The sequence below is a fragment of the Alnus glutinosa genome, chromosome 4 (assembly GCF_958979055.1).
Source record: "Alnus glutinosa chromosome 4, dhAlnGlut1.1, whole genome shotgun sequence".
NCBI lineage: Eukaryota > Viridiplantae > Streptophyta > Magnoliopsida > Fagales > Betulaceae > Alnus > Alnus glutinosa.
The window spans coordinates 14,658,509-14,730,597 of NC_084889.1; the positions used below are offsets into that span (position 1 = coordinate 14,658,509).

At 38.3% G+C, this 72,089-nt stretch overlaps 4 protein-coding genes across 6 annotated transcripts; 2 read left to right on the forward strand and 2 right to left on the reverse strand.

Moving 5' to 3' along the window:
- The first annotated feature begins 2,113 nt into the window (after nucleotides 1–2,113).
- On the forward strand, nucleotides 2,114–3,010 carry LOC133866152 (uncharacterized). The gene is made up of 3 exons (XM_062302701.1): nucleotides 2,114–2,413; nucleotides 2,515–2,746; nucleotides 2,847–3,010. The coding sequence occupies exons 1-3, from the start codon at nucleotides 2,114–2,116 to the stop codon at nucleotides 3,008–3,010; spliced, it is 696 nt and encodes a 231-aa protein (XP_062158685.1).
- Nucleotides 3,011–17,442: 14,432 nt separating this feature from the next.
- LOC133865700 (dolichyl-diphosphooligosaccharide--protein glycosyltransferase subunit STT3B) lies at nucleotides 17,443–24,100 on the forward strand. The gene is made up of 6 exons (XM_062302134.1): nucleotides 17,443–18,640; nucleotides 18,743–19,276; nucleotides 21,707–22,161; nucleotides 22,781–22,903; nucleotides 23,177–23,236; nucleotides 23,704–24,100. The coding sequence occupies exons 1-6, from the start codon at nucleotides 17,702–17,704 to the stop codon at nucleotides 23,831–23,833; spliced, it is 2,241 nt and encodes a 746-aa protein (XP_062158118.1). The 5' UTR covers nucleotides 17,443–17,701; the 3' UTR covers nucleotides 23,834–24,100.
- Nucleotides 24,101–27,636: 3,536 nt separating this feature from the next.
- On the reverse strand, nucleotides 27,637–38,448 carry LOC133866537 (uncharacterized). Of its 2 annotated transcripts, none has more exons than XM_062303094.1 (3): nucleotides 38,074–38,448; nucleotides 37,658–37,773; nucleotides 27,637–28,999 (listed from the first exon to the last, which is right to left on the reverse strand). In XM_062303094.1, exons 1-3 carry the CDS (start codon nucleotides 38,188–38,190, stop codon nucleotides 28,192–28,194), a joined length of 1,041 nt encoding a protein of 346 aa, XP_062159078.1. In that variant the 5' UTR covers nucleotides 38,191–38,448; the 3' UTR covers nucleotides 27,637–28,191. The 2 variants fall into 2 exon arrangements, with proteins under 2 accessions (XP_062159078.1, XP_062159077.1); XM_062303093.1 differs by having other exon boundaries at nucleotides 37,643–37,773.
- A 2,844-nt stretch (nucleotides 38,449–41,292) lies between these two features.
- Nucleotides 41,293–56,301, reverse strand: LOC133865531 (E3 ubiquitin-protein ligase RING1-like). 2 transcript variants are annotated; one of them, XR_009899765.1, is made up of 3 exons: nucleotides 55,037–56,301; nucleotides 41,684–41,974; nucleotides 41,293–41,532 (listed from the first exon to the last, which is right to left on the reverse strand). XR_009899765.1 is itself a non-coding variant. In XM_062301954.1 (2 exons), the coding sequence occupies exon 1, from the start codon at nucleotides 56,180–56,182 to the stop codon at nucleotides 55,046–55,048; it is 1,137 nt and encodes a 378-aa protein (XP_062157938.1). In that variant the 5' UTR covers nucleotides 56,183–56,299; the 3' UTR covers nucleotides 41,293–41,532; nucleotides 55,037–55,045. The 2 variants fall into 2 exon arrangements, 1 of the variants encoding a protein (XP_062157938.1); XM_062301954.1 differs by lacking the exon at nucleotides 41,684–41,974 and having other exon boundaries at nucleotides 55,037–56,299.
- Nucleotides 56,302–72,089: the final 15,788 nt, after the last annotated feature.

Sequence of the window (72,089 nt, forward strand, 5' to 3'; positions counted from 1 at the left end):
AATCATAACAATAGGTTTTCCAACCAGTTCAAGCCTCCTAATGCTATTTGGCCATGAGAAAGTGAAGAACGTTTGGTGTATATTTTGGTTGGGCTGGTTGAGAAAGGTGTCCGTTCCTTCGGCACTCACTTGCCTGTCATCACCGACGACCTCAATGAGCAGTGCAACCTGGGGCAATACAACATGGAGCAAGTTAAGCAAAAAATTGATCGCATGAAATCGAATTATAAAGATTTTACGATGCTATTAACGAGGAAGGTTGGAATAGGCTTCGGATGGGATCAATCAACTAACACGGTCACCAACAGTGACCAAGCTTGGGAGCAACTCAAACATGTAAACGTCTCTTCTAATGTCTTTTTAAATTTCATATACCATATTGATTAAATTATTCATTTGCAAACACTAGTAAATGATACATCATCACAATTTTTTTTTTAAATGAGTAATTTAAGGTCTGTTGGGATATATTTGAAGGAAAAGTTGCGAGTTGATTTTTGACTTCTTGGGCTCTGTCTATTTTGATGATTATTTCGAGTTGATGTGAGTAACTAAATATTCCATCTGAAGGTGATTGAAGAGACTTGATAAAAATTACCCAGAACTTGTTATGAATAATGGGTTCTCTGTTATTACTTTTGTGGAACTGTTTCCTGTTGAAACAAGTGAAGCCTTAAGTTGAGTGTTTAAAATTGTGAGAATCTTAATAACGTTATTCAGCATCATCACTTTGTTTTTTTTTTTTTTTTTGCTCTTTGGTTTTTGATTTTTGTTTTTGGGTCTTGCAGAACTATGGTGCTGATAAGTATTATAGATTTAGAACCAACCCACCGCGCAACTACCCATTGTTGTCGTACGTATTCACGGGCAGCTTTGCTACTAGGGATCTTGGACATGCTAGCACACAATCGCCGCCCAACACAGATGAGGACTGTCAATTTGATAGCCAGTTCATCGACCTAAACAATCCATGTGCTGTTATTGACTTGGAGGAGCCTCAGCTTCAACAACCAAACCGTGTGAAGCCCAAGCCGAAAGGGAAAAAGTGTGCCACACCCTAACATTCTCAACGCAGCAGCAAGTGTACGGCAACAAGATCCACAGACCCGGAAGTCGAGAAATGGTCCGAGATGCGTAAACATTTTAACAAGGGCCTTGCCAACTTGGGGAAAGGAAATGGGGAAGGGTCAAGTCGAGAATCAGATCTAACGCTTCAAGCGATGGCGCTCCTTAATGAAGCACTCGCTGAGACTCCTGTGCCAGAGGAAAACTACTGGAAGGCAGTGCACTCCTTCATTGATAAACATAAAGCGAAGATTTTCATAAGTACGACACCAAAGATGAGAGTGGCATGGCTGCAAAGAGGGATTAACAAGGATGTTTGAATTGCTTATGTTTATTTGCATTGCCACTTACTGTTAGACCTTGTTTGTTGCTTATGTTTATTTGTATTGCCACTGACTGTTAGACTTTGTTTGTTGTTTTATGTTTATTTGCATTGCCACTAGTTGTTAGGCTTTGCTTCCTGATTATGTACTGCTTTTATGTACTGCTTTTATTGTTGATGATATTAATAGGTACTGCTTTTATTGTTGATGCTTGATTATTGTTGTTCTTGATATACATTTACATTATACACTAATTAGTACCAACTTCGAATACTTTTATTTATATAAAATTATTACATGAAAAGAGAAGTTGTAACTGCATATTCCTTCCAAATATAAGGCTTCAAATAGTTGTCTCAATGATTCAAATAGGTTGTCATAAATGGACGACAGTGGACCGTCAAGTTCAGATGCTAGGCATTGGGAGGATGAACTAGATGCGTGTTTAGATTCTGATAAGTCGTGGGGTGACGAGACTGATGCTGACAGAGAGTCAATTGCATCGTCACTTGATAGTGACGACCCTGTGTTTAGTCGTCCAGATGTTTTGGAGCTTGAATTAGAACTAATGCTTATGTACGTTCGGTTATCTGAGTGGGAAACAACAACATGGAGGAATACGAAGGGTTCCTATTCCACAGAGAACTTCTATACTAACGGGCCCGATGTGGATTCATTGGGTTTTAACAAATCCCAACGAAAATACATGTCTTGAACGCTTTCGAATGAATCCCGACGCATTCCTTGCTCTTTGTAATACGTTAAAACAGAATGACTTCTTACAAAGTAGTCGATATGTGAAGATAACGGAGCAGGTTGCTGTATTTTGCCTCCTAATGGCACACAATTGGACACAAAGGGACGTGGCTGATAGGCTCCAACGTTCAGCACATACTGTCAGCGTATACTACAGAAGGGCGTGTAAAGCCATGTGTAGGTTGGGAAAGACCATCATACAACCGACTGAGACGCACATGCCGCACCAAGTCGTCGCTCAAAATGGCAACTACTACCCATGGTTTACGGTGAGCAATGCTTGAATACTCCATCTTTACAATTCAACTTGTCTTAAAGTGTTTTTTTACACCGATTCCTCTATACTTAGTTGTCAAAACTTTGATTGCAGGGTTGTATTGGTGCTATTGATGGCACACACATCGATGCGAAGGTGATCAATGGGGATGAAAACACATACCAAGGCAGAAAACATACAACCACTCAAAATGTAATGTGTGTGGCGGATCTAGATTTGAACTTCACTTATGTATATGCTGGTTGGGAGGGGAGTGCGCACGACTCCCGCATCTTCACTATGTGTGTAAATGATCCAACGCTATGCTTCCCAACACCAAAAGATGGTATTGTGCCATGAACTGATACCTATGAGTAATGTATGTTATACCATGTCCGTTATTGTGCAGTACCTACCTTTTCCAAACGAATTTACATGTTGTGCAGGATTCTTTTACCTAGTGGATTCGGGATATGGATGCTATCGCGGGTTGCTACCTCCATTTCGTCGTGAACGGTACCATTTGCCCGAATTTCAACATGGGCAAGACATACCCAAGAGTATGCGGGAGCTCTTTAACTGTAGACACTCAGCTATGGTCAGCGATTGAGCGTTCCTTTTCGATATTGAAGAACCGATTTCCTATTTTAAGAAAAATGCCCCCATACCCACTACGATACCAGCGCCTATTTGTGATCGCATGTTGCACTTTACATAACTATATAAGGAAGTTTAGCAGGGTGAATGATCCATATTTTGCTGAGGCACTACGTAGAATAAACCCTTGGATAGATGTTGCTTATCAGGCGGAAGGAGAAATTGTGTCTTTGGTTTCCCCTAAAGAATGACCAGATCAATCAGATGCGAGTGCAGTGCATATGGGGAAATTAAGGGATGCAATGGCCAGAAGTATGTGGTCCCACTTGTCTCCGTAGGATGGGGATGTAAAGTTGACCCACTTGTCTTCTCATGTACTATGATTTCGCTATGTGGTTTATGTAAAAGCATCTTTAGTGGACTATTTTAAATTTCTGTCAATTTTAGTTACAAATTTCACTTTTTTTGAGGTTAACTGTCACTTCTCATGTGCTTAAAGTGTTGTCTAAAGAAAATGTGCGTGCATTATAATTATTAATGAATGAGCTTAAATTCCATTTGACTTCCATGCACATATATATAGACTCTCTTCATCGTACTAGTGATTCATCAGGTTCACTAGAAGCCATATAGAAGCAATAGACTTTTTATGATGGAGACCTTTCTCTATTTCGGTTGGTTTATGGAGGGGTCCTTTTATGGTGGTTGCCGGTTGGTGCATATTTAGGGCATTGAAATTGGGGTAGCATAGGTTGTGCTATGCTTATGACCCATTACATGTCATAAGCATGTCACATGCTCGCTGCCCCTTCTTTTTTTAACTTTTTTTCTTTTCTTTTCTTTTCTTTTCTTTCACATATTGGTTCATATTGTTTAAAGAAAATAACATATGAAAAAGGAAAAAAGATGTAAAAGTCAAATTTTGATTCCTAAAAAGCGTGCACTATCATTTACGAACAAGAATTCCCATTGTGCTGAAATGGGTTTTTAATTTTTTTTTTGGCCACATACTATATGCTAAAATCGTGACATTTTAAAAAATTTTCGTCTTGTTGTAAAATAATGTTATATCTTCCTGCTTTAATTGCCAAGTTTTTTTTTTTTTTTTTTTTTTTTTTTTTTTTTCGTGGATATAGTATTTTTTTAGAGAAAATTATAAAATGGGTCAAGAGCATTTGAGTCATTTGACCATGTATCAAATAAATCCTTGTGATACCCATTTATATTAAAATAATTTCGTTGTAACAAAAGGTTTCATGTCTTATTGCATAAATCTATTTTGTCATGATGTAAGAGGTAAGTTCAACACACATATCAATCTATATGACACAAAAGATAAATCTATTTTGTCATAATGTAGGAGGCAAGTTCAACACACATCAATCTATATGACACAAAAGACACGGTTATAATAAGAAATAAATAGAAACATGACTATCATGCGGAAGCAAATAATGTACACAACCACCCAAATAACATTACAACATTACAAGATGTCCACGATTTACCTATGTCACATTAATGTAACAAGATCCAAGGGTACATTGTTATAAAAATGAATGACAATTCAATATAAACAAAATTCATAAGTGCCCTAATATTGAAGCCTAAAAGGGCAGCATCCCTTGATTAACACCTCTACGTGCTATAAGTATACAAATTAGAATTACCACAAGTGCTATGCATAGGGCCCGTAGGGATTTGAGTTCCAAATATAACCTGCGATCGTTTGCAGCTTTAGAACGTAGTTCACTTTCCAACCTCATATTCTTTGCCCGCAATTCCAGTATTAGTTGTCGGCTGCGGGCATCAACTTCTTGTTGGTCAACCCATACAAAGAACTTACAGTGGGTTCCGACCCTAAAATTTGGGCAACCATAATACCTTTTGCCTGGATTTGTCTCTGTCCACGATGTTTTCATATAAGACGTTAGGCCACAATAGAAAGTGCGGGTCGAACCTTGGACGCGAGCGGATGAGGATGTTGAAATCTCTGACATCTACTGAAAATACTAGTGAGAAAAAAAAAAATAAAAATAAAGTAATAAAAAACATAGATGTTAGACAAAGGATGAGGATAATATTAAAAGATAGTATGTCAATTTTTTTTGTTCCTTATTAAGAACATTCCCTAATAATATGCCATTTTTTTTCCTTTTATGTATAAATGTATACTGTTGGAGAAATAATTAACACCAAAGACATGTGGGCTTAAGGTAATATCGGGGGCCGAGCCCATCGGGTTGGCCCGGCCAGATCAGACCTAAGTACAAGACCAGTCATTATCTTCAAAAAGACGGATATTCAAAATATATCAAGATAGACTTCTATCCCATCAAATATGTGATAAGGTACCTAATAGAATGACATTAGCTAAAGAGAGTGTCATATCCAGTTTGGACTCTACTACCCAATTTGAATTCTATGAAGATAAGACTCAAGACTATGTGATCTAGGACTCAGACTCCTAATTAGAAAGATAAGATTCAAGATTATGTGATCTAGGACTCAGACCCCTAATTAGAGTATGCTCCAAGCACTCTAGCAGTTTTATAACTGTGAACTGTGAGCCTATAAATAAGACTACTACGCCAGATATTAAAAAGAGGGCAGATTCTTTGAGCTTTTGAGATTACATATATTTTCCAAAAAATTAGTTTGAACTGACTGAGGCATCGGAGTGGGGGTCCGGTCGACACCCCCATAGTCCGACGAGCCGTTTATTATTTTGCAGATTACAAGGAGAGCGAAGATTAAGGAAGGCAACGAATTACAAGGCAACACGTCACCGTACCGGAAACTGTACCAACAGTTTGGCGCCGTCTGTGGGAACGACGAATCGTTTCTTGCAAAAAAAATAAATCCGCAACGGTGACTGCGTGATCAAATCAAGTTTGAAACCTCAAATCGGAATTTAATCACACCAAATCGGTGTTGAGAATATACTAGATCTATGCTTAGAGGTAATGAATTTACATGGGTGTACAAGCGCAAATTCGTATGACTTGCTTTATGATGGGTCAATTTATTTCTGAAAAACAAATCAAAAAGGAAAAGAAAAGACCATGTGATGTATAAGAGCATTCCTAGCAGCTTCCCTTCCTTTCCCCTTCATTTTTCCTAAATGTAGGGAATAAAACTACTTTTTGCTTCCCCATCAAAAAATACCCCACAGCAGCTTCCCTTCATTTTTCCCTATATCATTAAAATATTATTTTGTTGCTTTTACTTTAATTAAAAGTAAGAAAAGAAAGAGATAAAGTAAGAGAGAGATTATATTTTTAGAATAAACAATTGAATGGGAGGTGAACAGTGCTTCCCAATGCATTGGGAAGCACTGTTCACTTCCTAGGGAACAGATAATTGTAGGGAAGCTGCTGTGGGGTGGTTTTTTTGACTTTCTTAAAATTTTCCCTAAAATTTAGGGAACAGATCCCTTGTAGGGAAGCTGCTAGTAATGCTCTAAGGCTCCAGATATTTTGTTCAAGTCAGATCTCCTACGTCCAGAAAAAGACAAAGGAGAAGATGATTTTTAAAAAAAAGGGAACCTCAATGAGGAAGAATGGGTTACTGTTTATGGAAGTCAAATTAGACCCCAGAACTCCAATCTAGAGTTCTGGTCAAGATTTCTTGAGTTCAGGGAAAGGCAAATAAGAGACAAGCACTCCTTATGCCATGATGGGTGCACAACAAAACCAATCACACTTCCGCCCCCAGGGAAAGTTGCAAGACTAGAGATACAGAGGAATTGCTTGCTCGCAGGGAACCTACGGGTTTGCCTAAGTCTTGACTCGATCTGGTTCCTGCTTTCTTCTTCGAAGAAAACGATGGGTACGAGATCCAGACCCTCGTCAAAGGAAGATCCACGCTGGCTCATCTCAGTTCAAGTTCAGATCCTTTCCATTGATACCAAGTTAGGTGATGGAGGGTCCACCGTCATGAAGGTCCAGCTCTAGATCCTCCAGTTGACTCCGAAACCACCGAAAGCGCTGGTGACGCGATCCACAGGACGACAAAAGCAAATCTCCGGTATTTTGGGTTTTGCCCAGTAGGACGTCGGAGCCCCAAACGGAGAGGTTGTCTTCTTTACAAACCCGGACCTCCGAGGCAGCGATGACACTCCACTGCCACGGTAGTTCTACCCAAAAGCTTCTAGCTCTCGTCCCGGGCTCAGCCGAGAGAGATTCGAGCCTTGGTGAAGAAGAAGGAATTGATGGACACCCCTTAATCTAACCCATCTCCAACTTGATGCACCTTGGATGATTGGTCTCTGTGATAGGTTTTTGGGAATTTTTGGGATGTTATAAGTATATTTAGATTTGTATCCGAACAGATTCGGAAATTGTTTGATCCCCTCGGTCTCAGACGACGACACATACTTTAGCGATTTTCTGATTTCATATGGTTGCTGTTCAACCACATGTCGAGGCTTGATTCGGTCAAATTCTCCCTTGTCAACCGAGCCGTGGCTCAGAACCTCCGTGGCACCATCGACAGTCAGAATTCGAAGGATGATCGGATTGTTTGCATGGTCTCGGCAGTTGGGATGGTCCACTTGACCACCGAAGCTATTGCCACCGAAGGCCCCACGCTATCCTTCGGATCAAGGTCACCCCGTGTAGTGCCCCGTTGCCAGGTCGGGGTATGCAAGTCATAGATGGAGTCAATGCAAGGTGACTGCTGGTGAGCAGCTTGAAGATCGAAGGACTCACTGCAACATGTTCAGTAAATTGCCTTATAGGAACGAGATCCCTTTCTGCATCATTTGTGATTTATGTTTCAAGTTGGCAGTAACCCGGTGAAGAAGAAGAAAATAATTAACCTTGGAAGAGGCAGAATTCTATGGTTACCTTTTTTAAGATAATATTTGAGTTAATTTGTAAAAGAATCTATGTGTCTCAGTAAGAGAAATTTTTTACCAAATCTGTGAAAGGCTTGGTCAGTGATGACGACAGCCTCGGTGACGCGATATGGTACTCCATGAGCCACAGCCTCACTCTCGGCTACGAATGTGCTTGGAGAAGATAGAAAACTGAAGCACGAACAGGTCATCCCCTCCTTCCTCGGGAACCCCTTCTAATCAATTCCAGCAGGTCGACTAGAGACATGCAGCGCTGTCGTGGAGGGCCCAACTCAAGTGGACCAATAACGTGACAAGAGCTCGGGTCTTTGCTAGAGAACCGAGGACTTCATTCTCAAAGCTTTGAACGACGCGTGCTAGTACTCAAAATGTTCATATTTAACAGCCAGCCAAGAAGTAATCGAGCTCTGGTTGTAACCCGCGAAAGTCTAAAGCCAGATCCACAACCGCCAATGTCTTGGAGAAGAAATCGGATGGTAGAAGATTCTCGGAAAATCAGTTGAAGGGCAGGCTTTGGAGAGATTCTCCAAAACAAGGTCCTCAGAATTTTGGCTCATAAAAAAAAAAAAAATAATAATAATAATAATAATAAAAAAAAAAAGAAAAGAAAAAAAAAAAAAAAAAAAAGAAAAGAAAAGAAGACGAAAAAATACTCCGAGTACAAAAGTTAGATCCGAGGTGTTCTACCAAGGAGAAAAGCTAGATCCGAGGGTGTTCTACAGAGGAGAAAAGATAGATCCGAGGGTGTTTAATCCCGAGGTGGCCACTCTCCGAAAAGTTAGACCCGAGGCATAATAACCCTCCAACAAAAGTTAGATCCGAGGGTGTTCTACCGAGGAGAAAGGATAGATCCGAGGGTGTTCTACCCAAGTGAAAAGATAGATACGAGGGTATTCTACCAAGGTGAAAAGATAGACCCGAGGGTGTCATACCGAGAAGAAAGTATATTCCAAGAAGTTTGATCCGAGGGCATTCTACCAAGGAGAAAAGCTAGACGCGAGGGTATTCTACCGAGACGAAAAGTATGTACCGAGATGACACATACCGAGAGTATTATTCCGAGGGTACTATCTTGAAGACCCTATGCCCAAGCTTTTAGTTCCAAATAGCATAGTCCGAAGACCCCTCCAGGTTTGCCATCCTCCGAAGTGCACAGTCACATGCCGAGGGACCAATCCGAACCGAGGGTCCAGCTTAAGGAACTCTCCCAAAGAGCCCCATATCGAGTGGCGTGCAAGATAAGGAACTCTCTCAAAGAGTAAGACAGTTCATCTTCATCGAATTCACCAGATAAGTTCATACTCTTCTTTTACAAACATGATTCATGTTAAAGTAAGGATAAATGTTGGTTTTTATCAACCAAGAAATATATATATATATATATATATATATATATATATATATATGCATGCACTTGTACGCTTTGCTGAAATGTATATATATTTTGATAAAATAGACTCATGTGTTGAGGCTTCACTCCTCTCGTGAGTGAAAGGATCACAAAATCATCCCGACGGATGAAAAGAATATATGGTGCTACTGTGCATTCTGCTATTTTGTTTTAGTATATGCAGTGCTTCGTTAACCCTTTTTGTAGAAAAGATACGGGGAGACAACCCCTACAACAAATTATACAAGGAAAGTCTCTCGGTCAGTCCAACACCGAGAGCCAGGGAGACAACCCTGCAGAGAAAACAAGGAAAGTCTCTCGGTCAGTCCAACACAGAGAGCCAAGGAGACAACCTTGCAGAGAAAACAAGGAAAGTCTCTCGGTCAGTCCAACACCGAGAGCCAAGGAGACAACCTTGCAGAGAAAACAAGGAAAGTCTCTCGGTCAGTCCAACACCGAGAGCCAGGGAGACAACCCTGCAGAGAAAACAAGGAAAGTCTCTCGGTCAGTCCAACACCGAGAGCCAAGGAGACAACCTTGCAGAGAAAACAAGGAAAGTCTCTCGGTCAGTCCAACACCGAGAGCCAAGGAGACAACCTTGCAGAGAAAACAAGGAAAGTCTCTCGGTCAGTCCAACACCGAGAGCCAGGGAGACAACCCTGCAGAGAAAACAAGGAAAGTCTCTCGGTCAGTCCAACACCGAGAGCCAAGGAGACAACCTTGCAGAGAAAACAAGGAAAGTCTCTCGGTCAGTCCAACACCGAGAGCCAAGGAGACAACCTTGCAGAGAAAACAAGGAAAGTCTCTCGGTTAGTCCAACACCGAGAGCCGGGGAGACAACCCTGCAGAAAAAACAAGGAAAGTCTCTCGGTTAGTCCAACACCGAGAGCAAGGAAGAACAGACAGTCCCCAGGTATTGATTGATCTCTGCTAAGAATAAAGCAGCAGTCCGAGACAGAATGGAAGCACTTCTTCATCAAACTTCTCCAAAGATGATCAAGCTACATCAGCGTCCATCTGACTCCTCCCCACGAACGACCCGAAAGAGTTATGGTGGAGATGCTCAGGAAAGAAATCCGCCCGAATCCTTTCCTCGAACAACCCGAAAGGGTCATGGAAAGGATACAAAGGGTTGAAACCCTCCGGTTGGGGGTTTCCGAAGGATGAGGACTAGGATCCGCCCAATTCCTTTCCTCGAACAACCCGAAAGGGTCATGGAAAGGATACAAAGGGTTGAAACCCCTCGGTTGGGGGTTTCCAGAGGATAAGACTAATGATATCCAGAAAAGAATCCGCCCGAATCCTTTCCTCGGACAACCCGAAAGGGTCATAGAAATGATACAAAGGGTTGAAACCTCCCGGTTGGGGGTTTCCGAAGGATAAGGTTATGGATATCCCGATTAGAATCCGCCCGAGTCCTTTCCTCAAACAACCCGAAAGGGCCATGGAAAGGATACAAAGGGTTGAAACCTCCCGGTTGGAGGTTTCCGAAGGATAAGGTTAAAGATATCCCGAATCCTTTCCTTGAACGACCCGAACGGGTTATGGAAAGGATACGACGGCGGGATTGCAGGTTTTCAGAAGGACAAGAACATCCAAGATAGAATCGACTTGAGTCCTTTCTTCGGACGACCCGAAATGGTTATGGAAAGGACACCAAGACAAGAAAACCTCTCGGTTGGAGGTCTCCAGATGCTATGAATACGGATCATCTAAATTCAGAGATGAGGAAATTAAAAGGTTAAGATTTCAATTCAGTAATTTCATTTCAGTAATATACAAAGTCTTCTACAGGTTACAAGGATTTCAGAAAAGGAAGGTAAAGTTTAGCGACCTGACTACCCACCTCGAACTATTTAACCTGCGGTCACAGACTAAACTTATGGGGGGTAGCTCAGAATGATAAAGTTTTAGGAAAGACCCAAGAAGATAAAGATTCAGGATGACAAAGGTTCAGGATGGTAAAGGTTTAAGGAGATAAGGCTTCAGGATGATAAAGCTTCAGGAAAACAAACAGGAAGGTAAAGGTTTAGAAAGACAGATCTTCAGGAAGGAAAAGGTTCAGGGAGATAAAGTTTCAGAACGACAAAGCTTTAGGACGACAAAGCGTTAGGATGACAAAGCTTCAGAATGATAAAGTTTCAGGAAGGAAAAGCTTCAGGAAGGTATAAGGATAAAACCTCTTTAAAAAATCATCAAGTAAGACTCAACACTTTGATGCAAATAGTTTTTTTATTCTCCTCTGTAAAATTTTTCAACAAACCGATTGTTTGTTCAAAATATTTGGGGTAGCTTAAATTTCAAAAAATTAGACCAGTTCTTCCCTCGGAAAAAACTGACACAAACCGATTGTTTGTTCGAGTTTTGGAGGTAACTCTAGTATAAAAAGTAAGATTTATAAGAAACCGAGATATGTCTCGGAAGAACTTTTTGAGTGAGAAACTTTAAACTTTTTTCCAGGTAAAGATGTTCAATTCAGTTTGAAAAATTATGAGGTTTTACGGCTAATAAGATAAGGAAAGTGAAAGTCAAAAAGTTCAAGACTTCCATTCATTAACATTGAAATTTTGTTCATTACAAAAAAAAAAATTTACATGAAAAAGAAAAGATACATTTAAAAAGGAAAGTTCAAGTATTTACAGGTTGAAGCCCTGAGACTCACTCCGAACTCCGAGATCTCTTTTACACCATCGTCCAGGATACCAAGAGGACTTGACTATCCGCCTCGAACGACTTAGCCCGCGGTCGCGGACTAAAGCTATGAGGGGTAGCTCAACAAAGTTAAAGCTTCTACAAAGGAAAAATCACCGAAGTTACACCAAACTCTCAAATTAAGATTTCTCAGGAGCAACTCGAACAAAGATACGGGGAGACAACCCCTATAACAAACTATACGGGGATATCACCTCTACAAAAAATAACCAAGTAAGTTCATCACTTCCAAAAGATTTTTTCATATCCTCCTCGGTCATAACTTACACAAACCGATTGTTTGTTTAAGTTAAGGAGGATAACTCAAAGTAAGATTTTTCTCTCCTAGTCACGGAGTTCAAAACAAAAGATTTTTCCCTCTTCAGCTCGGAGGTTAAAACAAAAGATTTTTTCTCTCCTAGTCACGGAGTTTAAAACAAAAAGATTTTTGAAACAAAAGATTTTTCTTACCCTCCTCGGAGTTAACTTACGCAAACCGATTGTTTGTTCAAGTTATTAGAGGATAAGTGAGAATTGATTTGTTATGGAAAGTTTTTCCATAACAAAGAATTCAAACATTACAAGGTTCAAATTATTGAATATGGTATTGACATTTGTCATTGTGGTTTGTATCCAGCCTAATTGGATTCATTATCTATTATTGTGGTCTCTCCTACCCAAAAGGAGCTATCAAACCCCATCTCACGTTAATACCCAATATCGGGTACCTATCACAAGGTTGATGGGGTGATTGGGCTTCCCTCCCCTTTGAGTGGTTGCGTCACTTTTTTTTTTTTTAAGAGGGCAATGAATTTAGGGTGAATGGTTTGATAGCTCCAATGAATTTAGGGGAGGTCAACCTTGCTCCCATTCTCTTGTCTTATACTAACTTAAGAAATATAAGTACCCACGTAATAAACAAACAACTACCTATAAGGACTCTACTGTTGTAGTGACAGCAACCCAACTATCCACGTTGCCTCAATTGTTGTAGTGGCAACAACTTGCCTCAACTGTTGTAGTAGTGGCAGCAACCCAACCCATGATCTTCACATGTGCCCCTCTCATGCGCTATCTTTATATCAACTTCCACGGCCAAGTAACGTGGGTTAACTTGGTGTGGATGTGAATTCCTACGTGGGACTCCATCATTCAGCCCCACTTGAAGAGGAACCTTGTCTTCAAGGTTCATGTGTGGAAATTGATAAGGGGTTTAACCTCTTTGATTCCGCGCTTACCTTCCACAATTTCGGTGTCTCCATCTTCGAACTCCTCAAACCTTCCTCTGTTGCAGAAACCTTAATAGAGAATGCTTGAGGTGTTAGGCAACGATGTCCCGGTGTGAACTTTTCATTGCAACCGAAACACAGGCCTTTCTCCCTTCTTTTTTGCATCTCATCCCACGACAGTTTCTTGGCAGCACCAAATGAATATGAGCATGTAGTATTTGTTGAGTACCAGGCTGAATATGTTGACACAGTTGAGTGGTTGGACTTGGGGAAGCTTTCGGTATGTTGTGGTTTCAGCCCTTCACCTCTTGCAGTCTTCCGGTCTTTAGAGAGATTATCATCTCTCATTTGTGCTAGCTTAATGGCGTCACAGAGGGTCTTCGGTTTGAACATTCGGATTTAGACACAATATCCTTTTTTAATCCTCCAAGAAATGTTCCCACGAGTGCCTTTTGAGGCCACCCATCCACCTGGTTTGCCAATTGCCTTTCTTGTTGATATTCCAGCAATGTCCATTCTTGTTGGATTCTTGAGAGTGCCTCATCATAATTTTCAACTTCGGTAGGACTGAATTAGATCAAAAACTCTTTTTCAAATACTTGTCACGTAATGGGCAATTGGCTCTCCTTGTACACCTTCTTCATCCATTGCCACCATTGATTGGCCTCGCTTTCTAAATGAAAGACAGCCAATGACACCCTCTGATCTTCTGGTGTTTGCTTGTAGTTAAAGTATTGAACTACCCGATCCAACCAAACTGCAGGATCATCTCCCAAATAACAGGGAAATCCAGTTTAGCAAAACCATTTGACCCGTTGGATCCACTCGAATGCTCGGAGGAATTTTCTCCCGACATGTGAGTTGAGACCTTCTCCTTGGTCGTAGATGACTTGTCCTTCTCAAGAGACTTGGAGAACATATCCTTTAGCTCACGAAAGTTGGCCTGTGAGTCTGTACTCAGATTTTGTATTCCGTCTTTTAGATCTTGTAATTCTAACTCCAATTTCTCGATACAATCCTTGTTGGTACCCATGCTTTGATACCAACTGATAGGTACCCGATATTGGGCAGTGACGTGAGATGGGGTTTGATAGCTCATTTTGGGTAGGAGAGACCACAATGATAGATAATGAATCCAATTAGGGATACAAACCACAATGACAAATGTCAATACAATATTCAATAATCTGAACCTTGCTCCCATTCTCTTGTCTTATACTAAAGAAATATATGTACCCACGTAATAAACAAACAACTACCTATACAAGGACTTTACTACTGTAGTGACAGCAACCCAGCTATCCACGTTGCCTCAATTGTTGTAGTGGGAGCAACTTGCCTCAACTACTGTAGTAGTGGCAGCAACCCAGCCCATGATTTTCACGTGTGCCCCTCTCATGCACTAGCTTTGTATCCACTTCCTTTGTATCAACTTCCACAGCCAAGTAATGTGGGTTAACTTGGTTTTGACGTGAAGTCCTACGTGGGACTTCATCACATTGACCTCTCCTGAGTCGAAGACGACACAACCAACTCTACAAGCGAGGAATGAGGAGAAGAGACTTTCACAGTAGGGCTCGGGTTGAGAAAGCCCCTCCGAAGGAAACCCTTCTTCATCGAATCTGCCATACCTGCAAAAACCTTCACTGGAGGCACTGTAGCTGCTTCTCTTAGCTGTAAAAGTGACAGGGGTCCTCATTGTTGCCAGATACTTTGCTAATAAATCCTCATTCAACTGCACTGAACGACCTTCCCTAGCCTTCTAGTAGTATTTTTGAAAAGGCTTAGGTATCGACAACATGGGAAGAGAAGAACGAAGCTTCTCACCCAACACAGCCACCCTGAAGGGGTAGGAGGGGCAAAGCCAGCACCACCTGAGCTGATAGGCAAAGGGGTAGGAGAATATGAAGAACCAAAACCAATGGTTAAACTCACCGAAACTGGAGGAGCATCCAAAGGCACTAAAGACAGCATCTCTGCCATCAGCTAGGGAGGAAAGATGAAGCGAGCGTAAGCAAACGACTTGATGGAATCAACCGCTGGATCAAGATGCAAATAGCTTGACCCACCCACGGAAGTTGACAAGCCAAGAAACACCCTAGAATGTGCCGCCGAAGTCAATTCCAGCCTAGGAGAACTCCCATGGGCAACCGTAGGACGTTGAGAGCACTTCACAGAAACGAGACCCGCTACAGGATCCGACACAAGACCCGTATCCTCAGTGGCTTTCGTCTGATTCGTTTCTTTGAGTTTGGGTTTCGGCATGAACCGACCAAAACAAAATCCTTTGCTCTTGAAGACCAGATCAGACCTAGCAGATTGACCCAAAAGCTTCCCAACAACTTGGCCCATAGCTAGGTTGAAACTAACAAACATCTTACTCCATGTACGCAAATTTGAATGAAAATTAGACCCCCTAGCAGAGCCTACCACGCCTCAAGCAGAGAAACCAGTATCAAGCTTCTTCTTGCCCAACGGACGCAGCGGTTTCACCTTGCCAATGGATCAAGCAAAGGTAACTCCAACACGAAGCAATCCACCGCCGATCTCAAAACCTTAAGATCTGCAGACCTCACCACCGGGAGGATATCAAGAGTACACGGCTTCACCAACGGAGCCCACATCTTGGAATGTCGACCACCCACGATGGGCAACACTGACCCAACAGGGCCTAGGTCCGATCTCATCACTTCCACAAATGAAGGCCCCGTCCTATTTAAAATCAAACCCAGCCTTGGCCCATTCTCCTTCCCACCCTTCTTCTCCGCTGAAGACGAGGATCCACTCCCACAACCCATCGTAACAGAGAGAAAATCTGATGCCTTTCTAAGCTCACTGGAAAATTTGTGCCAACCCTACCCTCCACGACCCTCAAGGATTAGAAGAATCCCTCTCCGATCGCCCATCCCATAAGTTGCCGTCTCTAAAAATTGGCCATCTTTGTTCCCACCTCTATGTGCGATTAGAACCTTTGACCCTTCCTTGAAAGATTTAACAAACTCTTTTATCTCCAGGGAAACCCAAAAGAACCTCGATCATCGACGCTAGCCAAGCAGTGCACTAGTTGCTCAGGATGACCTCGCCGAAGAAGCCTTTCCTCTTTTCGTCCACCCACATCACCAACGCCTCCAATCCAAGATCGAGAGCACAAAAGATTTCGACTCCACTAAGAACCTCATTTCCATCTCAAGGCTCACCCAAATTTTAGTATCGAGCAATTATGAAAATTGAAACTCATGATAGAAAACTTGTGCTAATTGTAGTTGCTAGTGAGTAATGTTAGTTGCATACTTGGATGGTGCCATATTCTTGGTAGTGTTAATGCACAGGTTAGTAGGATTGTTTAAAGGGAAATATAAAAATAGATACACTATTATGGTGATAATTTATATATGCATGCTTTTAAAGTTTTGATGTTCAGGACAACGTGGTTTACTCTTAACTTCATAGCTTTTTAAGATCCATAAGCATTATAATTAAGAAACATTTGATGGAATTATAATTTTATGTACTTATAGGTTAGTTGAGATAAACACCATGAACATGAATGTGTTATATATTTTTCAATACCATTAACAACATATGTGTTATCTAAATTAACTCTCTTTCGTTTTTTTTAATATATCATATTTACTCATATTTATAGTTATACTTTATTTGTTTAGAAAATTCAATATATACTCATTCAATAGTTTAGGTATTAAATATATTCTATAATATAATATATGTACGATATTAAAATTATAATGATATATAACACATCAATTGCCATTCCAACTAGTATATATATATATATATATATATATATAATGATAGTTACACCCAAATCCACTTTCCTTTGCCTTTTTTTTTTTTTTTTTTAAAAAAAAAACAGTCCAGAAAAAAGAACAAAACGTAGGGATAAGTATATTTTTGGTCATTGCAGATTGAATTTTGACAAATAACTCTGAGTTTTTAATTCATGAGGTAAGTAAAAAAGAATAAATTAGTTCCTGTTATTAGAAAAATTGATAAAATTCATTAATGTGTCAAATCAACACAAATCAGGTTGGCCAAATTAATGAAAATATAAACGGTATAGATTTTGTCATCATTGAAAAAAAAAAAAAAAAAGAAGAAGAAGAAGGAAGATGGGTTTGGATGTAAGATGTCATTGAAGTGTACTATTTCCTGTGAGTGTCATTCATTCATGAGGCCCTAAAGTTGCCACATGCGTGCGTACCCACATGCTTAAGGTCCAGTTCAGAGTACCAGTTTGGCCCAACTAAAGTCAAGAGTCCCCCGTCTTCATTCCACTTGCTTTTCCCAAAACCCTATTATTCCCTGTTTGAATCTCCGGTACTCGAACCAAAATATTCACATTTCCTTTTTGCAATTGGATCCTCTCAGATTATCCAGTCCACCAGATCCGCATTTTCCACTCTCCTGCTGCACTGTACCAGTGCATGTTTTGGACAACAATTTCCATGGAAAACCCCAACTTCTGAATCATCATCTCAAGGTTAACGCTCCTCATTTTCTTTTCTTCCAAACATGGCGGGGAAAGCTGACCCCATGAACGGGGCTGTGAAATCGGGATCGAAGGAGAGTGCCCCGGCAGCCATGCCAGCGAGCCTGAAGAACCCCGATCTAATCTCATACTTCTCGCTCAAATCCCTAAAATTGAAGACCAAACAGCAAGAGCTCCTGCTCCGAGTGTCGATCCTCTGCCTCGTCTATGTGCTGGCCTTCGCCACCCGCCTCTTCAGTGTGCTCCGCTACGAGTCCATGATCCACGAGTTCGACCCCTACTTCAACTACCGTACCACCCTCTATTTAACCCGCAACGGCTTCTACGATTTCTGGAACTGGTTCGACTCCGAGAGCTGGTATCCGCTGGGCCGCATCGTCGGCGGGACGCTCTACCCGGGTCTCATGGTCACCGCTGCCATCATCTACTGGATCCTTCGCTTCCTCCGCTTTGCCGTCCATATCCGCGAGGTCTGCGTCTTGACGGCGCCGTTTTTCGCTTCCAACACGACCCTCGTCGCGTATTTCTTTGGCAAAGAGCTCTGGGATTCGGGGGCGGGGCTTGTGGCGGCGGCACTGATCGCCATTTGCCCGGGTTACATATCGAGATCGGTGGCCGGATCGTATGACAACGAGGGGGTGGCCATATTCGCGCTGTTGCTCACCTTTTACATGTTTGTGAAGGCCGTGAACACGGGGTCGTTGGCGTGGGCCTTGGCCTCGGCTTTCGGCTACTTCTATATGGTTTCGGCGTGGGGAGGATACGTTTTCATAATCAATTTGATCCCGCTTTACGTGCTGGTGCTTCTGATCACGGGCAGGTATTCGATGAGGCTCTATGTGGCCTACAATTGCATGTATATCTTGGGAATGCTGCTCGCTATGCAGATTCGTTTTGTGGGGTTTCAGCATGTTCAGTCCGGGGAGCATATGGGGGCCATGGGGGTGTTCTTCTTGATGCAGGTTTCGCTTCCTATTCTTTTCAATTGCTGCTTCACTTTTGCTCCCCTTCCCCCCTCTTCTCTGCAAGTCAGTTTGTTGTACTAAATTGCCCCATTTGTGTAGGTATTCTTCTTCTTAGATTGGGTTAAGCACTTGCTAAGTGACACGAAATTGTTTGAAGCCTTTTTGAGGATCACTGTGACGACTGCAGTTGGTGTTGGTGCTATTGCTCTTGGAATAGGCACGGCATCTGGGTACATCTCTCCATGGACTGGTCGCTTTTACTCTTTGCTTGATCCAACATATGCAAAAGATCACATTCCAATTATTGCTTCTGTCTCTGAGCATCAGCCCACGGCTTGGTCATCTTTCATGTTTGATTTCCATATCCTGCTTTTCCTTTTCCCCGCGGGTCTCTATTTTTGCTTCAAGCGGTTGTCAGATGCCACAATTTTTATTGTTATGTATGGTCTGACCAGCATGTATTTTGCGGGAGTCATGGTTCGGTTAATTCTTGTTGCTACACCTGCAGTATGCCTTATTAGTGCCATTAGTGTTTCTGCAACTATAAAGAATTTAACTCTGGTAGCAAGGGCAAAGGATAAGGTTGCCCAGACTGGTTCCAGGGGAAGCAGTAGTTCAAAGGGATCATCTAAGGTGAGGCCATTGCCACTTTAAATAGTTTGAACTTTTTATTTTGGTTGATTAAAGGAAGCATTGTTTTTATTGTATACGTGGGAATCTCAGTGGTTCAATCATGCCAAGTGCTTTGTGTTGGCCAAATGCCTATAGCATCTATAAAATGAGGCTGCTACTTGTTGCATGGAGAATAGACAAAATGTTGTTACATGCTTACTACTTGATCTTTCATGTTTTTTAATTTTTAATTTTTAATTTTTATTTATATATGTTCTAAAGCTTCTTTCCATAGAGATGAAATATGGAAGTCAGTTGATCAAGGAGTTCTTGGTCAGTATTTTCAGATCAACTGATTTTGTAATATCAGTCATGTTGCTTAAAACTTTAGGAAGATCATTAGACCCCATATCTATCTAAAGGTGTTAATTTGTCTTTTGTACTTCCAATAAATAAAAAATAACTTTAACTCGTTGACTAAATTTGGTTATATTTATATTCATTGATGATCTATTCTAGTGGCTCATCTAGGATAAGGTGACCTATAGTCTTGGATATATAAACTCCAAAAGTCAATGCCTGATTGCCTGCTTGTCACATACATCCATAATTACTGTATGTTTGGTCATATTTTATTGTTAACATCAATATGCTAAATTGAGACTTTCTTCTTCTTTCTCTTTTATTTTATTTTATTCTGTTTTATCTTTGTATTCAGAGTTTAAAGGTTCTGATAAAAAAAAGGTTCTGTTAAGAATTTTATGGCTGTCTATACAGATGACAATTTAAGCATCCCATTACAAAGCCATTGAGTTAATGAGTTGGCCCAAGGTTTGTATGCGAATCTCTGAGGGAGGGAGGGTTGGTGTAATGTGCCACATTGCTTGGGAACGGGAATGTGGATATGCTTATATGTATATTTACACATTTCTTGATACAACGCGTTTTAAAGCCATGATTAGTATGAACCTATCAAAACTCCGCAGTTAACTGTGCTTATGCGAGAGTAGTGTTGTGATGCGTGACTTCCTAAGAAGTCTGGTTCGAATGAGCCAAAAGCGGATAATATTGTGTTGTTAGCGATGGGTCGTTACAGTTGGGGATTAGGAACTTGTTGAGGTTCAATCATGCTCTCTTAGGTAAATGGCTCTGGCGCTATGGGATTGAGAAAGAGGCTTGGTGGTGGACTCTAAATATGGAAGTCCATGGGGAAGGTGGTGTTCTAGTGAGCTTGTTTGGGAGTATAGGGTGGGTTTATAGAAGAATATTTGGAGGGGTTGAGGGAAGTTTTGTAGTCACCAAATTTGAGGTGGGAGATGGCTCCAAGATTAGATTTCGGCATGATATTTGGTGTGGGGATATGGCCCTTATGGATGCCTTTCCAATTTTATTTGGTATTGCTTGTGCAAAGGATGCTCTTGTGCAGCCCACATGGAATTTTTTGGAGGTTCCATTCAATGGAACTTGAGTTTTACTAGAGCGGCTCATGATTGGGAGGTGGATACCTTTGCCTTGTTCTTCATGATGTTGTATTTAGCGAGAATAAGATGGGAAGGGAAAGATAATTGTGGTGGGTCGCTTCCAAAAAAATGGTTGTTTGGTTAAATCCTTCTACAGTGTCATGGGTTGCATGATGGTTTCCGTTTCTCTCAAAAGAGTTTGGCGGACTAAGGTTCCATTGAGAGTGGCCTTTTTTGTGTGGTCGGTGGCTTTAGGAAAGATCCTTAACATGGATAATCTTTGGAAGTGACGCGTCATTATAGTTGATAGGTGTTTGATGTGCAAAAGGAATCGAGAGTTTGTGGACCGTCTTCTTCATTGTAAGGTTGCTTGTGCCATTGGGAATGCTTTCCTCAATCAATTTGGGTTGTCTTGGGTTTTGCCTAGACGAGTAGTCGATTTGTGTACTTGTTGGTGAACCGCCAACAACATTCAGAGAGCTATTGTGTGGAAGATGGTGCATTCGCGCCTTTTGTGGTGTTTATGGAGGGTAATGAATGATAGAAGTTTTGAGGACCGCGAGAGGCTTATGTTTCTCCTTTAGTGATTAGTTATTATGATTTTCTTGTTTGATTTGTTTCTACTAGTTTAGTGGCTTTTCTTGTATACTTCTTGTGTACATGATGGCGCCTTACACTTTTAATGATATCTCAATTATTTATAAAAAAAAATTATTGTTTCAATGATTTGATTCAAAAGTTTAGTTGGTGTGGACCCCATATTGGAAGAACTTCATGTTCCTTTTTTGGACCTCTAAACTTTTTTTCTGATGCTAAACTAATGTTCAGGTTCATCAAGTAGGTATATGCTGGTAAACACAACTTAGAGATAATATAGAGGAGCATGGATAGTTGGACTCTGCTTCTTGCTGCCAACATTATTTGATGATCTCCTTTTGATCATGTTGTATATATTAAAAAGTATTGTTGCTTACTTTTCCTGCTTAAACAGGCTTCACTTGATCATTCCCAGCCTTTCCAAAGAAATGGTGCTATTGCGTTACTTTTTGGTGCTTTTTACTTGCTCAGTAAGTATGCTACCCACTGTACCTGGGTCACATCAGAGGCATATTCATCTCCCTCAATTGTCTTGGCTGCAAGGGGTGCCCATGGCAACAGGGTCATCTTTGATGATTATCGTGAGGCGTACTTTTGGCTTCGGCAGAATACTCCTCAAGATGCTAAGGTGATGTCATGGTGGGATTATGGGTACCAGATCACCGCAATGGGAAACAGAACTGTTATTGTTGATAATAATACCTGGAATAATACACACATTGCTACTGTCGGTCGTGCAATGTCATCATATGAAGATGAGGCATATGAAATTATGAGGTCGCTCGACGTGGATTATGTATTAGTTGTCTTTGGAGGTGTTACGGGCTATTCTTCCGATGATATTAACAAGTAAGGCCATATGAAATTACATTTTGAATCATTTGGAAATCTTGAAGCATATGATTTTTTTGGTTTATTTTTATTTTAAATTTGACTTTGGATACATTAGCTGTCCTTTGAGTAATATACATTTAAGGTTTTATATAAGCACCTGCAAATGATGCCCCGGAGCCCCTTTTTTTCTTTTGTTTTTAATAGTTATAACTTATGTGGGTTATGTATCAAGCAATTGTGGCATTTTTTCTGACTCTTCTCATAACAGTTGGAACAATCTGCGGAAAAATAATGAATTAACTTCATAACTACGTGGTCTGGCATGTTGAAATTACTAACAATTGTCCATTGAAATGCCTTAATTTTGGGAAACATGCTGATCCTAAATTTGCGTCTTGGCTGATTGCCCAGACCAATTTGGCACCTTTGTCCTTTTAATCTATTCTGTAGGGAGGAGTACAAGTAATGTTACTTCAATACAAATCTGCTAATATTACTTCTATTATATATACTTGTATACTTTAGATTTTTTTTTTTCTTTTTTGGTATTTTTCATTCTCTATTTGAAGTACTGGACCTTATATGTCTATGTTTACCGTCCATCATATACTAACTCGAAATTGATTTATCCCAGATTTTTGTGGATGGTGAGAATTGGAGGTGGAGTTTTTCCTGTAATAAAGGAACCCGATTACCTTGTTAATGGCGAGTACCGTGTTGACAAAGGGGCAGCTCCCAAGATGTTGAACTGTCTCATGTAAGTTTTTTACCATTGCTAAAATGATTTAGTCATTTCTTCTATTAATTGTAGTGAATTACCTGGTCACAAGTGTGAGCCTGATATGTTCTTGTTCCTCAGAATTTTGTTTCTTGTATTGTTAATGAACCAGCACTTTCACCTTTAGTCCTCTATTCTTTCTCTCTCTCTCTCTCTCTCTCTCTCGAACAGACGACAGTATCCTTGATAAGAAACAAAAATGGTACACGATGGTTTCCTTATTTATTTCTGTAAATTTCTTCTTGTAATCAGGTACAAGCTATCATATTATCGATTTGGAGAGCTGACAACAGAATATGGCAAACCACCTGGGTAAGTTCAAAGTTTATCTTCCATTTTACTAGAAAAGGTATCATATGAATGCGTGTTTGTAACCACAGGCACACACTCTTGTGGATACACATGTCAACAATAGCATGGTATTGCATGTCATATGCATGTGAAACAAGGAGAATATCAATAATCAGATAGCTACTTCATGAATGAGCATGCAATAGTGCATACATGCAAGCAGAGAAGAAAATTAGAATTCAAAACATGAATTTGACACTTGGAATACAAGTTTTTACCTTCAATTCACTTAGGTTTTTGCGCAGCTGGGTACTGAATTTGTGATAATTGCCTCCAATGTTCATTCTCAAATATTATTAGATTTACCGTTTACATTGACCTTTAATATTCTGGCTTCTGCATCAGAGATGCTTGCAATTTTACAGATTCGTGGCATTAGAGGCCTTATTGTACTTTGAGTGTGAACATGCTATACTTTTTAATGGCAGGTTTGATCGAGCAAGGGGGGTTGAAATTGGAAACAAGGATATCAAACTTGAACATTTGGAAGAGGCTTTCACAACATCTAACTGGATTGTTCGTATTTACAAAGTCAAACCACCTAATAATAGGTGGTGAGGAGGCTCTCTCTGCGGGATAGTGAAGAAGATGGTAGAGGCAACTCTCAGAGCTAGAGTCTTGAAATATAGTGTTAGAGATAGAAAACTATTTCCATAGAGTTTGCATTTGTAGCATTCAAGGCTCTTAAAATGTTTTTGGAGATTTTGTAATGCCGTTTTGCCTCATCTATTTATACTGTTTATTTGATGTTATGGTTGAGCAACAGTTGTTTGGATGCAAAAATATACATTTTCTCTAATTCCATCATGATATCTGTGGCCCTTATGTTTTTCCTCTTATCAATTACAATTTGTAAGAAGGCTTGGCTGAGCTAAAACATTTTGCCATTCTTCAAAGTTAGCTGCTGTTTCAAGGAATTACAAATCGTTAGTAAATAGGTTCAAACTAGAAGAGAAAAAGAAGTTATTTTGCCTATTTTGTTAGAGAAGAAAAATAATTCATAATAGTCAAATTCGATTATTTTGAGTTATTTGCCTATTCTGATGATCTGTTATTGAATACATCATTATTAAATATCATTGAGTGTTGGGTATAATTTCTTACAAACCGGTTTGTAAGAAATTTTTGTTCGAAAATATACTTTCTCTCAAATTGACACCTATTGCAAAGACACTATCAAACTACCAGTTATGACACTTGGAGTTCCTCAAAGTACAATTTTGTTGCAAAAGAGCCCCTTCATTAATTGCTGGCATTAAAATGGACGAAAAATGACGCAATGACCTACAAATCGTTAGACAATATCTATTCCAAGTGCATAGAGTTTGATAGGCAACAGAATTATACCACAAGGATTAAAGAGCTTTTTAACTATTGTCATATAATGAAAATGATGCTAAAAAGTAACAAAATGCTTGGGGTTAAGGAAATGAAAATGAAATTCTCATTCATTTTGTTTTGTTTTGTTTTATTGGTTTATGCAATTCTGATTCATCAAAAAAAGAAAAAAAAAATGAAAATGAATGCCCATCCTCAGTGGAACGCAGTGAATATTTACAACAATAAATCCATTTTTTTTTTTTTTTTTTCTCTCGAATGGATATACATTTAAAGAGAAAACTAAGGTACTGCACTAGAATACAATCATATAATCCAAGGGTAAAACATATACAAACAAAACAGGATATATATGCTTCATAAGAAAAGAAGCAGCCTTTCAAGCAAATATAATTGTGACCTATTCCACACAATCACGTACGGATTGCCTAATCAATCCCCAAAGAATTGTGTTAAACCAATACTATTCAATCCCCAAGAGCTACTACATTTGTGGAACATAATTCAACACTTCCTATGGCTATGACTATCTGCTTCAAATAATAAGAAAACCTCTGATTCCCCATGTGTTAAACCAATCTTCAAAGCTTGGATAAACGACAACAATTCTGGCAACTTTGAGGCTAATAAAGATTATTTACTTTTGTGTATATATTGTCACCTTATTTTACTTGCTTTTTTGTTATTGAAAGGCATTATCTAGTTAATTAGAAAGAAAAAGAAAAAAGAAAAAAGAAGCTATTATCTAGTTCAGACCATATAGGGATAAAAATTTCTACGAAAGTGAACTTGGAAAAACAAACGAAACTTCAACTCATACGAATTGCCTAAAAATGCTCATTTTTTGTAAAACTCAGTTGGAGTTGATAGCTAAAAATAGTTACAATACGAAGTTTCCTTCAACATCTCTCCAATAAGTATGATTATTCGATGGGAAGAATAACATAAAGAAGCAGGAAGAGGATGAGGAAAAGGATGAGTTTCACTCACTGCACAATGACTCAGGTTCTCCTAGTGTTGTTTACAATTCTCATCTTGAGCATTCCAATTGAGCACCTTCCATCTCCGACACCACCTCCTTGCGAGTTGTGGCCATCTTGCTTGCCAAGCCAACGGCTACATGCCACCACCGCCACTACCACCACGACAATAACAGAAATGTTGATAAGGCAGCCCCCCACCATCAACACCCTCAGAGACACTCTGGCTAAAAGAGGCCGGCAAATTCTTGTGTACTCAATTTTGAAAGATCTTTTGCAGAATGGTTACCGGTATCAGTCTTTTATATAGTATATAAATGCACTTGTACACAACCAGAGCAAGAAGTGGATACTAGCTTAAAAGTTTAAGATTCATAAATCATAGTAATACAAGAGTTATGATATTTATGTAGATAATGTCCTTTTTTTTTCTTTTTTTTTTCTTCCCTAAAACGTGAGTGCGTAGAATCTGTCTTATGAGAGTAATGATATTTATGTAAATTATGTATTATTTCCCTAAAACATGCGTACATAGAATTTATCTTATGAAGAGTAATGATATTTATATTTGTTTTTATGTTTCCAACTGAATATTCAATTGCAGGATTAATTTTGGATCCTAATAGGGCAAAAGAAAAGTTCTGGAGGGAGGTTGAATAAGAATAACTCGACTGTATCAAAGCCTAGTCACATGTGTTGGCGCGTACATGACATGCGCCAATAACAACCGGCCCGTAGGAGACTGCATGGCTTGGCCCAAGTGGGCCAATCAAGAACCAGCTCAGTCTAAAAGATAGAACACAAAAAAAGAAGCCCTAACCGACCCATAGGGGACTACATGGGTCAGCCCAACCTAGCTCGCTAATCGGACACAATGGGGTTCACAGAGGCGAACCCAAGTGGGTCAACCTGGAATCATCTTTAGTAAAAAAAAAATAAAAAATAAGTATTTCAAATTGTCCCATTATGGATTATGTGGGTCGGCCTAACCCAGCCTGCAAATCTGACCCAATGGGGTTCGTAGGATGACCTTAGTGGGTCAATTCGGAACCATTTCAGGTTTAACCCAGATCCACAAAATATATATATATATGGCAAAGTTTTGTCACAGGCACCCACTTGTCCTCCTAGTCATGGTGTGCCTTGCGCTAGCCACGGTCTTCCCACGAAGCCATGCCCAAATCCACCTCAGCCACCTCCACCTTGCTTAGCCATGGTTGCTTGTTGAGAGAGAGAGAGAGAGAGAGAGAGCGCGTCAAGTCTTGGTCTTGGACAGAGGAGAAAATGTGAATTTTGGCATAGGTAATTTGGGTATGTTTCAAAAGATAGGTCAACCTCATTGGATCTAATTCATGGGCTTGGTTGGGTCGACCGACGCAATTCCCTATGGGTTTGGGCTATCTATTTTTTATTTTTTTGGCCTGAGCTGATTTTAGATTGACCCACTTGGGTCAAATTGTGAACCTATTGGGTCCAATTTGCGGTCTAGGTTGGACTGACCCACGCAGTTCCCAATGGGTCGGTTTGGGCTGTTTATTTTTTATTTGGGATAATTGCACCACTAGTCCCTGCGGTTGGCCTAAATTACAAATCACTCCCTATGATACCAACATGAATTCAGAGATATTTGTGGTTGGCTTAATTTACAAATCGATCCCTGGAGTCAAATCTCGTTAAAATTTTTGATAGATTTTGTTAAACGCTACGTAAGCGTCACGTCAACCAATAAGATGGTGACACGTGTCCATTTTAATAAAAAAATAAAATAAGGGATCCAAGGCCATGACCTTCCACGTCAAAAGCATTCTCAATTCTCTTCTCCCCCTTTGTATCTCCATCCCCATCAATGATCTCAAATCCTCAGATTCCTACTCCCCCAATTATTGCTTTGTACACTCCCTCAAAAAAAAAAAAAAAAAATACTAAAATCCATATATGGAAAGAAGGTAAAGAGAGAATGCCATACTGCCACTAAAGACTGCAGGTGTGAAAGATTTGGTCTGTAATCTACTACCACGGGGAAGAGCATCTGATAACTGAGAATAACACAAAGCACTGGTCCCATTTTAATGTATTCTAAATAGTTTAGCACTGGTCACAAGGATGGGAAAAATAAATTAGAAAACAAGGGTCTCCAATATAGAGATCAATATACATTCTTCATGAAATACCCAAAGCACGCAATAATACAATTGTGATGATGTGAACTTTTGGTAAGGAAGCAACGTATTTGACTCAATTATGTGACAAATGAGACTAATAATCTACACTTAAACTCCCAAGTCCAAGTATGGGATTAAAAATTGAAGGGAAAAAGAATGCAGGTTGTTTACCTTTTTCATCACACTTTTTTCTATAGCTGCCACTGCCTCGGACTAGCAATTTCATTCTCATATACAAATTGCTAATCACCAATCGTTGAATGGATATTTTAAATACTTGATTATCTTCCCTCCTTTTCCTCTCTCGAGCTTTTTCTTCCTCCTCAAATACACTTTGCAAGAATAGGATGTATGGTAATGTCTGGATGAGAAATTTCAGCGCAATAGATCCAAGTAGAGAAGCAAATTAATTCGACAAATGTGCAAATGTATGATGCTAATCAAGGGCAGCTTTGTTCCTGCGGCCACTTATTGGGTTTGGTAAGCCATCAAAGATTGGTCGAGTGATGGATGCAGTTGACAGAGCTTGCAAGTCTGGTTTCAAACTCCACTTTGACGTTGGCCAAGCAGACGCTGAGTTATTAGTTTCCTGGTCTTTTAGGCTTGATGCACTTGATGATTTACGAACTGCAGCTAGCCCATCAGCTATTATGGGATCTCCGAACCCCAATGGAATAGCACTCAACCAACCTGACTCTGAATCAGTGAGTAGTGTTGTTCGGCTTGCTGATTTAGGCCTCATGGCTAAACCTTTACCTGTTGAAACTGAGAAACCGCTACTTTCACCACTGTTTTCTCCTTTCAACAACCTTTCTGGTGTTCCAGCCCCAGTATCAACTTCAGCTTTCTGACGCCTTCGGACAGACTTTTCATCAGATTTCTCAGCCTCCCCATCTCCAGGTTCTGCAAGAAGCCCATACTCAGCAACTGCACCATTCTGAGGCAAGAAACCATCAATTGAATTTCTGGAGTTCTGATGCAAATTTGAAGATGGATCAGAAATTGGTGAGGCTTTGGGCAGCAGTCTATCATCAAAGTAATCTGAACTTCCAGTTTTATAAACTGCCATCTCTGTGCCTTCAGCTGCACCCTTGAGATTAGGAGATTTCAGGCCATAGTACTTCTGTAAAGTGTTCATGGCTGGAGAAACCTTCTTTTGGGGTGGGTTCACTCTTAGGGACTGGAGTGATCCCAACATACTAGATAGGCCTAGACGTGCCGGTGTTTCTTGAGTGCTGCTTTCTCTGCATAACAACTTTATTATAAGTTACTGTAAACCTGATCTGGATATCAATTCCAGACTACGTTACTCCAAAATCTACACATCAGAAGTTATCTACAAATAGCATAATATGACAAACCCTGTCATATTTAATTACAAAACTTCAATTTCTACATCAAACAACCAGGGTAGTGCAGTCCAATAATGAATTTTTAGGTTTTTTATTTTTTTATTTATTTTTATACTTGCGTAGTATTGGAGATGTAGAGCCATAGAGGTGCTAGTCAATACCAGGCAGGAAATGCTAACACTAATGATATGTCACATAACAAGGTAAAATTTAATAATGGTTGGATTGTTTTCAGAAAGTTAAAAGACAAAGAAGGAATGGTTACAAAGGTTTCTCAAAGTTCCACAAACTGTCAATATACACCCAGATTTCAATTGTATTATATGTAAACCAAGGCTTCGGCTTGTGTAAGACAATGAAATTAAAGTGGTGAATGCAAGGATAAATTTTTACAGAGTCAAAATTTAATTAGTGGTACTACTATTTTGAAGCAACTGACAAACTGGGCTAGTGAATTAACTATCTAGCTGGACTGGGGTCTGATGATTCTTTTCTGGTCTGACACGGCAGCCCTACACTACAAGCATATATATTCTGAAAAACTTCTGATTGGGATGTGACGAGAAAGAGAGAGACAGTGGCCTCACAGACTTAATCATATTTGCACATAGAATAGGTGACCTTGATTGGGCAAGAACTGAGAAAACTGAAATGCAAAGAGGAGCTCACCAGGCAGGGAAACTGGTCTCCATGTTGGTAATAGTGTTTGTCCTTAAAAGTTCGGGCAAAGGAAATCTTACCACAGAGCAGGTGATGCCCATAAAGGTAATCAGTTTTATGGAAAGCAGCATTAAGAACATAAAAGAATCGAAAACATACTTCAGATTCAGAACCATGTCTAGTAGTGTCATTTTAACAAGGGTAGTTTATTTTTTGAAAGAGGGCACATACAACTATTTGATCTCTTAGGAACTTTAATGGGCACAAAGGGAAACTATCTTCAAATTTCGCTTGAAGCCCCAATCTGAAGAGATGATAAGCATACAAGTCTAGATTTGAAGGCAAGCTAAGAAGTAGATGTAGAAATCATCCAGAAATAGACAGAAGAAGATATGTGAAAATGGTGTAAGATAGACATCTTATATCAGCTAGCTGTGCATCAGGTTCATATAAAAGAAAGGTAATATCTGCCTTCAAATGCTAGTAAAGTCACCTTGCCTCAAGGGACTTGAGGCAATTTTTGGTGCCTTGCCTTTGCTTGGCAGCCTGGCAAGCACTCAGCAAAGCTTTCACTAGAGCGGGATTCGATGAGCAGTCAAAGTACTACCCTTAGCCAACTTCCACATTATTCTAGAAGTGGATAAGATCTTTGATGCAGAGAGCAATAAGCTGGTTTTGTTTGATTCTAGTTTTATTCAATTGTAGGAGTTTAGATATTTTTATAATTTTCAAATTTTTAGGTATAGGCAGAAATTTGAGTGCATGAGGTTTTATTTTGGGTTTTATAATGTTATTGGGTCTTATTTATTGTGTAATTATGATTTGGGCTTAGTAGTTAAAACCGTAGTTAAAACCCAAGGAGTCCAAGTCTAGTACGGTTAGGCATTAGACGCCTATAAATAAGGATGTAATGGTTTTTTCTATGATGATTATTAAAAAGAATAAAAATTCCAACGATTGCTTTATGGATAGTGTGATGCACTCATATCTGAGATATGATGCCAAGGAACCCGCGGTGTGATGCTTAACTTTGTCTTTCTCATTTATGTTTTTCCTCTGAAATTCCCAACAATTTTACAGTGAACCCTAGAAATTTAGACATACTCTTCCTCTAAACCCTAATCTTCAAACCCTATACCTCTAAATTCTCATAAGATTCACAAACAAAAAATCCTGTTCATAGCACTTTTCACGCATATTGTTCATACTGCGCCATGGGTAATGTTCACACAGCATTTGTTCTACTTCAATTTTGGTATCAAAACTTCTGTCCTACATCAGTTTGGTATCAGAAAGAGTAGCCACATGATGTTTTCATAATATGAAAGATCCTACAAAAGTGGATTAACTTGGCAAAAAGATAAATCAATCCTTAAATTAGAGATTCTTCAGTGAGATCTTCAGAAAGATCTTCTTGATCAGTTATATACTCTTCAAGATAATTTGTGTGATTGATTATGCAAGAAAATATAAGGAATTATTTCTGAAGTGCAAAATAGTTGAAAGTGAATGTATGACAATTGCTCCATTTAAATGTGGACTGAGATCTGAATTTTTTTTCTTTTCCTCGAAAAAAAATAAATAAAAAAGAAGCATATTTTTTGAGGATCTTGAAGAAGCTATTCATACGGCTATTATGTAGGAAATATTCATAGAAGTTTTGAGATCTTTAAAAAGAGTGAAGGAAGCCTCAATTTGTAAGGAGAATGATGCAAAGAGAAACAAGCTGATTTTGTTTGATTCTAATTTTATTTAATAGTAGGAGTTTGGATCTTTTATTTCTAAACTTTTAGGTATAGGCAGATATTTGAGTGCATTATATTTTATTTTAGGTTTTATTATGTTATTGGTTTTATTTATTGAATTTGACTAGTTATTTGGTTTGGGCCCAGTAGGTTTTTTTTTTTTTTTTTAATGAATAATTTTGGGCCTAGTAGTTAAAGCCCAAGAAGTGACTTATAAAAAAAAAAAAAGAAAAAAAAAAAGAAGAAGAAGAAGAGAGAGAGTTAAAGTCCAAGAAGTTCAAGTCTATTAAGGCTAGGCGTTAGATGCCTATACATAAGGATGTATGGGTTTTTTTCTATGATGATGACTGAAAAAAAAAATCCACAATTGTTTTATGGATTGTGTGATGCAACCATTTCTGAGGTTGTGATGTCGAAGAACCCTAGGTATGATGCTTAGGTTTGTCTTTATTTATGATTTTCCTTTGAAATTCCCAACAATTTTCCAGCAAACCCTAGAAACTTAGACCTATTTTTTCTCTAAACCTGATACAGGACAAAACCAGAAAGTGAGAAGAGAGTGAAGAAGCAAGAGAAGAATCGTGAAGCCCGAAAGGGGAGGGAGAAATGTGAAACAAAGGGGGTATAATTGAGAAACCGTCAATCTCAATTTTCATTCATCATAAGCTGTCAATTACAATAAAAAATTATGCTTAAATAGACTAAGAGACTAAACCCTAACCCTAGGGCAACACCCATTTAATAACTTGCCAAACATAACTTTATTCACTTACCTAACATAACCTAAGACACCGACAATTTCCTTTTATTGAATTACAAAAATAAGGAACTCATAAAGATTAAATTAAACATAAACTAATACACCAAATTAAAACCTAAATAAAAATTAAAATCTTACTACCACATTCTGCATCAAACCCTAGACCACCAAATTCTCATAAGATTCACAAACAAAAAATACTATTCATTGACTGTTCACTCATACTGTCCGCGGGGTTCGTGCATACTGTTCATACAGCACCACCGGTATTGTTCACACAGCACTTGTTCTACATCAATTTTGGTACCAAAGCTTATGTCCTTCATCAATCTTAGATCTAAATTGTGTCTAAACAGAGGTACAATGACTGCTCACTCTCATTGATCACCTTTCACTACACTAGCTTTAGGTGAGCAATCATAGTACTGCCATGATTCAAGTTTCCAAATTTCAGAAAGTTGGATACAATATTCCATATTTTATATAAGATTTGATACCTCAATTCTGTCTCAACAAAATTAGAGTGGCTGCTCACTCTCGTAAATTTGGATGAAACGTGTTCCCATAAGGGAACATTTTAATTTGAGATGACAATAAGACCAAATTTAGTTGTAATCAATCAAACACAAGAAACATATGATTGATCGGCAAACTTATGAGAAAAAGAAAAAGAAAAGAGAGAGAACATTAATAAAATCTTGAAGCAAAAAAATTTATTTGTCTAAGGGTTGTAGGTTGATACTGGTCAAAAGCACTCTTGCTAACTTGTGTACTTATTTTCTATCCATTTTCCCCATCCTCGTTGGTGCTGCTAACCAAATTGAGAACTTCAGCAAGACTTTTTGTGGAGTGGAGTTAGTGATGAGTTTAAATTCCATCTTGTTAGCTGGCCCAAGATTTGTACGTAGATTTCTGCTATTGTTTTCAGAATTAGAAATCTGATTCAATTCAATCAAGCTCTCTTGGGAAAATAGTTATGGCATTTTGCCACAATGAGGGAAGCCTAGTGGAAATTGGTAGTAGAAGCTAAATATGCCAACTTGTGGGGAGGGTGGTGCTCTAATAAGGTTGTTGGGTTTTTCAGGGTTGGCATGTGAAACAAATCCGGAGGGGCTGGGGGGTATTCTCTAGATGCATTAGATTTGAGGTATGAGATGGGTCTAGGTTTTGATATGATTTGTGGTGTGGAGGCCAACTGTAACACCCTTGTCCCACATTGGGAAGATGAGAAGTGACCTAAATAGAGTGAGTGATTTATAAAAATAATCATGAGTACTAAATCTCACATTACTTAGTTACTAGGTGCTAATTTTTATAAGGAATTTTAGGGAAGCTCCAAATTAACTAATAATTTTATAGTGATAATACAGATGTTGCTAGCGTATTTTCTTGGGTCATTACAAATAGGGCTGGCAAAACAGGTTCAGGTCGACCCGCCAACCTGGTAAGACAAACCCGAAGCCAACACGTTTAGCTAAACAGGTCGAACAGGTAAATTCGAACACGACACTCTAATTAACCAAGTAACCCATCTGACCTGTTTATACTAGTAGAGGAAGAAAGAATGGACTATGACTCATGAGTTTGCTTATGGGATGACAGATACAAAAGCTTAAATAATCAGTATGAGGATAAAAAATGCTGAGTTTGCATACCGTTAAAATGGCAAGCTTGAGAGCTCTAAAGATTGAATCTGATCAAGAGAGAGCCAGAGAGGGAGGGCGGTCACGACTCACGGCATTGCCCGGACTAAGAGAGACCGAGAGGGCCGGCGCTAGCTTAGACAATTAGGAAATTAGGTTTAGCTCAGACGTGGTTTAGACTTTAGTGTTTACCCTTCTTTTTTTTACTTTTTTTAAACGGGTCACCTGCAGGTCAAGCGAGTTGACCCGTTTGACCCGTTTATAAACTAATCATACCTGTTTATGATCGGAACTCGTTTACATTAAACCCAAACTCTATAACTTCGTGTCGTGTTCGTGTCAGACTCGCGTGTCGTGTCAAAAATTGACAGCCCTAGTTACAAATGGTATCAGAACCTAGTAACGTTAGGGCATGTGGTATTAGAGCATCGCATGACGTGGTGCTGACTAGAACGTCAGGGGTTTAAGAGGGAAGTTTGTAACACCTATGTCCACATTGAGAAGATGAGGAGTGGCCCACATAAAGTGGGTGGTTTGTAAAGATAGTCATGAATGCTACGTCTCACATTATTTAGTTACTAGAAAAAATTGGACTTTATAAAGAATACTAGGTAAGCTCTAAATTGACTAATCATTTTGAGGTGATAGCGCAAACGTGGCTAACGTTTTTTTTTAGGTCATTACAAATGGTATCAGAGCCACCTAGTAACGCCAGGCCATGTGGTACTGGAGCACCGCATTATGTGGCTTTGACGAGAACGTCAGGGGTTTAAAGGGGGAGTTTGTAACATCCATGTCCCACATTAGGAATATGAGTACTAGCCCACATAGAGTAGGTGGTTTATAAAGATAGTCATAAGTACTAAATCTCATATTGCTTAGTTACTAGGTGAAACAAAGCTTCATAAAGGATTCTAGAAAAACTCCAAACTAGTTTTTTTGGAGTGATAGCACATATGTGGCTATTACTTTTTAATGATACTCTTCTGGGGGAATATTACTTTTTTCTAGACCAATGCATGATTGGGAGGAGGAGTTGGTCCCTTCATTCTTAAACCTTTTGTACTCTCTCAGGTTGAGACAAGGTGGCAAGGATAGAATCGGTCGGATCCCATATAAAAGGAGAACATTTAAGGTTAGATCCTTTTAATGCGCTTTGCCCCCCCTGCGGGATCCACTTTTCCATGGAAGAGCATTTGGAGAAATAAGGCTCCTTCAAGAGTGGCGGTTTTTGTGCAGACGGCAGCGCTAGGTAAGATTTTAAGTTTGGACAACCTAGGAAAGAGGCACGTAATAGTGATGGATTGGTATTGCATGTGCAAGAAGAGCGGGGAGACCATAGATCATCTTCTTCTCCACTACGAAGTGGTGAGAGATTTGGGGGTTTCAATCTTTCGTCTTTTTGCCTTGGAGTGGGTTATGCCTCAAAGGATGGTGTAGTTGTTGGCGTGCTGGAGAGTCAGTCAGGAAGTTGTTGTAAATCAAAAGCCTAGAGGTTGGCTCCTTTGTGCTTAATGTGTTACATTTGTAAGAGCGAGATGTTCGAAACTTCGAAGATTGTGAAAGAACGGTGTTAAGAGTTAAAAGCATTTATGTTCAAATCTCTCTATGTTTCAATGGCAGCTTACTACAGTTCTTGTTTTTCTAATTTTTCAGAATTTTTGGATTTGTGTTCTTCCTCTCCCTAACTGGGTTTCTCTTGTATACTTCATGTATACTAGGGTTGCACTCCTTTTCACTTTTAACGAAATTAATTGACTTACTAAAAAAAAACAAATATCTTGAAGCAAAATGTCTACTTTAGAGGCTTAGCTTGAAACTACCCTGTATCTGAAACAAAGTGGCAATTTGGTATTTTTTTTTTGATAAGTAATTAAGTTTTATTAAGAGAAAAAAACTGTAAGACGCCCCTAAGTACATAGAAAGTCTACATAGGAGAAACCAAAGCTAACCCAAAACACCCACCAAAAACCAAAACAACATCCAAAAAATAACCCACAAAAGCGCACAATTTGGTATTTTTTTAACTGGTTGCTAATTGCCTACCAAGCATAGCCATAAGAAAACAGAGGCACCATTTATAGAACCATAAAAGCTAGCTCAAGAAAAACATAATGCAATTTTAGAAGGACAAAGACATTGATGTAAGCAAATAAACACCCTTCATGGCCTAGTGCCATCTAAAAAAATAGGTGGCTCCAAAATTCATGGGGTATTTCAAACGATGTATCTCGGCCTAGATAACTAGGTTACAAATTGCTTTGTTGTCTTGTTGATTTGGTGAGTGAGCTTTGTTGTCTCCCTCCAACTTAGCTTGGTTTGTGTTGCTTGTGATTGGGATATGCTCTTGTGCCCTTGTACAATGGGTTTAAAATTTATATTATTACTTACCCTACCCAAAAAAAATATTGGTGTGAGGGTACACAAATATCAGATCTATGCTTCACACTCCACTAAGGGTTTTTCATCATGATCATGTCAATACACAGATGTTCAGGGGAAAGCTTGCAGTACTTGACCTCCTTGCAGTTTGCACCAGGGGCATATGTCATAGGGGCTCAAAGAATGACATAATTCTCAAACATAAAGGATTTCATAGCTCAAATAGATAGAAGAAACAAGTCTTAATTCAATCATATTATGAGAAATTCAAACATATAATAAGCAATGATTGTAGCCTTCTATCATATCTCATTCATATAGGAGATAATATTGGAATCTGATCCTCGCAATTAACTCTAGGGGAGTATGTGACATGGGGCTTTCATTGTGCCATGCTCCCCATAGAAACTGTAGTTCATAACTCAAAATTGCATACCTTTTTCTTTGGTAAGGTAAGCCCTAAATTCACTATTAGCATTCAGCAGAATAACATTAGGACCCATTCCTTGTAACCTTCCCTACTATCTCTTGTTAATAAAAGTATGTCATGATCTCCAGGATCTCATGCTTGTGCAATGAAAAGGAAAAAGGAAAGAGTAAAGTTATTTAGCATCCATTGTACTTCAATTTTGAGATTCATCACAATCACTAAGTAGCAAGATTTAGATGATGGAAAAGACCAAGGGGGTAAGTCTAGGACATACGTACAAGCCACATTCCTATAAGGGCATAAGCTGCAACACATGGAATCTCTCCAAAATTATAGGTACAGGAGCATAGCAATATATTACATTAAACTGAAGATATCCAATTACTTTGCACTTGGTTTTGTAAAGAGGTTCATATTTTTTTTTTTGATAAGTAAAAAGACTTTATTAATGAAAGCGGTTCATGTTTACACAATAGAACAACTCATTGTCATGATATGGCTATAATAAGATTTATAGTGTTCTCTATGTAGTAATGAACACAAATAAGTTGAACAGCATGAAAATGTTTTTAAACCTCGCTGTATGAAATGCAAGTCTTCTAGGAAAAACTAAAGAATAAATTAACACTGGACATGTGGATACTACAAGAATGAGTTGTCATACACTTAGGACACAGTAAGTGAAATGATGAGTGAATAAACTGAAGAGAAGAAATAGTCCTATATGTCAAAGCATTGTATAATAGTGGACAACAAACATTTTAGAGCAAATGCTTAAAACAAAACATCCTTGCAGGGGTTTTTCTTTATTTTTAATATGTAATCCTTTGCAGTCTTAAAATCAAAGATGACGACGAAAAGCTGAAGGTCTGTAAGTAAAAAAGAATTATATGCACAAATGAAGCATATCAATACCCTGGAGAAACGGACCCATCAGACAAACTGGGAGATGGTGGATGCCTTCCCGGTAATGGTATTTGCAGAGTCTTCAGAGCAAACATTTGAAGATCTGAGGCCAAACCATTTATCCTTTTAATATCGGCTACCTAATGCATTACAAAACATTTAAATTAGAATAACGAGAAGCCAATATCAGCTCAGACAAGATGACATAAACTTGAATGCCCAATCACAATAATCATCAGACAGTCTGATTAAACAATAATTCACGCTTTTGGGCTATCAAATGACCAACGAATGGTTGTTGAACAGCATTCTAATTATGTTGGACACGAAATTGATCACATACAATGAACCTCTTATAAACGTAAGGAACGAAGGAAGACATATAAATGAAATTGGGAAATTTATGAATGGAAAAAGAAAGCACGTGTAAGGAAGATTACCTCGACGCCGTACTTGATGGCCACACCGGCGAGGGTGTCAAACTTGGACACTTGGTGCTCTATGTAGTTCAGTCCATTTCCTCCTCCGCTACCACTCCGTCCATTTGACGGAGACATTTCCTCCTTTCCTCCTATTCTTCTTCTTCTTCTTCTTCTTCTTCTTCTTCTTCAACAACAACCACCACCGACACCCCCGCGACGATCTATGAAACTGACCCCACCTCCAGATCCATAGACAAGAATTGGGGTCCTCAATTGCAAGAGATCGGGGAATTTGGACTTTGACATTTCATTCTCATTTTCTTTTTTGTTTTGGAAAAAGGAAGGAAGGAAAGAAACGGGAAATGGCCGCAATTTGGTAACCGGCCAACTGGACTCCAGTGGACTAGCAGTAGTAAAATCCATACTAGCTCAATTTTAAATAAAAAAAAAAAAAATCCCCTTTTTTATTTAATTTTAACTACTTACTTTTTCAAATCATATCATATGCATCTAATTAATATCTATTTTTTACTGTTTTATTAAATATCTTTTAATTTTTAACTTTTGAGCTAAAATAATTAACCCGATAGGGCTATAGACTATAGTCGAGTAATCTTATAAACTCTTTTTTTTTTTTTATTATTATTCTCTTAAAATTGATGTGACTTTTAATATTAATATTATATCAAAATTTAACATTTATTCCTCTAAAATTTAATAGTAATTTTAAAAATCACATTAAAAAAAAAATAATCCTTAACTTTATTCCTAATTTTACCTAATTTTGCATCATGGCCAGTCAAAACAATCTTTGACTAGCCGGGTCCATTAACGCCATTGAAAAAAGATTATGACCAAAAAAAAAAAAAAAAAAACCAAGGTGCACTTTGTATTATGCTTTACAAATAATTTAAAATATAAAATATTTTTTAAAAAAATAAATAAATTTTAGCTTCACATCAAAAATAGTTTTTAAACCGAAAAAAAAAAAAGGCTCTTTATTCCTCTCCATTGATGGGTATGCTTATCTGATCTTATAATATTGCAACTGTTATTAAAAGTTGGAACAGTCTCTAACATAAAGAATAAGTATCTTTCATTATAAATATGCCGTTGACAATGCCACCGACACGCCCCCAGAAGGCCATTGCATAATTTGCATTTGCAGAGAGACGAAAAAGGACCGACGGCGGTTCGTGGAGCCTACGTTTTGGGGTAATCTTAATCACATATTCCCAAACAATTATCTAGTGCACCTCCGTGAGACGCGTGAATCTAAAAGTGCCTTATTTCGTGCCCCTTCGCGAGGGCCGCAACTCGCACGCTAGGAGGCTCTACTCTTAAAACGTGTTAGGATAATCATTCTTTTTGAAAGGGATCAACACTTTCGCGTTGTTCCTTTCACCTTTTTTGGATGGAACAGCCGACACGAAGCCATTTCTTTATCTATCTGTCAAAATATATATATATATATATATATATATATATATATATATATATATATAGAATAATGATTCAATGCCACCCAAATATACAATTTTTTACCACCTTGCTTATGTGGCAAGGTGGTCCCCCACTACTTTTTGATTTTTTTTATTTTTTAAAAATAAATTAAGGTGGGGGACCACCTTGCCATATAGACAAGGTGGTGAAAAGTTGTATATTTAGGTGGTAGTGAATCATTACTCATATATATATATATATATATATATATATGGATAGAAATTTTTTACAAACCGATTTATAAGAAATTTTATTTAACTTACATATAAGATTGACAAATGTCCATTTGCATATAAAAATTGCATGTTATTTTAATAGCATGTGCTTCTCACATACTTTTTTAATAGTATTAATAAAAAAAATATATAGTTCTCATGTGTTTAAATGATACATGTCACTCTTATATGTGAATTGTATGAAATTTCCTACAAAGAAAATTTGTATCCTATATATATATAGCATAAACTAATCGATATTTATTATATATATTAGAGAAAATTTCACTTATCAGTTCTCATTTTTGCAATCATACTCTTAAATTTTTAAAAGTGTCAATTTAATGTATCTATTTTCCAATTTTACAAATCTGTTAAGATTTTCCATTAAATCCTGTCAAAATTCTCAAAATACCCTTGGTTTTTTTTAAAAAATATATATTTTTAAGATTCAGGTCCGAGTATTTTTATAAATTTCGTTAAATCTTAACCAACGCCTAAAACCTTATAATTTTTTTTTTTTCTAAAAAATAAAAAAGGGTCTTTTAGAAATTTTGACACCCTTCCATTAGGATTGAACAGAAATTTCTATCATAGGGTGAAAATCGAAAAAATAAAAATGAAAGATAAATACCTTAAATTGACACTTTTTAAAGTTTGTAGGTATGATTATTAAATATTTTTAAAATAATCATGTGCATTATAAATTTTTTTTTTTTTTTTAAAAAAAAATTAAAAACTAAAGAGAAGATAATATATTGTATCGGCATGACGGCACCGTTTCTGTCCGTCGTGTAGATGTTCTTAGAACGTGTTTATACACGCACACGCTAATATCCAACTTCCAAGTATGATAAAAAAAAATAATAATAATAAAATAAAATAAAATTCTGTCTTCAAGCCAGGAACGTCACCAAGCGCAACATCGGTGTTGAAATCAAAGAGAAGGTAACTGTAGCACCCCGAATTTTAGTCCCCGAATAAAAAGGTTTTAATTTTAGGATTTAGGCCAAATTGTGATATTTTATGGATAAAGTAATTTTTTTTTTTTTTTTTTGAGAAGTAAGAAATTTCATTAAAAGCGCAAGAAGCGAGGATAAAGTAATAATTTTGGAGGAACTTAAGGGAATACGTAAATAACTATGAACATAAATTTTGGTCGGTGAAATTCAAGTTTATAATGGGGGTTTAAAGTATCGGAGGATTTTATTTAGGGTTTAAAGAGTTATCTTAGGTTGTAAGTGAGAAAATAATAATGCTGGTAATGATAATATAAAGTGAGATTTTGATTAGATCGGAGGGTGAAAAGAAAAGGAAAGAAAAACAGGCAATTTCGAAATTAAGGAGATACAATAAGAGGCACAGGTTGTGTGTTGTGGGGGGGGGTTAACATGGATGCTTCACATTATTGGATGAAAAAGATTTAACTTGAATCATCCAACACTGGTCGGGGTTTCATTTCCACAAGACAATGCAACACATCTCAGTGCAGGTTAACTAAGTAAGCAATGAACCATGGTGAAAGAAAATAAGAGTAAATTGCAGCATCACTTTCGAGCTCAAGATGTGACAGTAAAAAGGATTCCATGAAAAATAACATTCAGAAAGTATGAATTAATCCCGAAATGGTAAACTGAAGATGGGCATTTACTTAAAATTATTACAGGGAAAAAAAAAATAAAATGCAACTCACTTATCATTATGTAAGATCTTTCCTATATTCAACATTGCTTGCAAATTCGTGTACCGGTCTTGATACCTGCCAAAAGAAAGTCCTTTGGTTAAAAACACTCAATAAGACTATTGCAACAGAGCCACACACTTCTTGCACAACCAGCAGAAGAACCATAGAAGGTCAAAACTTAACACTAGAAAAGTAAACTAAATTGACCTTAAGCGCCATTACTAACCAAAAGCAGAAGCATAAATTTCCAGTTCAAATGGATATTATATGGTTCTTGATGCACACATCCACTAGGATCAACAAATGGTATATGTGCATGGTGTGCTCCAATGACCTACAAGCATCATGCACTCATGTGGAAGGTCTTCAGACCACATCTCAGGACAGACAAGAACTTCAGGGAAATTTGGTTTCATTTGACACAATTTCTCTGAATGTCACTGAAGAATTTTTCATCATTTGTTTGGCTGACCATTAGTAATACCAGAGCATTCTATAATCTTTTTCATCCAATAACCTGAATCATCGAACACCTCTATAGCTTTAGAAGTCATATCTGCCTCCACAGAGCACTTATTACACATAAATTAGTCATGAAGCATAGTGAAAGGATAAAAAGACTAAAAGCAAGGTACAACAGATACACTATGGCAATAGTTAATGTCATTAATCTCAGAAACTAAGCTGAACTATCCAAGTCTTTCAAATGGAAGGAATGTAACAGGCAATCTCATAGGCACATAACTTAGGACATTCAGACAGCAACAAGTGGCTTTGTTTTTATGATTATAGTCTAAGAATGCATCTCAATACGCCAATATTAAGTTTCAGTAATTTCTGTCAAAAACTGACGTGCGAAATGAGTCAGAGAGTCAATGAACCAAAATATCTGAAGTGCCACAGTAAAAGCATATACGAACAGCACTGACAGTTCCATTGGTGCTTAGAGCCCAGTTCCTGCATTAGATATAAATAGTCAAAATAAGAGGCAGGAAGGTAAAGAGATAACCGAGAAGGCAGTGGCCAAGGGCTCTCTAAAAGGGTTCTATAGAACAAAAAGGTTTTCCTGGAATCTAAATTGCAAGATTCTCAGAAATCACCAACCTCCTTCAGCTATTCTCAGATCTAATAGCAATGTTCATGCGTTTTGGAGTTTCTTCAGGAATACACTGTCATTTATTGCTTTATCATCTAGTTTGCAAATTACTTAGTCTTCGGTTGAAAAGAAAACATTCTAGCAATTATATGTATAGGCATCAGGCTATCAAAGCTATGTTTTTGCAAGAAAAAATACAATACACCTAACAAAGCAATATCGAGAAACAAAGTGGTAGGAGATCAACAGAAAAATGAAGAATTATTTAGAAAATATTCTGGGACAGTTATGCAATAAAAGTAAAAAGGATGAGAACCAAGAAGGTATCACCATTCCAATAGTAATTCTAAGTATTGTTTCACAGCCCTAGTGTAGGAACATTGGAAGTTTGATCCTAATCCAATGTAAGAACAAAGTTACGACAATAATGCATCCCAAAAATTTGAGATTGGCTGGCTTATGTCAACAACTTTCCAATAAAAAAGATCACGTTTCCTTGCTGATTGGGAGTTCAAAACATGCAGGTGCCCAAATCACTTCCTCCCAATTAAGTCAGGCCTTAGTCTTCAAACTTTATAACATTAGCCAAAGTATGAAACGTGTAGAAGATCTTACTTTTTCAAACTTTATCAATTCAGTGAGCCTATGGAGAAATGCAATATTATACGATAGTATTTAACAAGCTCACGTCTAATGAAGATTGAGTAATTGTTAGATTCTTTTATGCCTTTATATGGAAATTAAAGGCCATCAGGCTATTCTCTTGACTCGGGCAATCCCCTCTAGCTAGTCTTAATACTCCTTCTCATTATCATCTAATACGTTCTGCTCGTTCTCATCTTCGGGCTCTCTCAGCGAAGGAGAATGACTACCTGTAACAAAGTGCATGCTTCTTTAAACTTCAGAGCACCACCAGGATGATGGAAATTTTTTGGAATTCCACTTCTGATCAAAATTTTTTTAAAAAAAAAAAAGAAAAAAAAAAAAACCTTGATCTCAGAAAGTGTTTTCCTTTCCGCCCACGTTTCCTCTCTTTGTCAAGCAGCACACCATCTGTAGACCTTCCTGTGTCTTGAATATTAGCTTTATTGCAGCATACCCCTTGGGGCAACACAGCTTTAATAATAAGCGAAGCAGCTGAATGATAGCTCTTCCATCACTTTGACCACATTTTCATAGGACACTCTTATCTCTTCCTTCTCTGAGCTCGGACTGTAGAAGCAGGAGAAGATCGAATTGAGCTTTTGTCTTTTCCTTGTATAATCAGAAAATACTAATTCGTTCTTTTTCCAAAACTAGGTGGCAATAGCAACGCCATTAACAAGCCCATAATAGTCCCTCATAAAGAAAAGCTAACACAACTCAAGCAAAAGAAATTTATTCAATGGTCACTGCTAACTGCTTTTGTTCCATCAAATATCCTGCTTTTTCCCGGATAATTGGGTTTAAATACCCATGGATTTGGTATGAGCCCTATTCCCAATAGATTGCCCCAAAATAGCATATCCAAACTATAAAAAATCCTTTAATGGTATTTCGATAAATTGTCAAAAAAAAAAAAACCCACATACCTACCATTTCTTTATTGGGGTCAATATCAACAATGCAATTCATACAACAATAAACCTAATTCAAATTATAGATATATGACATGATGAAACCTGAATGAATAATGTTCAAGTAAGCATGATGGTCCTCAGTCAAGCATTCTTGAAGTTCAAGAGTGAATAAGTGCAGGCTCACTGGCAGCAGTCTCAAGAGTTCATCACCCTTAGATTACATTGTGGAAGACAATATCTTTTGAATAATTTGCTATGATATAAATGATCCATGCATACTATCATGAAAAATAGATACAAATATTAGGTTAGTACTTAGGACCAGCAATAAGTCTGAAAAAGTTTCTTTTTTCTTTTTTCTTTTTTCCTTTTTTTTTTTTAATAGGGAAATCGAATTTCAATAAAATACTAAAAGGCACACTCAAATATATAGGATATATACAAGAGAAACACCTAACCAGAAAAAGAAAAAAGATAAAATAAAATAAAAAATATATAAAAAAAAGTTATGAAAACAATCATAGGCAGCCATCTACTAAAAGGGGTATTGAAATAAGGCCTTCTAAGTACGCCACTATCTTCAAAGCTTCGATCATTTCTTTCTTTCCAAATACACACATCAAGCAAAGCGGAATCATCTTCCAAACAGCTCCACTTGAAGGACTACCAAACTGCCCTCTTAAGTGAGGAGAATCTTACCTAAAGCCGCCAACCAAGCGATGAAAGTCACTCTCAAATGGGCCTTACTCCCTGCAAAAGTATCTAAAACACTTAGATATTTGTAACCTGTCACAGTAAGGAATCATGGCAGTTGATCTACTGGATTAACTTCTGCCTACCCCACCAAGTCAAGGATCGTAGGGAGTGTTTATGCTATTTTGGGTTCAATCTATTAGGAATAGGGCTGAATTGACAAGACCATGACATTCTTTAGTTTAATCATACAAAATAGCTATAAGAACCACTGAATCTTACGAATTTCACGAAGGATGATGACAACTGAGAAAGAAAATTTTTGAACCTTAAAGAAGATGAGAAATCTCGTTAATCCTCGAGAGGCTTTGACTACAGAAGCAAATGAATAAAATAAAGAATATACGGTGCATCGCATTCTTGAAGAACCCAACAAAAGCATCATGCATAAGGCAGGGGAAGTCCAATTTGAACGAATGACTCTCATCCTTCCAAGCAAACTATTTTTTGTTTTGATCCAGATCATATGTCACATAGCCAATGCTCTTACATAGCAGACATGAAGATAAAGGTAAGTATTTTACTTTTGTTAGGTGAACAATTAGAATAACACCTGTCCAAATCCTTAAGAAAATATGAATAATCAAGGACCACTGATAGGCACCCATATTAGGTTGGTGACCCACTAAACACTGGATGATCACAGGTTGATCGTGCACATTCAGTAGATTTTTACAAAAAGAGCATCAACCTAATGGTTTCTGAATTCATTTAATCATGCCTATTGCATTAGATATGGATAAATACATGGTTTAGCAGCTCATGGAAATGATGTCAAACAAAATCTGACACTAACTACATTACATTTTTTATAAGTGATCGCATTTATTAAATAGCACAAGAGGCGCAATCCAAGTACACATAAAGTATATAAGAGAAACGCTTGGCTAGAAGAAGAAAAAAGATAAAGAAAAACATTAAAGCCAAAAATATTTTAAGTCAAAGGCAGCTGTCCATTGGTAAAGAGACTTGAAGGAAAAAAAATCCTTTAATTCCACAATTGTCCATTTGCAGTCTACAAATTCCAATAATTTCTTTTCCTCCAAATACACCATATAAGACAAGACGGTATGATCTTCCAAATCATAGCATTTGGAAGCTTGCAAAATGCCCTTTCCAGCAAGCGAAAAGGTCTACCACTTGACTAGGCATAACCTAAGCCAACCCTACAAGGCTGAAGATGGTATTACATAGGGCACGAGCCATCCCACAACGGAGTAAAAGGTGGTCCACTAACTCCCCACTCTTCTTACACATATAGCACCAATCAACCACAATGACATGCCGCTTTCTAAGATTATCCATGGTTAATATCTTCTAAGGCAGCCGACCAAGCAAAGAACACCACTCTTAAAGGAGCGATATTCTGCTAAATACTCCTCTAAGGGAAAGGAGTGCTATCATGACGGAAGGACATTGTAGTATGATTTAACATCAAACCACCCTCACTTGGAAGGTATCCACTAAAGCTTGTCTTCACCACCCCGTTTCAATCTAAATGAGTACAACAAATTGAAGAACGAGGTAAAAAAATTCACCTTCTAGTTGTGAGCAACTCTAAGAAATTTAACATTCCACTAATGGGAATCATTGGAAAAATTCCAAATAATATGCCATGAGGCATCCTTACAACGGGCCAAACTCAACAAGTCCAAAAACGTTGCCTTGAGGGCCTGATCCCCACACCAAATGTCATGCTAAAATCTAATTTTAGAAACATCACCGACCTCAAATCTAGTATGACTAGAACTCCCCCAACCCCTCCTAATATTCTTCCATAGTTCCACCACATACGACCCATGAACCTCATTTGAAAACCACCCACCCCACATGCTGCCATATTTAGAATCCACAACCACCCACCATGCAGCTTCTCTCTCATGAACATAATGCCAAAGCTACTTCCACAAAAAAGCTCAGTTGAACAAAAGTAAATTACGAAACCCCAACCCTACTTTAGAGATCGAAGCACACACCTTAGACCAACTAACCAAATGAGATTTGAACGCTTCACCAATACTATCTCACAAAAAGTCCCGCTACAACTTCTCTATGCGGCAAACAAAGAGACATGAAGTAAGAAAGCAAATTAGAAAAAGTACTTTTAATCAAGGTCGCCCTCCCACCATTTGACAAATACATTGTAACACCACCCTGGTCCCTATATAGAGAAGATGAGTGGCCCACATAGAGTGAGTGGTTTATAAAGATAGTCATAAGTGCTAAGTCTCACATTGCCAAGTTATTAGATCAAACTAGGCTTTAAAATGAATTCTAGGGAAACTCCAAATTAATTAGTCATTTTGGGGTGATAGCACAGATGTGGCTAACACTTTTCCTTAGATCGTTACAAATGGTATCACAGACACCAAATAACACCAGGCCATGTGGTACTGGAGCGCTGTATGACTTGGCCCTGACGAGGACGTCAAGAGTTTGAGAGGGGGAGTTTGTAACACCCTGGTCCCATATTGGGAAGATAAGTACCTCACATAGAGTAAATAGTTTATAAAGATAGTTATGAGTACTAAATCTCACATTGCATAGTTATTAGATGAAACTGAGTTTTATAAAGAATTTTAAAGAAACTCCAAATTGACTAGTCCTTTTGGGGTAATAACACAAATGTAGCTAGCGTTTTTCCTTGAGTTGTTACATACATCATCTTCCATCAAGCCAAACAACACTTCAGCTTCTCAATAATGCCATCTCATATAGATTTGGCCTTAAACGAAGCTCCTGGCGAAAGGCCTAGATATTTCATAGGAAGAGAAGAGACACTGCATCCCAAAATGGTAGTCATGCCTTCAACATTATTGGCATTGCCAAGCCGACCAACTTTGGTTTAGCCAAATTAATCCTGAAACCTAAAACCGCTCCAAAGAATAAGAACAAACAATACAAGTTACGAAGATGATCTAGATTTTTCCCGCAAAAGATTAAAGTATCATCCGCAAACAAAAGTTAGGAAATGTTGAAGGCACCAAAATTCCTAGATCCTAGTGAAAAGACTAATAAGAGCCCCACGTTCACCATAGCATAAATCATTCTACTTAACGCATCCATAATTATTTTGGGGGAAAATTACACTTTATCCCCCTGATGTATCCACCTATTGGCAATTTGACGCCCAATGTTCAATTTTTGGTAGATGACTCCCTTGACATTTACCACTTGTGCCAATCTGAACCTTTCTTCCACTTAGTCCATCTAAAGTGACGGAAAGAGGGTCAAGTGCAATACTTGTGACCACTTAAAGCTCAGCTTTCCAAAATACCCCTTCTATTCAAAACACACTATTTCATTTAATTATTCAAAAACACACCGTTTCAACACCAAGAACACATTCTCCAAATTGCACCGGACCGACCAGCATGCCAGTTACTATGTGTGAGAGTGTAGAGCGGAACCCGTAGCTCTCCTTTCTCTTGTTTCTCTACTGTCTCTTTTCTCTTGTTTTTCTTTTGTACAAAAAAAAAAAAAAAAAAAAAAATCCTCAGATCCGTTCCCTTCCTCCAAAAAAAAGTAAAACAAGAGCATTATGTTATTCAATTTTCACCAAAGTCAAGAACCGGCTTAAACCATAAACTTAAACTTACAACTCAACAAATTTTAACACTGAATTTGTCACCCCTAAAAAACCTAATGTATAACAATGCCTTAATACCTCCGAGAAGAAAAAGGTTATGAGATGCAAAAATCATTGCAGGATGATGTGAGATCTGAAGTCACAACTAAGCATTACAAATCTTTTGAAGGACACGTGCAGTCATGTGCAGGAGCAGAGTGTATGGAGCTGCTAATAATTGCAATCTTTCTCCATGTTCTACTCACCTACCATGGCCATCTCTCTTCATCTTGCTTATTCAAATATTTTGGCACAAGCAGAGCACATGAGAGTGACATAAACAAATTTGGCCACTGTAAAGAAGAAAAACGTCTCTTACCTTCCCCTCTTTTGACTGCAGCAAGAAAAAGAAAAAGGGACCAACAGGACGACGAGCAGCTGCTATAAGCTTCAACTATAAAACTTTTGTTTTATATATATATATATATATATTGCTTGTTCGAGAAGCTGTTGTCAGCTTCCCTTTAATAAAATAAAACTTTTGCTCCAGAGCTGGCTAGGTGCCGTAGAAAACTCTCTCCAGCTCTCAATCTCCCCACAATCACTTCTCCATACTATTTTTATTCATTTAAAAAAAGAAAAAGAAAAAGAGTGTAGTGGACGCACCAATATGACCTGGAAACCCTTCTCATGCTAGTGATGAACTTTATGTGCCAGGTTTGGATAAGGACAAGGAGGAAAGGTTTAGCCTAATGTGCCACATCGACTGAAAAAAGGAACCAGCAAATACTTTCTACAAGCCACATGCATCGCCTGCCGAGAAGAGCTGTCATGTGGCCCTTATTCGGTCACATCTCTCAACCAATAGCAATCAAGCTCACAAAGCCACTGAACACTCCAGAACTGCCACCCTCGCCGTCAAATTACGTGCATGGTATTTCCTTATTAAGGAAAACTCATGTCTTCTGCTAGCCTTTCTTACGTCTCCACGTTGCCTCCCATGGAAAGAAAATCGTGTCTTGCATATTATAGAATAACTTTCCAATTCTCCAATATTTCTCTCTTCTTCCGCGCATTCTTCATCAAGATACTCTGTTTTTCAATACAGGCCTTTGCAAGCTTAAATTCATGGCATCATCCTGGGTTTCCTAAAATAAAATCATCCCGTGTGATGATTTAAGAGATGGGTTTCCTAAAAGGAAATCATAGTTTCTCATTTCCCTAGCAACTCTGTAACATGAGTTGGCTACAAGCTGGTACAAGACCCAGTTCGCAAGCTTGAGATTCTGAGAAACACCATTGGAAATCGGGTGACCCACGTCTCGAACCCAAGTGAAATGGTGCACCAATAGTTATATATAAGTTCCATGGTTTGCAGGCTGACTGCGGTGGCTGGAACTAGAAGTGTATGTGTACTGTACTGTGTATATGGGGGAGTGATGGGAGACGTGGGTGCTGCATGTGCCATGTGCTGCGCCGGTTGCTACAAGGTTTGGGGGTGAACCCCACGGTTTCCAAGGTCGATGAGGACGAGGCTGCCATGACCAATTAGTTGTCAAGAATGAAAGGTCTCAACGAAGGACATCTCCATGACGGTCGGGTGCAGTTTCCGGCGTCGACGACAAGTTGTTCGACTGGTTGGAGAGAGTCATGGCCACCCATATTTCTGGTGAATTGGTCGGAAACATGTAAGATGGAAGTGGATGGGTTTTTCTTTTCTTGACACGTGTAAGATGAAAGTGGGATAGATTTTTCTTTTCTTTTGGGTTGAATGGGGGAGGGGTAAAATTGGAAAGTTGAGCTTTGCACGTGACCTCTTTTCCGTCATTTTTTATGGACTAAGTGGACGGAAGGTCTAGATTGGCACAAGCGGTAAACGTCAAGGGGGTCATCTACCAAAAATTGAACATTGCATGTCACATCGACAATAGGTGGATATTTTAAGGGGGTAAAGTGTAATTTCCCTTCTTCTTTTTTTTTTTTTTTTTTTATAGGTAAGTAGAAACTTAACGCATCCATAACAATAACGAACAAAAGGTCTCCCTGTCTCAAGCCATGGGAACTATTAAAAAAGCCCGTCAAAGTGTCGTTCACCAAAACAGAAAAGCGTACCGAAGAAATACAATGCACTATCCAATTAGACCATTTCTCCCCAAAACTGCATCTCCTCAGCATATACAGCAAAAAATCCTAATTAACATGATCATAAACCTTTTCAAGATCCAACTTGCATAGCACACCTAGATCCCCAGATATAATCATGACATCAAGGGACTCATTGGCAAAGAGAAAAGAGTCTAGAATCTGCCTATCCCCGACGAAAGCATTTCTGAGGCTTGGAAATGATCTTCTCTATTACCATTTTCAACCTATTAGCCAGAACTTGGGCAACAAATTTGTAAACTCCACCCACTAAGTTAATAGGAAGAAAGTTCTTAAGATCAACGGCCTTAGGTTTCTTCGGAATAAGAATGAAGGTGGCATTTTAGTGTTATCATCAAATGATAGAAGAGTGTCAATTATATGTTGCTACCACAACTGTGCTCATTGAGCTCATCTACACAATCTTTTACCAGCTTCATTAAAAAGTAAAAAGACCAATCCCATCCAACAATTTTTATTTTTTTTTGATAAGTAATTGCAATTTATAAAACTAAGCGCAGAGAGGCGCAACCCTTATACACGGGAAGTATACAAGAGAACCCCTAAAAGGGACGAACAGAGAATAATTTTAAAAAGTCTACATAAGTAAAAACATTCAAGCTATGATGGGACGCTATCCAAATATATAACGTATTGAGCAACCGCTTTCGTAACTCCACCATAGATGTCTCTATATCTTCAAATAGCCGTGCATTCCGCTCCATCCAAATACACCACAATAAGCACAGAGGAGCTAACCGCCAAACTTTTTTAGCACGACCATACCCAATCGCCGCCCCCTAACTATTCAACAACTCCAACACCGTTCATGACATAACCCACTCTACCCCAAATAAAATAAGAATGTAGCTCCAAAGATCCCGGGTGATTTCACAGTGAAGCAACAAATGATCAATAGACTCCCCACTCTTCTTACACAAACAACACCACTCAATCACTATAACATTCCTCTTCCGCAAGTTATCATGCGTCAATATTTTGTCCAAAGCTGCTGACCATACGAAAAAAGCCACCATTGTTGGAGCCTTAACACGCCATATATTCTTCCAGGGAAAAGATGGGTCATCTTTCCTAATAAGCTCTTCATAGAAGGATCTCACCTCAAATAAACCTTTTTTAAAGGGATTCTACACTAACCTATCACCCTCTCCATGTTGAGCCGAAATGGAGTACAGTCGATCGAAGAAAGAAAGGACCATATCGATCTCCCAATCCTAGATTTGTCGTGTAAAAAGAACATTCCAACAAATTAATTCACCCCTACTTCCAATTTAAATACAAATGAGGCTCTATTATCCACAAAAAAAATTAAATCAAATAGGATGTTTTATGTACATGACAATTTTTTTTTTTTAAGTAATAAATTTTATTAAAAAAAACGTAAAGCACCCCTACGTACACAAGAAGTATACATAGGAATAATCAAAACTGCCCACAAGAAGAAACTCAAATAAACCTTCAACCCTAAGACCCTCAAACCCAAAAACCACATGGAGCATACACATTACAGTACGTGAGCCTTGCCTTTCCCTCGTCGAGAAGACACACTTGCATCACCGTAGTTAATAGAGTTATTTAGATTCAACACCTCCCTCCTACCTTTGTTTTTTGGACGCGCAAGCTTTACAGTCTGAAGAAGGTCCTCTTCAATGGGATCCTTTTGTACATGACAATTGACTGGATTTGTCAATCCATTGAGCTAGGCAACAGCCTACCACTTGTGTAACCATCGAGGCAAGAGTAGCAAAGTTTAACCACTTATTATTATTTATTTTTTTTCTTTTACAAAGAGGAAACCTTTCAAGGCAGGGCCACTTCGTATATCCACCCTGGTCAGGTAAACCTCAGACCTGAGTAAAACGCCCCCTCCACACGAATCGGATAATACTCCGGCTTCGACAGCGGGCTGACCTCAAAAAATTGTTTGCACTCAAAAGGATTAGAACCTTATACCACATGGGACTACGACTCAGACCAACGCCTTACCACTTGAGCCAACCCCTTGGGGTTACAAATTTTACACACTTATGTATTATAATCAATTTTTGTGCCTCAAAAAGGAAGCGCATAACACGAAATTAAGACCTGTTATGAGAAAGTACAACTGAGTCAAAAATAAAATTCAAAACAAAATGAAAATGTCAATGACAAGTTCAATTCGACAAAAAATGAAAGTTAACAACCAAAATGAGAATAAACCTTGATCCTCCAAGGACATTAACATGGTTTCAAATAACAGCTTTAGTTGGCAGGGAACTAGTTCTGAATACCAACCCAATCATCATAAGAGGAGTTGTTGGTAGTATTATTGTCTTGATCCTCATATCCACAAAAGCATGCCAACTTCTCACTCCTCATCATACACCTTTTTATTGATGGCTTAGTAGTTTATATATATATATATATATATATATATATATAGATAGATATATAAGTAATTGAGATATGATTAAATGCGTAAAGCATCCCCATGTACACGGGAATTATATAAAAGAAACCACCTAACTAGTAGGGACAAAAGAATAAGAAAATCATGATAACTAATCATCAAAGGAGAAACATATGTAGTTGTCCAAAGAAATATAGTATTGAAAAATAAAGACTTAATCTCCTCCAAAATTCTCTCGCACTCCTTAAAACTCCTAGTAGTAGAAGACATAAAGTAGTACAAACTGCTCTTAGCAATGAAAGCAAAGAGAAATTTCTAAGAAACCCTCCTTGTGCAATTTAGTCCATTTGGAGATGAAACAGTAGACAACTTTATCACACCACTATCTAGGGATGGTTCCAGTAGGTGAGAATGACAATTGGAGTCCCTATATCATGTCTCTAACAAACTTAGAGAAGAAATAAGAATCAACCAAAATTTCAAATCAAAGAAGATTCTCAATTGCTAAAACCTCTCAAGCAAATACACATGCTTCCAGACAATCAATTTTTTTTTTCTATATATATAATTAATCAAGATGTCATTAAAAGCGTAAGGCGCCTTAGGTACACAGGAAGTATACATGAGAAGTCAGAGACTTTTTAACCAAACAGGTAACAACAAAAATAGAGTTAGCACCACCTTCCTACTCCCCTCACTGACTCTCCCCGAATGAGCATACCCAAGTGGTTCCAGCGATAATGTTCATGGTGGACCTGCCATTCTTTGTCTCTACTGTTTGCCTAGAAATCAGTCACTTGCTCAAAGAAAACAGTCAGGGGCTGTTAATGAGTCCATCATTGCCATTTGACTGTATGTCCATAATTCCTCACCCCTCCCCCCCCATTCCCTTGGCACACGCGCGCATGTCTGTATGTGTATCATAAAGAGGGAAAAAAACTGTAAGTTTCCATGTAGATAATTCTCATAGCAATATGAAATTCTCCTTCCCCCCAGTCCCCAAAGAGAAAATCTTAGGACGAAGCTCTCATTTTACCTATCTTTTTACTTCTACATAGTACTATAAATTGTAATTTTCAGTACCTTAAAATCTCCCATTTGTCTTGTATCCTGTCAAACTGTCAAGAACCAAAATTGACGATATTCAAGTAAACCATCTCAGAATATAGAAATTAGTCCATCAACACAACCGCGTCCATCCTAAAGCCTTGAAAGACTCTCATGCATTCTTATTTCCATATTGACAAAAATGAAGCTAAGAGGAACATTTACATGATCTACACAAAATGGTTTGCATCGTAAGCTGCTAAAGCTCTTGCCTACTACCCTGGAAATGAAAAAAATAAACTCTATCCTCAACCCCTTCAATTCTTTCAAAGAAATGGACTTGGTAATTGGCTTTTGGACCAGTTGGAAAACAGGCTTCCAAGATTCATTCTCTTATTATGAGTTCTAACTTCCTCACTCACCCACTGACCAAGGAGCTAGTAGTATTGCGCATCATACACCGATGCTTCTACCATGTTGTGTGCACTAAACACTCTATTTCCTCTGTTATAGCGTTCTAGTCTTGTTGTTGCTCCTTTGTGTGGGGAAAGGAGCAGAGGTATACACAGTTGACTTAGTGAACTGAGCTCAAGTGGTTTCAGTAGATTAAGCCGTCTATGTCAAGCCCCTCAGAAGGAAAGAGTTGCTAAATCTGTCAGTCACAAGAGGCCTCCCTTACTCAACTAGAATAAATAGGGTCAGGAAGTGAATGCCGAGTCCTCTACAGGGACTCCAAATCACAAAGTAACAAACAAAAAGTCATAGAATCAAGCTTATCTAATATTCAATGCCCCATTCCCACTAGCTTGATAATGCGGATTATCAGATCCTACGCATAAATAAACAACCAAGGCAAACACTAATATCCTGGTGCATCATCCGTGTCACAGATGTTTGGAATTTACAAGCATAAGCAATCAGTTGAAATGAGGAAACAATTAAAAATAAATAAAAATTCAAGGAAAACAAAAAGGAAGTTCCATGGCTTGCACCAAGAACAATACCATTGGTCTTCAGTCAAGATCTTCCTGTCTGGTCTCTGATTGGAAGTTCTGATTTCCTCTACTTCCAGAATTCCCTTCACCATCATTGCTTGCGTTGTTGTTGACACTCCCACTATTGCTCGTCTCAGCAGGTGACCCGAACGCCCTAAATGGCCATGGAAATGGCAATGAGATCCTAAACCTCCGCTCTGCCGTCCTCGGGGTCTGTGGAGTCTCTTCAGAAGCCCCATCCTGACTCTGATCGGCAATACCACTGCTACCAGCACCAGCACCAGCACCAGCACCCCCTGTCTGATTCCCAGCCCCCGAGGACACGGACCTTCTGAGAGTCCTTTGCTCGTAATCGGGGTCATCGGTTGGCAGCTCATGGCGACACACAGGACAAGAATTATGCAGTTCCAACCAAGGCAGAATACAATCCGCATGGTAAATGTGCTTGCACGGCATCTGCTTGGCCTCCTCGTCCAGCTCGAACGTGTCCTTACACACCGCGCACTGCCACGAATCTGAAGCCAACAAATCCTCCGAGATCTTAACGTCCGGCAACGCCTGGATGGCCGATTTCGATGCCGGAGGCGTCCCGTACCGGTTTGGATCGTTCTCAGCCAGCTGTTGGATCAGTTGTTCGAGACCGGGTCCAAAGAAATAGTCGCCAAGATTGATGTTGGGGGCGCCGACACCGCCACGGAACCCCGGGTCGCCGCCCGAGTTAATGACGACCTCGACGTTGCCGCCTAGGGTTTGGAGGTAATTCTGAAGGAAAACAAAGGGGTTGAAGGCGTCAGATTCTTCGAAGGGCGAGGTGCGGGTGGTGCCCGCGGAGGCGCCGAAGAGGGCGGGGAGATCATTGAACATGGGGACAGCGTTGGGGGAGGCGGAGAAGAGGAGGGGATGCGCGGCGGGGAAGTCGGAGGAGGAGGAAGTAAAGAAGGAATTGTGGAAGGGCATGGGGTTTGGGATAGGGTTGGGGTTTTCGAGTTCTTCGAGAAAGCCGTCATGGCAAACGGGGCAGGAGAGATCGGAGGTAGGAGAGGGGATGAGGGTCACCGTACGGTTGCACTGGTGGCAGAAGTAGAGCTGAGGCGCCGCTGCGGTGCTGGTGGCTGCGCCGCCTCCGCCAACGGGGTTTCCGCCAGAATTAGACATTTTCAAACCAACCGCGAGAGAGAGAGAGAGAGTCGCACCAGTTACGGGGAGACGGAAACGATGTAGACCACAGCCTTCACATGAGTTTGAACGGCGTTAAAATATCATTAAGAGAAAGTTTGGTTTGTATAAAATTTCGTGTGAAATTATAACCGCCAATGGCGTGTAGTTGTTCGGGATAGCACGCGCCTTTATGGGAAGGTGAGGAGGCGGGGGGCCCTTTTTTTTAATCTGGTTTGAAGTGTTGAAAACAAAATACTGGAGAAAGTCTGTAAGTCTTCTCCTGTCCTTTTCTCCTGCATTTAATTTTAGAGAACTTCACTTGTGATCTCTAAACTTTCAACCTTTTTAAAAGAAGATATATAAACTGTAAAACATCCCAATTTAGAGTATTCATTTTTCAGAGTTTTTCATTAGAATTTTTCGTTAAATCTTGTCAAAATACCCCTCCTTTTTTTAAGACAAAAAAAGGGATAATTATATTTTTTCCCCCATCAACTACTAGCCATTATTAATATGCCCCCATGAACTGACACATCGACCAAAAGAAAGTATCCAACTACCATTTTTACATAGTTTGCCCCATTCCTTCAGTCAAACCCGTTAACTCGAACGGTCAAAGGGTCATGTGCGCCTCACGTGTCGTCTAAGCCAATTTCCTTTCCATTTTGCCCTCAGCCTTAGTTGTTTAACGAATCTGAACAAAAAAAATAAAAACAATTCAAAAGAGGAACACTCGAAGCTTCTTCACATCATTTTTGTATCTCCCACTTCAACTCGAAACAGCAGGAGTTCTTGAGGAGTCGACTTAAAGAGTAACAATATCGTGTTCACTGAAGAGCGTCTGGGGAGCCCTTGTGCCGATGTGGACTACGTGCACCTTTGAAAACTTCCTTCACCGACGACAACTTCAGCTGTTTGTTTACGGTTGTATTAACTTTGAGGTAAGCATTTTTTCCATAGATCTGTAACTTTAAAGATTGGGTTTCGGACGTGATGGGTTCTTCTATTATATTCCGTAGATAATGGGTAATTTCTTTTAGGATTTGAAAGTTTAGATCTTAGATCTGGATTCTTGTTTTTGGAATTTTTTCTTTTGTTGTTGTTGAGCTATTTCTTGTTTTTGCCCGAGCTGTTTTTGGGTGGGTTTTTTTTGCCCGATCTGTTTCTTCATTGCATATTTTTTGTTTTTGGGTTAAGTCAAAAACATACTATGTAATGCTATGTTATTGTGTATGATGGAAGTTTATAGATAGTAGATAGTAGTTTTGAGAAGTGAGTTCCTTCTTGTTTTGGTAGTTACGATTTTGCTTTTGTAGAACTTTATTGGCCCCTTTGTTTGAATGTGTATAACGGTGCATGTGCTTGTGTGAATATTTATGTCTGACTATAATAATTTGTCAGAAAGTATTAACCACGGTGTGCTTCATGTGCTAAAATATTAACTATTGTATGGTTCATTAACTATTGAACACAATGACATTATAGTTAATACTTTCATATCTTATTGTCACTAATGTTAAATTCAATCAAAAGCAACGGCAAGCATAAGAGATATGAAGTATTAACTTTGTGGTATAAAGATACTCAACATAGTGACATTATAGTGTATGGTGTTTATGCTCTGTTGCTTATATGGAATAGGTAATAATCACATCTACTTATCAAAAAAAAAAGATAATAATCACATCTAGAAAATCCAATATATACTTTGCTTATATTTATTAAATCAAAATCAATACTTATGAAATGCTAATATGAACTTCATAATATCATTTACAAAGCACTTAAATGCTAATGACATCTTCTACCAAATGTGATTGATGCCTTGAAGGTGTCATTATTCATGTGATCATTGTGCATCCGAATGTTGGTAATATGAACATCGTTCATCCAAATGTGGCTAATATGAACATTGTGCATCCGAATGTGGCTAATATGAACAGTGTGCATCTGAATATGGCTAATATGAACATTGTGCATTCGAATGTGATTGATGTCTTGAAGATGTCATTATTCATGTTCCCATTGTGCATCCGAATGTGATTGATGCCTTGAAGGTGTCATTATATAGACCCTGTTTCGCTTGTATTGCATTCAACACTTTACAACTCAAAATATCAGTGAGTAGCCAACATTAATAGTGTTAATGTAGTCTATAGCTTGTTAACTACCTAAACTTATGAAAATAACATTCAGTCCCACATTAATAGTGTTAATTATGTTAGTAAAGTGGTACCAACTCTTAATTATAATTGGCCTTTTATTTAATGTTTTTTAACGTTGATAAACTAACTTGATTTTATGGCCTTTAACTTGAATAGGCTAGTCGGTCGTGTAAATTCTTCCAATGGAAAGATACTGACATGTGTGACCATGCCAAATGATTGTTGGGTCGTTTGCAACACAAATTTACGACTCAGAACAAACAGATTACGAAATTGAATGTGAAGTTAGACATTGAAGCAATTCGATATGAGATGCAAGTGAAACAGTCCAAGACAAATATTCAACTTTTGGCAATTTCCTGGGTTTTTTTTGGTATCTTTGTAGCTGTGTTTTGGGCAACTATTATGTTGTATGTAATGGACACTTGAACTACAAATGGCTACCATGAAAAAAATGATTTATGTAACTTTGTTATTCAATATGTTAGTTTGAAACTTTGTAGTGTATTGTGTATTGGTAAACTTTGTAATGAGTCGTGTATTGTTAAACTATGACTAATATATTGGTAGACTTGTAATGGCTAATGTACTTGTAATGTAATGTTTGTAATAACTAATGTTCAAATTTGAATGCGGTTGGTAGCTCAATGCCTTACTTTGTAATGTGTGTTGTATTGACTAATGTACTTGTAATGTTTGTAATAAGATGTTTATTTGAATTCAGTTGGTAGCATATGGTAGTTCAATGCCCTACTTTGGTTTGGGTTGACAGTTCATGGTGGCATTTTGACAATTATAGTTAGTTCATGTGGGGAAAATATAAATAATCCGTACTATTAAACGGCATGAAATTTGGTATTGGTGATTGTAAATTGATCAGTATAACACAAAAGTTTGACAACCCCAAACTGATTCAATATTGCATGTTTATTTGGCCTGAATTCTCCAACAAACCTAAAGTACAATATTTCCAACATACCAAAAAAGGGGTAGTTTCCAACCACAAGACCAATATAGTTCATCAATATATATTTTACATGATACCTACACCAACTCCAAATTGAATAATTACATTCCTTCTAGAAACAACAACTTTATTTGGCCTTTCATCTCCAACAAACCTAAACAACAATATTTCCAACAACGAACATAACATAGGTCATCAACCTAGATTTCCTACAAACCTAAACACATGCACAACAATCCTGTCACCAACATCAACATCATGAAACCAACATAGTCCACATAACCAACAACAACAACAACCAATTGTTTCCAACAACAACAACAACAAATTGTTTCCAACAGCATCATAAAAAACAACATACAAACATTGTTGCTCCATAAGTACAAATTCAAGAACTCCAAGGACACCCCTTGGCCTTACTAACACAACCATAATGTCAAACTGTCACTTCATACATAATCAACAACACCAAAATGTTCCCTGCTCTTTTCCAACCAACCTAAACACATGCACAACAATATTTTCAATATCCCATAAAGGCTGCCATATTGGTCTTTTCCCTTTGTCTTTGTTCTTGGCTTCCATACGCTGGATACCCTTCTCAACAGTTGGTACCAGCACTCTTGCAGATCTCCTTGAAGGTTCCCGAATGACCTCCTTATGCCCTAGCAGGTTCCCAAATGACCACTACTGGTGCAGTTGTTGGTTGACGGGCATCCTCTGTGAGATCAACAGTTGGTATTTTTTTATTGGGATCCGGCTTCTTAAACATAGCTAACAACCTACCAGATCTTCTTGTAGGTGCACCATGATATCCAAGGCCCAATGTCTTTTGTTTGGGAGGTGCAGTTGTGGGTTCAGTGACCTATGCAACACATGAAGAGTTAATAAGTCGATGTGGTATTTAATTATAAATAAAGTTTTATGTGTTCATGTGTGTATCTACATACATTTGTGGGGTTTCCTTTTCCTGATGGCCGAGTATGCATTGAGTTAGCTTTTGTCTTAATCCTTTTGGTAGAAGGAGACTGCATATGCAACATAGTCATTAAAAATAACACAAATATATAATACAATAATAACAAATGTTATTGATACATACAGCAACAGTACTAGATGCGATTCTTTTGCTGGGCCTTGGAACATGAGGTGCAAGTGTAGATGACTGTGTAGGCTGTGAATTGTCAGCAATTGGCTGAGAAGGAATCTACAACACAAAACAACCAAAGTTAGGAAAATCATTACCTGTGTTGGCAATGACATTTTATTATAAACATATGTTAAGGATATATACTTACATCATCAAAGCTCAACTCTGTTGCAATGCTCGTGGGTACATTTATTCACGATTTGCTTGGAGTGGACACCCTCTTCCTTCTAGGGCAAGTCCTAACGTTGTGGCCAACCGCCCTGCACTTTGAACATCTCATGGTCACACCACCCTTTCTCATGAAATATGGATTTCTTGGATTATCAGGACCCCTTCTCCTCACCTTCTTGGGCCTGCTTGGGGCAGCTCTAACAACAGGTGGGTCCACCTCATCTTAGCCAGTTCTGACCCATTGGTCCTCGCTTGGCATCAGGTATATCATTGGTTCGTAAGCCATTTTGTAATACTCAACACCATAATATTGATGCAGGTACTGTTCAGGCTTAGAGAAATGATATAAAATGACTGAGATGACATGTGGGCATGGAATGCCAGTCATGTCCCACTGCTTGCACCCACAACTACGGTGCGTCAAGTCAACCACAAATAAGCCATAACTGCACTTCACTTCATAGAGCCCCACCCCAGCATAATGTGAAGTGTACTCTGCAACATCCTTTCCACACTGCTCCAACTTTGCCAATATCTTTAGGCACCACTCCCCTACATACTCCCTTATTCCCTGCCTCTTCTTCTAGTATCGCTTCATCAACTTCTTCCTAATCATCTCCAGCATGGTAATGATTGGCTTGTCTCGAGCTTTGATGATGTAGGAGTTGAAGCACTCACATAAGTTGTTTATGATCAAGTCGCACTTCGAGGTGATGTCAAAAAAAGCCCTAGCCATATATGGGGGTCAATCTTCTCCACATAAGCATGAGGAGCTGCACTCAATTTCTTCATAGCCTCCATTTCCCTTTGGAAACCATGAACAGTATATGCAACAGCTGCTTTCCACAACTTGTCTTCTAGCACCGGTCCTTTATGCCCTTCACCCCTAAAGTTGGCATACAAGTGTCTCATATATATGCGATGCGGTGCACTTGGTAAGACTGCCTCAAAGCTTGGTATCAACCCTTAGGCAGAAAACAACAAAAGACTATATGAAAATAGAAAAAGGAGTTCACGCCATGAAAGTTAATGCACAAATGAAAATGTATGAAAAGACAATAACTTAATATTTAAACTAAGCAAACATACATACCTTTTGCCTGTCAGAAATGAATGTCCATCCAGTAGAGTCGGTTGGGCAAAGGTCACCCATTAAAGTCTCTAGAAACCAGGACCAACTATCCTTGGTTTTAGCTTCAACCACCGCAATTGCAATGGGATAAATATTGTCATTTGGATCTCTTCCCACAGCAGCCAACAATTGACCTCCATAACATCCCTTAAGAAAGTAGCCATCAACATCTATCACAGGCCTACAAGCCTTTCTAAAACTCTTATTGCATGCTGCCAAAGACATATACAACCTTTGAAAAGTAGGTGGGACATCTAAGGTAGGCCTGCAACTTTCATCAACATTGTACTCCCTCGATTCAACTGCCTCACTGTTGCACAATAATCCCATAGCCGCATGTACTGATCCTTGTACTTACCTTTTATCTGTTGTTTAGCCTTCACCTTAGCCCTGTACAGTTGTCTGGTAGTGACATCCACATTCCATCTCCTTTTTACATCATCATATAGAGCTGGAAGTGCATAGTTTGGCTGTGTCTTAAATTTGTGGACCATTCTATCTGCAATCCACCTAGACATTACAATCAAAGACTTGTAACATCGTGTACATTGGTGCTTAAGGTCCAGTGACCTAAGCATAAAAGTCATCTCACCCGTTACCAATGAGCCATAAACTCTCCAAGGACAACCCCTTGTCCCTACTCCTACACACACCAATCACATGGTCCCCATCATTTTTTGTGAACACAAAATCCTTCCCCCTAAACAAATTGTATTCCCTCACAGCTTTCCTAAACTGAGCAACCAATTCAAATGACATACCAACATCCAAATGTGGGTCTTCCATGTCCACATCCTCAAACTGAGAAGTCTTAGTAACACACTTAGCCCTACTAGCCGCCTTATATTCCTCATCACTTTTAGGGGGGGTAATCAAGATATCACTTCTAGCCAAATTAGAGGATACCTCATCCTTTTTTACATCATCCAACAATTGGCCATCCAAAGTAGCCGGACCACTTGAGCCACCAACATGAGTGGTCTCTGGTTGAGCTGCCTTTTCATTGCCACCCTCATCATGGCAACTCACTACATCACTCTCTCCACCATCATCCTGATCAAAATCAAGAATAAAATCAACATCACGGTTTGATGAACTAGCTTCTAGTTCATCAGCCCCATCCCATGCATCATCATCATCACTCATCAATGACCTATAATATGGGGCATTTATAACCTTCATTCTCCTTTCCTCATCACCACTATCCTCAACCTCATCACCCTCACCCACATCTTAGCCTACTTCATCACCAGCATTTGTAAAACAAACAGTGTACAGTAGTACAAGTTTATGACCTAAATGGACCTCAGCCATTCTGATGACATCTGCATCAGAAGTTAATAAAACCAACCCATCATCTAGATCTCTATCGGGTTCCCGATAGTAAATCAGGTCACCTGGTTAGTATCCAAACTTCCTCACTACAATTTCAATCTAAAAAAAAGAGAGACAATCCAGTTCATAGGACTCTTCGTACAACCCTATATCCCCTCCAACATATATGCACTTGTATCGCCTATCAAACCGGCCCCCATGATGAATCCTAAAAATGATGTCGTTGCTTGCCATTTTATATGTAACAATGCATCAAAAAGAACAAACATTTTTTTTTGGTAAGTGATAATGAATTGATCTTGACACGCAAATAACTAATGCAAACTATATACTATAGAATTGCTAGACAAAAAAAAAAAAAAAAAGCAAAGTGGAAAGACATAAAGGATGGACACGTAACTATACTATACTATACTATAGTTTTCTTCTCTTTGGTAAGTGACACTTAACTATACTGTTAATCTAAAAAATAAGCAACTAAGCAACTAATGTGAAGTATATACAATAGAAGTGACAGACAAAAATAAATCAAGCAAAGTGGAAAGACAAAAAATACAAGTGGCAGACAAAAAAGCATCAAAAGGCATTAAAAAAAAAAAATCAATATTCCAAACAAAAAGTTCCCTACGTATTGGCTTGAATTGAGTTTTAAATAAACATTGACTAACTCTACTTCACATTATAATAAGATTCTCAAATTGTAACTACTTTTCCTATAAGCTTACAAATTGTAAGTAATTTTTTTTTTTTTCCTGAGCATTGGAAGAACACATTTAATTTGATTGGTTCAGTTGTTGGAAGACCCTTGTGTTTAGTTGGATGTATTCCATTGCATGGTTAATTAGGATTTGGGACGGTTTCTATCCCCAACAGAAAATTTGATTTAGATTTAAGTGTCTTATATACATTGATATATGTTTCATGCGTGTATAACGATGAAGCATGCGTGTAAAACGATGAAGCACAGGGGTAACTGAACACAATTTATGCAGTTATTGAACCCTTTGAGACCATATTCATTGTAAAACTAAGAGTATGATATTTTGTCATTTGTAATTGGAAGGGGTGATGATTTATTATTGTTTATTTTACAGGTGTATGAGGAATTAGGGGTTTCAAAATTTTAGTTAGATCTGATAATAGGGGCAGTATGGATCTGCATTTGAATAACCTGTTTGATAGATTCCAAGAGCAATTTGGGACCACTTCCCAGCAAACAAATGGGAACAAAGGGGACCACTTCAGGGGAAAAAAAGCAAAAACCCAACACACGAAGGGAAAAAAAAATGGGACCACTTCAAGAAAAAAATCCACCCAACAAACAAATTGGAACAAAGGGAACCACTTCAGGGGAAAAAAGCCAAAACCCAACACATGAAGGAAAAAAAAAAAAAAAACCCAATAGACAAATTGGAACAAAGGGGACCAAAAAAAAGAAACAAAAACAAACCAAACCAAACACCGACAAAGGGGCAACCACAGGGGGACCACTTCGGACAAAAAGGAAACCAATAAACAAGTAAACCACCAAATACCGAGTAGTAGAACTATGGGTACCACCAACAAATAACAGTAAAAAAAGAAATCAACTACTTTGGTCCTATAACTTAATGAAAACAAAAGAATAAATAAAAATACTTACAATGATGAAAATCTCGAGTGATTTTTAAAGTAGATCTATTGGGTTTGGGACGATTTAATGTTCGAAGATCGCGTCAGGTCCGAGTAAAATTTCTAGGGTTTTGAGTGCTGACAATGAAGTTTGTGGTGGTCATCCAAAAGAGAGTGATGTGTGCGGCGCATCAATGCTCCAATTAGGTTAGTTCGAACACTCATACACGGGGGGACGGGGCATTTCAGGTATTCCACATGTAAAACTAAGGGTATATGCATAAATCAATAAGTGGAATTTTTGAAATTCAGTCGGTTTTTTAATATGGGTATATTCATCTTTTAACAACCAAGGCTGAGGGCAAAATGGGAAGGAAATCGGTTTAGACAGCACGTGAGGCAGACATGGCCCTTTTGACCGTTCGAGTTAACGGGTTTGACTGACGGAAGGGGGGCAAACTATATAAAAATGGTAGTTGGATACTCTCTTTTGGTCGAGGTGTCAGTTCATGGGGGCATGTTGACAATGGCTGGTAGTTGATGGGGGGAAAGGTATATATATATTTTTATGTTTATAATATTGGTGATTTCTTTTTCTTTTTCTTTTCTTTTTTTTTTTTTTTTTTTTTTTTTTTTTTTTTCAGTTCAACGATTGTGTTTTTTAAGTTTTGAGGATTTATGCATTTTTTTTTAAAAAATTTAATAATCCTACATGGCATTGAAACCCTAAGTATCTCATGTGATACATGTGCCACGTGGGATGGTAATCCGTGTTGGATGAAATATGTGGAAGTTGGGACAGGTGTCAGCATTTTGGTGGGGATGACGTAGCCTGCCGTTAAAAATTTGGATGGAATCCAAACGGAAGTATCAATTGAATTTTTTCATTAAAGACAAAAACCAACTGTGACACTTTTGAACACCGAGGCAGCTATTTTATTTCGATTCAAACCACAGGTACCTGTAGAGTATTTAACCCAAATTATAAAATACTCCATAAAGTCTTTTTCCATCCACAAACTTAACAGAAACCGTTAAGTTGTCACGTCAGTCAAATAAAAACTCGACACATGTCACTATTAAATTTTTTTTTTTTTTAAAAATAATATATTAAAAATTAGAAAACTTCAAATATTATTTTGAAAGAAAAAAAAAATGAAAAAAGGGGTTTGGGTGGCAACTACCCCATTTGGGGAGGAGGTGGCCTGTGAGCCACCTCAAAAGTGGTGCCGGCCACGTCTAGGTGTCTTGCGCACCCCTCCTGGCCTATAGGCTGGGGGTGGCGCGCAACCACTCCCTCCCAATGGTAGCCACCCCCCAAACCCCCTTTTCATATTTTATATATATATATATATATATATATATATATATATATATAAATTTAAAGTTTTAAATTTTTAATATATTAATATATCTTAGAGGAATAACTATTCCTTAATGAATGGAATAGGTTTTTCAAAAAACCCCAATAATTTTTTTTTTCTTGCAAACCTAAATAAATAAATACCAAAAAATCACAACAATCTATGAGTGCTTGCTAGTGAATCAAAACCTCCTGCCATCGGCACTGGGAATCCGATTAGTGCACCTTTTGATAATTGTGCGAGGAAAAATGATTATTATTATGCAGCTTGCATCCCTGAATTTAAACGAAACCACCATGGATGTGAGTCGAAAGATGTCTTCGCCCCGATGAAAGGTTGCATATAGGAAATTTCCCCCTCCGAATTGTGGCAATGTGTTTCCTTTCAGATGTACTTGTTCTCTCCAATATCCTATTCTTGGTTTTTTATTTTTATTTTTTTATTTGGTTTTGAATCATTGGGTGACAATCCCCACATCAGTGCATTTAAGAGGGGTAAGAATAAAAAAATACAAGGGTCGAAACTATTAGTTTTTAGGTTGACTAATTCGATACTCAAAACATTTAATGTAATTAGTTTTAAGTTTAAGTTAAGGGTTGTACTTGTTTTTCAAAGAAAATTCACAAGTTAAGTATAGCTCATACAAATGAGATAAGTCTAGAAGAAATCTGGGTCTTCCAGCACTGCTCATCTACAACTTCATTTGCATCTTGTACGAACGAAATGTACTTTGAAGGAAGTCAATGTTGCTCATCTGCAAACTCGTCCACAGTCAGTACGAATGGGGAACATAGTGGAGATAGGTAGTGCAACTTGTTTACTATCTCATTTGTAATCGTACAAACGAGACATTTTATGAAGATCAAATTTAACTAACAATGTTACTCGTTCGCAACCTTGTCTACAATTAATACAAACGAGATGAAGATTGAAGACTTTCAAAGACTGGCATTGTTGCTTGTTCGCAGTGGTGTCTATAAGTCGTACAAACGATGCTCTTACAGAATGACTCGTCTGCAGGCTTGTATACTATGATTGCGTCGCACCAGTAATCCAGGTTTTCAATTTTTAAAGTAATGTTGCCCTAGGCTCCTACGAATGAGTCTTAAGCTCGTTCCAACGCCGACTTAAAATCTGCATTAAAACATATTTTGATTCTGTTCTTGAAGACCAAGTTTTTCCAAATCTATTTAAAGGCCTTCTCAAGCACGATTTTCTAGGGACTCAAAGACTATTTTTCAGTGAGCTAAGAGATAATTATTTGGTTCTAGAACATTCATGCTTCTCCTCTTTTAGATTTTGTTTGAGTAAACCACACAAGCCTATATTACATAAAAAGCCTTCAGTCACCGAAGTTCTGGGATTGCAAGAGGAAGCTTAGTAGAAGAATTGCACAAAGGTTTTGGAGCTACTGAGTTAGAAACAGCTTATTTGTTTGATACAAGTAAGGTATTCATTTCAAAGGTTTTGTAAGTATGCCATACTTGTAATTAGATTCTTTTATTGTGAATGAGTTTTTAGGGTTTGGCTGTCCCAGAGTGGTTTAACTTTTGAAGATTTCTTCAAAATGTTTCCACTTCGTCATCAAATATGTGTGTTGATTGTTTTACAGCTTTCATAATATATGGTGATTGATTGTGTAGTGATTAATTTTTAAATTCTGCGTTATTTCGTAATCACCTATTCAACCTTCCTTCTAGGTGTTGTTGGGAGTCATTGGGCAAATTTCCAATTGGTAACAGAGCCTTAGGTTCAGTCTGTGAGGAATTAATTACCTGATTGTGATCTTTGACTTCGTATCAAATGTCTCGAGCTCAATCTCAATCTCTTAATGTCTTTACTTGTTTTGATGGGTCCAATTATGCATATTGAAAGATTCATATGAGAGACTTTCTTAAGTCCTTGGATGAACAAGTATGGACAAAACGTGTAATACTCTGAAAATAAATATATTTAATTTAAACAACAATCACGATTTATAAATAAAAAATCCTTGTTGAAGGTCACATATAAATGATTTCCAATAAAATGCTATAAATTGATTTTTCTTAAAGCCTTTAAAACATTTATTTTCTTTAAAAACACAAATATGAGTTTTTGAACTTTCGAAGTTCCCATTCGTACGATCAAGACCTTCTTTCCCCAAACATTCGATGTTCCCCCTCGAAGAATCAAGATTTTCCTACCCCAAACGTTCAAGTTTCCTCCCAAACATTCAAGCTTGTCTGAGAACATTTTTATCTTTTTAGACACCCCAACCCTTTGAGTATGCAACAAACCATATAAAGCCATCCTTACGCCAAGAAAATACTATTTTCACCATCCCTTTACACCAGCAACCCCTAGAGGAGAGAGCTCCTAGAGAGAGAAAATGTGACTCTTGGTGTGGCTTCATCCTCAAGAGAAGGTAACCCCCTAAACCTCAAAATCTCGTTTTTGTTGGTTTTAATCTATTGATTTTGTAGTTTAACAAACATCATGTGGGGTTCCTTCTTTTTTTTTTTTTTTTTTTTTTTTTTTTTTTTTTTTTTGTAATCTAACTATGTTACAACATGATTTTATAATAATCATGCATGGGTTAGCTATATTTTCAAAAAGATATGAATTTACTCGTACTTTCTATATTATATCAGGTTATTGTGGTTTGATATGCTTTCTTATTTTTTATTTTTTATTTTTTATTTTTATTTTTATGATTATTAGGATTCTCGGTTGAGTTGGGTTATAGGTTTTAGTAGAAGTTTTAAGTCTTTCATGCATTTTGGTAGTCACCGAACATTCCACTACTCATTACCGAATGTTCGATCCTTGTTGGCCGAATGATTGATCTCGATACCGAACATTAATGAAGGCAATAATCTACATGATTAGGGTTTTATTTCGTAATAAGGGTTTTACGTGCTTTATTAAGGTTGCAATTTGGGTTGTGTAATGCCTTAGTAAAATTAACTAACTGGTAGTAAACTTCATGGTTCGCTTCCCAGACTAATTTTATAAGAAATAGACACATGGATCCCATCCTCTCCAAAGAGAGTCTGCAGCTGTAGACTTTCACTTTCACTTATAACATAAATATAACAATTAAAATCTACAACCACAATATGAACAATCAGAGCAAGACTAAAGTATCATAACATAGATAGCCATATCTCCCAAAAGTACGGTCAAAAGACCAGCCATCAAAGTATAATACAAGATTTCATAACCAAATCTATGAGTCATAACATACCATCAATCTCAAAGCCTACACTTAATAAGATAGGGCATAAAGATAATTTTGATCATTCACGGGGAGTATGACCACCACCGCTCCACATCTCGGCCAACCACACTGGATCTAACTCTTCAAAGATGGTCCTGAGCACACTCTCTTAAAGTACCAAACGTCACTCGGGAATTGTCATCTAAATAACTATCTATAAAATAATACATGTTTCATAGGTAGAAAAGATATAAGCGTAAGTCACGACTTAGCGAGTAATAATACATACGATGTACAAGTTATTGTGTGGTGAACTCAGTTATTTAAAATATAAATTACATGCAACAATAGACCTGGGTATCGGGTAAATCGGTGTCGAATACCCTATTTTTGAGTTTCTACCCGAAATAGCTGGGTAATTCGGGTAATTACCCAAAAAAATTTCGTAAAACATAAATTTCGAAATTCAAGAGTAAGCCAGGTACTTCGGGTAATTCAGTAATTAGTTGGTCGGGTAATTCGGGTAATAGATTATTAGTGGGCTTTTTAAATTGGGCCAAGCCCACTTTGATTGGCCAAAATGGATTTTTTTGGGCCAAACCAAAATGACTTTTTAGGCTAAAAAATGTTTTAATTTTATATGTTTAATGGGCCCTATTTGAGTCATTTGTAATTTGTACTAAAAATCATTTAACATGTTTAATGGACTTTAATCAACAAATCTTAAGGACAATTTCACGTCTCTTGGTACAATACTTACGTACACTGAAGTGAATTTATTAGATATTAACAAAAGGTATTGAAATAATTCTAAATAGTTAAACCATAACTAGTAAGAATTCAACCCATTCCAAAATAGCATGAGAAATCAAACCATATATTACATAGTGAAAAATGAAATTGACTTCTAAAATAAAGCAAGTGTGTGTGTGCACAATGTATTAACAAAATAATGTGGAAAATAAATAACACGATTTTTGTTAACGAAGTGGAAACTCAATATGAGAAAAACCACTCCGGGGCAGCCAAATCTAGAATATCCACTATTTAGTAGACAAGACTAGTTACAAGATAGTAGCACTCAAATACCCCTAATGCAGTGATCGTACCTTGCACTCTAACGTGTAGCCTAACACGAACGCCTCCCAACCAGGTCTCCTACCTGAAGGGGTCTTCAATGGAATCCTTTACCTTAAGGCCGACCCCTAAGATAGACTTTAGTTTAAACAAAGCAACAACACACACAACAACGACTTTAGAGAGAACAATTCAGTTTAATAACCTCACAAAATAACTCTCTAAGCACTAGTGGAATTCAATACCGAATTCTTGCAATTCTCAAGCATAGGGGCCTCTATTTATAGGCTGAGGGGTCAAATGAGCGTCTGGCTTGATAAAGCTGGGCGCTGTCCGGACAGTGGTCATAGGCCGTCCGGACAGACAACTGTACGACCAAAATTCGAAAATTTCGCTGAAGATCTTTCCTGTTTGAAAGCCACGTTTGGACAGTGAGGCACTGTCGTCCGGACGGTCGGACGTCAGCTGTAAGTAATTTCCTTATAAAGGCTTCGCGCGTCCGGACCAGGAGGATGGCCATCCGGACGGGTGATCTGCTGTACGCAATTTCCATATCTGTCATATGCGCGTCCTGACCATGGTAGACTGGCATCCGAACGGTTGAACTTTGTATGCACGACTTGCCTTATAGAGGACATCGTCCAGACGGGATCACACATCGTCCGGACGGTAGCAGCCGTCTTCCCATAACTGTGTCTTGAGGCAGAAACCCTAATACTTGTCAAACATTGAATGGCGTCCGGAGGGTATAACCACGTCTTCCGGACAGATGTGCTGGAACACTGGGATCTTCTCGAATTCTGAAGAGCGTCCAGACGATTTGCCATTACGTCCGGACGGATGCAACCTTGAACTGTTTGAAGCTTTTAGACACTGATGGGCGTCCGGACGGAAAGTTCTCGTCGTCAGGACGGATGTTGCTAACTGATAAGCGTCCGGACGGAATACCATGTCGTCCGGACGGCTGACAGGGAACCGAAATGAACTTCCTTGAAAACTTTACAAAATCTTCTTAAAAAACATAGCTGAAGAGTAGACTCTGGATAAAGTAGCATCCCTGTGAAAGCAGCAACATTACATAGAAGTGATTTTGTCCAATAGAATGCAGCTAACACAAACACTAACACATACGATTCATACAATCACATCCTTGATCCTACTTTCAAACACTATTCAACATGCATAAACCTAACAAGTAGCAAGTTCCATACAAAATCATTGTAACAAATCAAACAATACAACCTATTCTCAAACAAAATCAAAAGCAAAGCAAAACAAATTAAACAATACGATTATAATCATTTCAAATTTCCATTTTTCAAAATTCCATGAGCCACCTCTAACATTACATGGATGACCTTCAATTTGCATCCTTCAATAATCAAACAAATCAAAACATAAACATAGTTAGTGATCAATAAAAATAATAAAAGACCATATAATGAAGTAAATATCAAGGAAGAAAACAATAAGATGCAAAAAAACTTACCAAATACTTTCAACAAACATCACTCGACAAAGTACATCCCTCAAGCCTTAATCGTTGTCAAGTGTGATGGAATTAGACAAAATTTCTACCACAAGACAATTTTTAAAGTATTAGTGAAAATCAATTCAATCAAATAAATTGAATAATTTCAACAATGTCAATGAACAAATATGAAATTAACAAATATTACCTGAGTTAAGTTTGTAGCACTCTTCATCTTCAACACTAGGCAAAGGCAAGT

What these genes read in the sequence shown, in the direction of transcription:
- LOC133865531 (XM_062301954.1), bottom strand. Translation starts at nt 56,182, where the DNA reads ATGTCTAATTCTGGCGGAAACCCCGTTGGCGGAGGCGGCGCAGCCACC.
- LOC133865700 (XM_062302134.1), top strand. Translation starts at nt 17,702, where the DNA reads ATGGCGGGGAAAGCTGACCCCATGAACGGGGCTGTGAAATCGGGATCG. An exon ending in AAGATGTTGAACTGTCTCAT is followed by an intron (nt 22,904 to 23,176) that starts GTAAGTTTTTTA and finishes TCTTGTAATCAG; the next exon opens with GTACAAGCTATCATATTATC. An exon ending in GAATATGGCAAACCACCTGG is followed by an intron (nt 23,237 to 23,703) that starts GTAAGTTCAAAG and finishes TTTTAATGGCAG; the next exon opens with GTTTGATCGAGCAAGGGGGG.
- LOC133866537 (XM_062303093.1), bottom strand. Translation starts at nt 38,190, where the DNA reads ATGTCTCCGTCAAATGGACGGAGTGGTAGCGGAGGAGGAAATGGACTG. An exon ending in CCATCAAGTACGGCGTCGAG is followed by an intron (nt 37,774 to 38,073) that starts GTAATCTTCCTT and finishes GTAATGCATTAG; the next exon opens with GTAGCCGATATTAAAAGGAT. An exon ending in GATGGGTCCGTTTCTCCAGG is followed by an intron (nt 29,000 to 37,642) that starts GTATTGATATGC and finishes GTTGTTATGCAG; the next exon opens with AGAAAGCAGCACTCAAGAAA.
- LOC133866152 (XM_062302701.1), top strand. Translation starts at nt 2,114, where the DNA reads ATGAATCCCGACGCATTCCTTGCTCTTTGTAATACGTTAAAACAGAAT. An exon ending in ACTACTACCCATGGTTTACG is followed by an intron (nt 2,414 to 2,514) that starts GTGAGCAATGCT and finishes CTTTGATTGCAG; the next exon opens with GGTTGTATTGGTGCTATTGA. An exon ending in CTTCCCAACACCAAAAGATG is followed by an intron (nt 2,747 to 2,846) that starts GTATTGTGCCAT and finishes CATGTTGTGCAG; the next exon opens with GATTCTTTTACCTAGTGGAT.